At 47.1% G+C, this 72,089-nt stretch overlaps 1 pseudogene; it reads left to right on the top strand.

Annotated features, from left to right (window-relative positions):
• Positions 1–25,058: 25,058 nt before the first annotated feature.
• LOC103305055 (glyceraldehyde-3-phosphate dehydrogenase-like) lies at positions 25,059–26,044 on the top strand (annotated as a pseudogene).
• Positions 26,045–72,089: the final 46,045 nt, after the last annotated feature.

The raw sequence follows: 72,089 nt of genomic DNA on the forward strand, positions 1-72,089 counted from the left end.
GAATGGAGAGGGCAGGGAGAGAAGGGAACCACATATTCACGCTCTATTTAGTAGATAAATATTTCAAGTGAGGGTCAAAATCCAGTGAGATATCTCAGAATATAAGATTTTATCTACTTAAACTATAAGTCTAGGAAAGGAGAGTTTGGGAAATTCCCTTGAACTAGTATTGGGAGGAAAGAAGGAGTGGGAAGCAGGAAACACTTCTAATTTATGTGTTCAAGAGCACTCTTGCTAATCTGAAATAATAAATGATGTAGTAGATCTTTAATATATGCCTCTGCCTTGGGATACCCTCTCCATGTCTATGTATCTGGATGCCACCTCTTCCTGTTGTAAACTGTTTTTTACATTGTTTTACAAAAGCAAGGAGTGCTGATTTTTAAAGACATAAACAATACAATATAGAGAATAGAATTGAAGATTTTTGGTCACACATTTCAATCTTACCTCTCCTTTAACCAGAGGTAAATTATACAGCTAAGAGCATGTCAGTGCAATCAGAAATATTGGTGTGCACATGTGCACAGTGATAATTCTTTTTGAAAACTATCATTGGAAGAGTGATGTCAGAGGAATGGTGGCATGAGAGGGCACCTGGTGCTCTTCCCCTGAAATTTCAACTAATTAACCAATTATAACTCAACAAAGAAATCCCTGCTCAATACAGATGAGAAGGGAGGAAAGTGCAGACAGCCCACAGATGCAGCCCTGCAGCCGAGAGCTTGTGGCTTAGCCAGCAAACAGCAAGAGAATGAATGATAACTGATTCAGCGGAAGCCTGACAGAGCACAGGATTTTGTTGTGTGGCTCTCCACTATCCAGCGGGATGGTGGTATTTCAAAGAAATGGAACCACAGAGCCCTGTAGCCACTTGGATTCCCAAAACCTGCCTCCTGTTGCTCTTGGAGTTGGATCCAGGAACATATTATCTGTAAACCAAGAGCTGTTACAGTAGAATCACTGTTTCCAACTGTGGCTGATCCTCAGGAGGGGTGCTTGGGGCAGGACCCCGTGGAGGTCAGGGTCACCATTATAGCAAGGGCAAAACAAACCCAACCTCCAAGCAGCCCAGCTATATTGTGTAAGGAAAGCCTGAGGTTGCAGACTGGAAGATCACAAGTAAAAATCTTGCCATTTGGCGCCATCTACTGGAAAATAGTAGAAAGACCTCTTCAGAGATCTTGCAAAGGAGGACAGCAAACACCATGATAAACACAGTAACCAGGATGACTTGAAAGAAAATGAAATATCCCCAGAAAACAAGATGGACCACATGGAAATATGTGAAATAAATGACAGAGATTTCAAGATTGCAGTTCTGAAAATACTCAATGAGATGTGAGAAAATACTGACAGGCAACTTGGTGCACCCAGAAAACAAATGACCAAATTGAGCACTTTACCAAAGAGATTGAAACTTTAAAAAAGAACCAACCAGAAATACTGGAAATGAAGCATGCAATAAAGGAGATTAAGAGTAAACTGTTGAGTATAGAAAACAGAACCAACCAGATGGGGAAAAGAATTAATGATGTCAAAGATAGGAATCAGGAAATGATGTGGAGGGAAGAAGAGAGAGACCTGAGCATACAGAATAATAAAAGAACTCTAAGAGACCTCTATGGCTCAATCAGAAAAAGAAATAGTATAATTATGGGCATGCAGAGGAAGAAGAGAGGAAGCATGAATTGGAGAATTTATTTAAACAAATAGTAGATGAGAACTTCCCCAACTTATGGAAAGAACTAGATCCTCAAATCCAAGAAGCAAACAGAATGCCTATTACCTCAATCTAAAGAGGCCCTCTCCAAGCCACTTGGTATTGAGCTGTCAAAAATTAACAACAAAGAAAAAAATCCTCAAAGCAGCCAGGGTGGAAAAAGTGACCTACAAAAGAAAACCCATCAGAATTTCATCTGACTTCTCAAAAGAAACTCTACAAGACAGGAGAGAGTGCAACCAAATATTCAAATGTCTGAAAGAGAAATTGCCAGCCACAAACAATATATCCTGCAAAATTATCCTTTAAATATGAAGGAGAAGTAAAGATGTTCCCAGACATACAAAAGCTGAGGGATTTTATCACCAGAAGACCTCCATTGCAGGAAATACTCAAGGGACTTATTCTACCTGAAAGAAAGAACATACTAGTAGGGTCACAACACTATGAGTAAGATCACCAAAACCTTACAGCATAAACAGGGATAATTTTTTACAACAATATAATTAAAGGGGAGGAGGAAAAGGTCTGAACTGTCAAAGGAAAATGAAGATCTGATGCACTCAAAAGGAAAAAAAAACTACAGTATATATGCAACTTTATTTTTTATAAACCTAATGGTAATCACACACAAAAATGACATATATCTCAAAAAAGAGGAAACAGAGGAAAGATGTATGGAATACCACCAAACAAAAATAACAGGCAGAAATATAAAGGAAAAGAATCAATGGAGGCACAGAGCTACCAGAAAACCAAAGATAAAATGGCTATAGGAAATCCTCATACATCAATAATTACCCTAAATGGTATGAGTTCACCAATAATGTAGTAGAATAGCAGAGTGGATAAAAAAAAATCCAATGATATGCTGCCTACAAGAGAGACATCTAAGCTACAGAGACAAAGGTAGATTCAAAGTAAAAGGGTGGAAAATGATACTCTAAGCAAATAACATCCACAAAAATGCAGGTGTAGCCATACTTATATATGACAAAATAGATTTCAAGATAACAAAGTTAACAAGAGACAAAAATTGATACTTTATAATAATAAAGGGAATACTACACCAAGAAAACATAACTTCTTAATATATACATGCACCCAACCAGGGAGCACTGAAATATAAAAACAGCTACTCACAGAACTAAAGGGAGAAACAGATCAAAACACAATCATAGTTGTGGATCTTACTACTCCATTGACAGCTCTAGACAGATCAACCAAATAGAAAATCAATAAAGAAATATCAGTCTTAAATGAAACACTAGACCAAATGAATATAATTGACATTTTCAGAACATGTCATCCCAGAACATCACATTATACATGCTTCTCCAGCACACATGGGACAATCTCAAGGATAGACCATATGTTGGGTCACAAAACTAGCATCAACAAATACAAGAAGATTGGAATTGTACCAAGCATATTTTCTGACCATGATGACTTGAAATTATAAATCAACTGCCAAAAGTAAGTAAAGAAACCCACAAATATTTGGAGATTAAACAACATACCACTAAAAACTGGTGAGGTCAAAGAAGAAATAAAAGATAAGATCAAGTTTCATGTTTTATGAACAAAGAGCATGAAAAGATATATAGAGACAAATGAGAATGACAATACAATATATCAAAACCTCTGGGATGTAGTGAAATGGTAATAAGAGGGAAGTTTATATCATTGCAGGCCTATCTCAAGAAACGAGAGAAATCACAAGCACACAATCTAACATCACATCTTAAAGTAATAGACAAAGAAGAACAAAAGCAATCTAAAGTCAGCAGAAGAAAGGAAATAATAAAAATTGGAGCAGAATTAAATAAAATAGAGAACAAAAAGATTATACAGAAAAAAATAATAAAACAAAGAGCTGGTTCTTTGAAAATATTAATAAAATTGAGAAACCCCTAGCTAGCTCATCAAGGAAAAAGGGGAAAAGACCCATATAAACAAAATCAGAGAGGAGAAGTCACCACAGACATCACAGATATACAAGGATCATACTAGAATATTATGAAAGACTATGCCACCAAATTCAATAACCTAGAAGAAATGGATAAGTTCCTAGACATATATAACCTTCCTAGACTAAGGCACGAAGAATTGGAAAATCGACTGATCATCAGTGAGGAAGTTGAAACAACCCATCAAAAACCTCCCAAAAAACAAAAGTCCAGGACCAGATGGCTTCACCAGTGAATTCTACCAAATGTTCAAAGAAGATTTAAAACCTATCCTTCTCAAACTCTCCAAAAAAATTAAGAAGAGGCAATACTGCCTACCACATTCTATGAAGCTAATATAACCCTGATACCAAAACCTGGCAAAGATAACACACAAAAAAGAAAACTACAAACCAATATCTCTGATGACTACAGATGAAAAAAATCCTAAACAAAATACTAGCAAATAGAATTCAACAATACATCCAAAAATAATACATTATGATCAAGCAGAGCCATTCCAGGGGCCCTAGGATGGTTCAACATACAAAAATTAATCAATGTTATACTCCACATTAATTAAAGAAAGGTTAAAAGTCATGTGATCTTATCAATAAATGCAGAAAAAGATATGATATGATACAACACCCATTTATGTTTAAAACACTCAATAAAATAGGAATAGATGGAAAGTACCTCAACATAACAAAGGCCATATATGATAAACCCTCAGCTAATATCATACCCAAAGGCAAAAAATGGAAATCTTTTCCCTTAAGATCAGGAACAAGACAAGGATGTCCACTCTCACCACACTTATTCATAGTACTGGAAGTCCAAACAGAGCAATCAGGCAAGAGAAAGAAATAAAAGGCACCCAGATAGGAAAGGACGAAATCAAACTGTCTCTTTTTGTGGATGACATGATTCTGTATATAGAAAACCCTAAAGAATCCACCAAAAAACTATTAGAAATAATATGCAAATACAGTCAAGTTGCAAGATACAAAAATCAATGTGTAGAAATCCATTGCCTTCCTGTATACTAACAACAAAACTTTAGGAAAAGAAGTGTCCAAAACAATTCCTTTTGCAATTTCAGCCAAAAGAATAAAATACCTAGGAATAAATGTAACAAAAAACATGAAAAGCCTATGCACTGAAAATTACAAAGCATTGAAAAGGACACAACAAAATGGAAAAACATTCCATGTTCATGGATTTGAAAAAGCAACATAATTAAATAGGCCATATTACCCAAAGCAATATACAGTTTTAATGCAATCCCCATCAAAATCCCAATGTCATTTAAAAAAAAATAGAATGAGAAATCATCAGATTTGTATGGAACCACAAAAGACCCTGAATAGCCAAAGCAATCCTGAGAAAAAAAGAACAAATCTGGAGGTATCATGCTACCTGACTTCAAATTATACTACAGAGCTGCGATAATCAAAACAGCATGGTATTGGCAGAGAAACAGACACACAGATCAATGGCACAGAATAGAGAGCTCAATTATAAAAGCACATGTATATGGACATATAATTTTCAATAAAGGAGCCAGAAATGCACAATGGAGTAAAGATAATCTCTTCAATGAATGGTGCTAGGAAAACTGAAAAGCCATATGCAAAAGAATGAAACTGGATTACAGTTTGTCCCCAGGTACAAAAATTAATTCAAAATTGGCCAAAGACCTAAATATACGACCCAAAACAATACATTACATAGGGGGAAATATAGGTACCAAACTTATGGACCTGTGTTGTAAAGAACATTTTATGAACTAGACCCCAAAGGCAAGGGAAGTAAAGGCAAAAATAAATGAATGGGACTAATATCAAACTAAAAAGCTTCTGCACAGCAAAAGAAACTGACAACAAAACAAAGAGGCAACCAACCAGATGGAAGATATTTGCAAACAGTAGCTCTGACAAAGGTTTAATTTCCAAGATATATAAAGAACTCATAAAACTCAACACCAAACAAACAAATAACCCAATAAAAAGTGGGCAGAAGACCTGAAAATACACCTCTCCCAATAAGACTTATGAGCAGCCAATCCTATATAATAAAAGCTTAATATGCTAAGTGTCCAGTTGTCCATTCAACCAATCAAAGGGTAATCTACACTAATGAAAGAGAAACATGCAAATTACCATCACTACGCTACTCCCAACAGCCAATCAGAGTGATATGCAAATTAACCTGAAAAGATGGCGGCAGCCCTGCCCCCCAGCCACTCCAGGCCTGTGGGAGTCAGAGAAGTCAGGCGCCAGTGCCTGAGGCTTGCTGCAGCCAGGGAGACCAAGAAGCCACCTGCTCCAGGATCCCAGGCTGCAGCCAACAGCAGAAGCCTCATGTCCGCCTGCCCCATGTCCTGGGGGTGACCGAGGAAAATGGGCCCCAGCATCTGAGGCTGGCTGTGGCCCAGGAGATGAAGAAGCTACCTGCCCCATGATCCCAGGCCACAGCCAGCCGGAGAAGTCACCCACACTGCATCCCAGGGAAGACGGGGAAGCTGCCCGCCTGTGGTCCAGGCGCCAGCACCTGTGGTTGGCTATAGCCTGGAAGACAGAAAAGCCACCCACCCCATGGTTCTGGGTGCCAGCACTTGCAGCTGCAGCCCAGGCGAAGCCACCTGCCCACCATCTCCTGCAGCTGCAGCCAACTTGGGCGCCTATGGCTGACCAGAGGGAGGGAAGCCCAGATCCTGGGTGCCTGTGGTCACCTGGTGGAGGGAATCCTGGGTGCTGGATGTGGGGCTGAGGCAGAGGTGGTTAGGGGCAATCAAGTCAGCAGGGGAGCAGTTAGGGACAATCAGGCTGGCAGGCAGAAGCAGTTAGGGGCAATCAGGCAGGCAGGTGAGCGGTTAGGAGCCAGCAGTTCTGGATTGTGAGAGGGATGTCCGACTGCCGGTTATCCCCTGAGGGGTCCCAGATTGGAGAGGGTGCAGGCCAGGCTGAGGGACACCCTAACCGCCCCTTCCCCATGCACGAATATCGTGCACCAGGCCACTAGTATGCTAACAATATGCTAAGGCCGCTCAACCACTCACTATGATGTGCACTGACCACCAGGGGGCAGACGCTCCTACCAGTAGGTTAGCTTGCTGATAGAGACTGAGCGAGATGGGCCAGACACGCCCTGGAGCCCTTCAGCGGTCCCTCCCTGGCTGGCCAACCTCCCACCTCCCTCCCTGGCCCCGATTGTGCACCAGTGGGGTCCCTCGGCCTGGCCTGCACCATTTCACAATCTGGGACCCCTTGGGGGATGTTGGAGAGCCAGTTTCAGCCCAATCCCAAAGGCCAGGCCGAGGAACCCCACACACCAGGCCTCTACTATATATATAAAAGATGCTCACTGGCAATTAGGGAAATGCAAATCGAAACTATAAGTAAGTATCACCTTACATCTGTTAGAGTGGCCATTATCAACAAGACAAGCAATAATAAGTGTTGGAGAGGTTGTGGAAAAAAGGGAACCCTTATTCACTGCTGGTGGGAATGTAGACTGGTATAACTTCTATGGAAAGCAGTCTGGCGATTCCTCAAAAATTTAAGAATAGAGCTACCATATGACCCAGCAATTCCACTCCTGGGTATATACAGGAAAAACTCAAAATCATGTATTTGTAAAGATATATGCACCCCTATGTTCATTGCAGTATTATTCACAGTGACCAGGACATGGAAACAACCAAAGTGGTCCTCCAATAGAGGCCTGGATAATGAAGTTGTGGTATATATACACAATGGAACACTAAACAGCCATAAGACAGGATGAAATAGTGCCATTTGCAAAAACATGGATGGACCTTGGGAACATTTTGCTAAGTGAAATAAGTCAGCCAGAAAAAGCTGAGAACTATATGATTTCATTCATTTGTTGGATATAAAACTGAAACTCATGAACACAATAGCAGTGTAATTATTGCCAGACGAAAGGCAGTGAGAGGGGAAAGGAGTCTTAATATAAGGTGACAGGAGAAGATCTGACTTTGGGTGTGGGCACATGGTGCAATATACAGTTCTTATAACATAGAAACCCACACATGAAATCTATATGTTCATGTTGACCAATGTCACCCCAATAAATTTAATTAAAAAACTATTATTGAGATCACACTCTATGTATTGTATTGTATTGTATTGTATTGTATTGTATTGTATTGTATTGTATACATATACTGAGTGGCCAGATTATGATCTCTGAACGCATAATAATCTGACCACTCAGTGTGTGTGTGTGTGTGTGTGTGTGTGTGTGTGTATGTGTATTATGTGTGTATATATATATATATATATATATATATATATATATATATATATATTAGAGGCCCGGTGCATGAATTCGTGCATGGGTGGGGTCCAGCCAGCCTGGCCAGGGGGAGGGGTCATGGGTGATTGGCCAGCCTGCCTGCTGGTCGAACAGACAATTTGCATATTAGCCTTTTATTATATTGGATATATACTGAGTGGCCAGATTATTATGCATTCAGAGATCATAATAATCTGGCCACTCAGTGTATATTATCTCTTTCCTTTAATGGTACACGAGAGACAAATATTTCAACAGAAAACTTAAATTAGGTTTAAATGTTGGCTCCATGGAAATTACATCATAGGGTTGGAAACTAGAGATGACTAGTAGAAAAAAATGCAAAGATGTCTAGTATAAACTTTGTTAAGTGGGGAAAGATCTTGACATAATACTAGGCTAGCCAATATGTGAATGGAAACATTGATTTTTTAAAGCCCATGCTTTTTAAAATATTTTAGTTCAAAAGTTAAAATTTAAACTTAAAGTTTGTATCATTGCATCACATGTTGAACCAACATTTAGAAGAGTCCCCTTCATTAAAGATCTTGTACAACTGACCATATTATAAAAGCAAGTTTTCACCAAAGGTAGGTACCCCTTTTCTCTTTTAGATTTTCCTTCTATACAGTGTTTTCAAAAAGTGGACACGCTGTCTGAAACTGCCTTGCTTGGTATCCAGAACACCAAAGCAAATCTAAGCATGACAGAACAGAACCAACCAGAGGTCACTAAGGCAGCATTGCCCAGCTTGTAGCCATGTACTCTCAGGAGGAGAGAGAGATACTTGCACAAAACCCAAACCTCATGGTATCAATGGCATTAATGTTAAATCAGGGTTATTTAGTCATGTACCAAACATTGAAACAGAAGGACTGGGCCCATAGGCCACCTAATACTAAGGTTAATGGTGGAGACAGAACCTAAGTAGGGATGTGGCACTGTGACCATTTTCAACATAAATTTTAAAAGTGGGTTACTATGGAGAGAAGTGAGGACTTCCCCAGTGCTGAAAAGCACTTTCCCCCAGCCCATCACTGTCTTGAGTAATTTATTTGGATTAAGACAGGCTGTCTCCAGAAAGTTCTTAATAAATTAAAAAGAAGCTATTTGGGTAGATGAATGCATTATGCCATCATCATCTAATATCACTTAAGATAGATCATTCATTCAATAAATGGTGTCTGAAATTTTACCATTGGAAATTCTACCATGCCAGGCACTGAAAAGGGTAGATGGGATGTGGACCAAACATGTAAGACTCCACTATCAAGGAAATCAAATGAAAGAACCTGTATCAAGGTACATGTGACGCTTTGAGCACCTTCCTGATGTTGTTTGCTGATAGAGGTTAAGAGCCTGACTCTGGAGCCAGACTACCTGGTTGAATTCAGGCTCCACCACTACTAACTGTGTCTTTTGGAAAGTAAATCAGTGATAATAAGAGTATTTCCTCATAGGTTAGTTGTAAAGTTAAATAAGATAACATACCAGTATATATATAGAACAGTGCCTATATGTAGCATGGCCTTTATTTTTGTTGTTATTATTAGTACTACTGGTAGAACTAACTTTTATACTAGAATGTCTTTTACACAGTCCAGGAGCCACATAAATCGACTTCTAATGTTCTTTGACAGCTGCGCTAAATTAATAACAACCAAATACAACAAACAGGAAAAGAGTTACAAAAGTCTATACAGCAGGGTAGTGAAGTCTGGTGTTGGAGACATAGTTGTGTGAACTCAGGAAAGTTCCTTAAACTGTCCAAGGTTTAGTTTGCCAACCTGTAAAATGGGGATAATAATATCTTTCTTGTGATGGAGATAAAAAGAGGCAATTTATGTAAATGCTTGGTAGGTAGTATTATAGTGCGAATCTTAACTGAGTTGTCATTTTTAATCAAAAGAGGACATTCTGGCTGACTCATAATGTCCACGAGGTGGTGCTAGAAAACAATGCCTAACAATGAAACATTTCTTTTCAGAGAACCTGGAGGTTTTTATTTGTTTTGTTTTGTTTCCAACTACATTGAATTTTAGCTACTCTTGAAGTTCCCACACTTTTCTGCCCCACTCTGCTTTCCAAGTAAGAGTCACCCAGCCAACAAACCATTATTGAGTGTATACTTGTACTAGGTGCTGGAGATTTAACAAAATGAATGAGGCACAGTATCCGTCCTGATCATGAATTCCACTTTGAACGCATTGGTTTGAGATTTCTGTAGTGATTCTGGGTGGAGTTGTCCAACAAGCAATTGGATATTCAGACTGAAGCTCAGCAGTAGCATCAGAATGTAGATTTTGGGGGGTGGGGGGGGAGATATCACACCTGGTTCATGGTTCATCATGAGATTGGGACTCATGACCCAGGACCGAGGTAAAGTCAGATGAGCTGAGTGGGAACAGAATGCTATGGAATGTGGGGATGCCAGCAAGAAGAGAGGCACTCAAAAAGAGAGGCACTCAGGGACCTGTAGTTAGAAGCAGGACAGGGTAATGTCAAGGAAGCCAAATGCATAAAGGGACAAAGCAAGAGTGCCACCGGGAAGACAGAAAAATGCTCACTGAATTTGAAACAGAGAAAAGCCCACAACAGTTGCTTGGAGACCAAAAGGGAGACGTGCTAGTTGAGATAGCCCAACATAGGCTGTTTCTTAAAGAGTGTGTGTATAGAAGGAGAAGGAGGAGTCAGTAGCGAGGGATAGACTGATGATAAACACAAGAGAGAAAGATTGACACACATCCCCCTCACTCCCTTCCCTACATCTCAAACAAGCTGTATGCTATTTGACAATTTACTGTACCCCGTCATCCTCAGACTTTTTGTTCATAAAAGTATACAGCATAAAAGGGTAAACTAGCTAAGGTCTTTCCTAGCACTAAAAAATTTCATTCCCCGATTTCAGATTTTTCAGCTATCTGAACAGTACAGGGACGTACTATATGCATTAAGTGTGTTTAAATAACTTTCTTTGAAATGGAAGCCAACCTTACAATCTTATATCACCAAATAAATGCAGCCAATTCAAAATAGTCATTTGCTAGAATGTGCATGATTGGGTAAATACCATGTTTCTCCCTTCTGCACATGAATTAGTGGCCTCCTAGCTTCACCATCCACCTGTCACACTGCAGTCCAGTCTTCAGATGGAGCCTGGCAATATTTCCATTCTTGAAAATTGGATCATGTGGTTCTGGTATGGTCCTGTTCTAAATACACAGTTAACATTTGGACTTGTAAACTGTTTATCATTGGCCTTCCAGGACAATTACAATAGAGAATTTGTATGCATGTGAAGATATTCAGGCCTACAAAAAAAATTAAACTAACAGTCTATTTGTACATCTTGCAAATGGCAAGAAATATGCTCACATTTCTTCCATTCCGGCCCAGGCTGTTTAATTGGCTTATTCTAATAAGGAATGCTTTGACTATAATCCTCACAATATACTATGGCACTCAACAGAAAGCCACAATTTTCTTATTCATGAATGTCATAAAACTTGTGCCCATGAAGCCTTTGACAGGTTTGTTTGGTGCCCCAGCATCAGAAGAGAAGTGGTAACTTCATGGCCTTGATGCAAATATATCATTATACGCTGCCAGTGGCCCCTGAGCTCTACATGTAGAGGATTAGTTATGGAAAGTCCCACAGGCACTAAATAAACATCTTTGAGTTGAATGACACAAACAAGGAGAGAGCAAACTCCATTACCCTCCATGACCTAACAAGTGACCAGTGCTGATTCTTGCTGGCTCGTTCCAGAACTGATATCATGCAAGGGTCAGTCCATTATACAGGCCAGAGCTCCAAAAGAAGAGTCTTTCAAAAAGACAAAATTTGGTGACTATGTTTCTCCATCTCAAACATCATTAACACATCTACTTTGAGATAATATTAAAGTTTCTTGATGAGTAATGATAGGTAATTGCCTAGTTGTAAGGTCATTCAGAACCCCTGCTTCCCTCCCCCCCCCCCCGCCCCCAACCCCACCCCGCCCTCTATTGGGCTGCCTAGTGGTGGGGGAAGGGAAAGAGCTGAAATCAAACTGGTCATTTGTTTCCAAGGCTAGTCCTTCAGGTTGAGAGATCTGTTGGAGGGAGAGCAGCTGGGCTGGAAGGAGAAGAGCCCGCTGTCTTGTCTTGGCACTGCCCGCCTCCCCTGTGTCTCTGCAGCTCCCAGTGTTTCTCTGTCCTTTCTGAACCAGCGCGCTGCCAGCGATGTGCCCCTTGCCTTCAGTTTGTTCAAACTCTCAGTGATTTTAATGAACTGAATGCTCTTCTAAATACCGACATCAAATACTCTGTGCTCTTTCATGGTGAAGCAGAAACCACTGGGTAGAGGAGACAGGAAGTAGCCCTGCCCCCAGCGCCTGCTGGTTATGCTGAGCCAGGGCCAGAAACACCCCATAAACCCTTGGCCGTCATTTATTAGAAATGTCACTGAAATGAAGTTGCCATGGTACAGTGGCCTCCAGCCGAGCCCAGGCTACTGGGGAGGCGGGGGAAGGGAATTGAGTTCCAGCTCAGGCTGATTAGAGTTACCTTGATTCCCACAAGACAGATAAGGCACAACAGAGGGACAATGGTGATGATTTTATTAAAAAGGTAATTCAGGTGAGGTTTCTTTTTAACTCAACTGAATGAATGTTGCCAAAATGTTTGGGGGCAGAGTAGTAAAATCAGAAGCTGAAACAAAGTGACTTAATTGCTTTGCCATATACAAGCATTTTTTAAAATGAGAGGAGCAACAGGAAAGCTTGCATCATTGATTTTAAATCCTTGGTTACTACAAGCAAACACAGCAACAGACCTGGAAAGAAATTCCATCCCAGTTGAAGTAAATGTGATACGGCTTAATTACACACAGGTATAGGTGAGGGCGCACTGGGGCACAGAGCTTTTGAATTCTTTTTGCCTGATGTTGTTTTAAAGAGATGTGCATCAGGACATTCTAACCCAAAGGATGTGGATTTAGATCAAATCAAGTGTGTGGTTTGGTTTTCCACTGTCCTGGGGGTCCTGTTACCTGACAGCCTGCCCGCTGGTTTCTGTAGATGAGGCTCAGCTCCCTGATTAAACTAACAGACAAGGTTTTTCCTCCCCTACCATGACCTGTTACCTTGGACATAAAATGCAGAACTTGAAGTGATTTATGGGGTCAAGCAGACTATGGAAGCTCTGGAGTGAGAAATCATAACCCTAGGAAAGTTGGTTTCTATGAGCCTCAGGTCCATCATCTATAAAAGTGAGTAGTAATAATAGTAATACGTACTATATTTGTTACCTATTGCTGCCTAGCAAAGTACTCAAAACATAGCAGTTTAAAACCACAGACACTTATAATATCACACATTGTCTAAGGGTCGGGAGCCTGCCAGCAGCTTAGCAGGGAAGTCCTGGTTTCAGGTGAGGCCGCGTCTGCTGGAGCTCCAGCCATCCCCAGGGCTCTGGGACTGGAAGGTCTGCCCCCACGATGGCTCCCTCAGGGGCTGTGGGCAGGAGGCCTTGGTTCTTACCTGTGGGCCTCTCCATTGGCCACTTGAATATCTTCATGACAAGACACTGGCTTCCCTCAGAGGAAGTGATTCAAGGGAGAGTGAGTTAGAAGCCATGAAGTCTTTATTGCATCGCCCTGGAAACAACCTACCGTCACCACTTCTGCTCTATTCTGTAGGCCACACAGACCAGCCCTGAGAGAATGTGTGGGAGGACTACCGATGCATGAATGCCAGGATCAGTGATCACCAGGGCCACCTTGGAGGCTGTCTCCCACACACCCAGGAAGGATGTTTCAGAGATGAGTGAATACTCATGTGCAATGAGTGTCATCTAGTAGAGGCTCAGTAAATACAAGTTATTATTAATCTATGTATAGAAAGCATCCCAGTTTAAACCATGAGACAGAGAAAGAATGGATAAGACCGTCAAACCTCAGAAGGAAGGTTGGGGAGGGTGGAGGTAAGGGGGAGAGATCAACCAAAGGACTTGTATGCATGCATATAAGCCTAACCAATGGACACAGGCAACAGGGGGGTGAGGACATGAGTGGAGGGGGGGGAGGGCAATGGGGCAATAAGGACACATATGTGATACCTTAATCAATAAAGAAAAAAACATTATATATAAAAAAAGAAATACATGTGTACATTACACATTCCCACGTGTCAGACACTGTTCTAGTCACTTAAATCATATTAATAAACAAAACCAAGGTTCCTGTGCTCATGCAGCTAACAGTGCTGGGGAGAGATAGAGACAATTCAAATAGTCATAATAAATAAGATGATGCAGATATTAAAAGGCAGGGAGTGTTATAATAGAAATAAGAAAAGGAAGCCCAGATTCAGTGGCCTTAGGAATGAAGGTGTGGGAGATGCAGACTGAAATATTAAGTATAGGGTCAGGCAGGCCCCATTGAGAAGGTAGACTTGAGAAGACTTGAAGGAGGGTGTAGGGAGGCGCTAGGTAAGCAAATACCTGGAGTAAAGCATCCTAGGCAGAGGAAAGGGCTGGAAGGATGTGGCGGGCAATGGATTGAGTAGGCAGGACCAAGGTCGCCAAGGGCTAGGGATCTGAGACCAGAGAGAGGAGGACCTGGAGGCATTCCCTCCGAGGTCCCTGCACACCTTCTGTTTTTGAGCAAAGCCTGAATCCCAAATCCCATGCCATGGCTCTGAAGAGTGGCGGCCCTGTCCTGCTGTGCTGCCTAGGGTGAGTTCCCTAACCTCTCTGAGCCCTGGCTATGCCACCTGCAGGAGAGGAGCGCTGGTGGTTGAAGTTCAAAATGGCTGGGGGGCTAGGAGACAGAGCACGGTCTAGGACACCTCAGTTTGGCAGTTACATCCAAATCCCAGGGATTTTTTGCCTTGGCGGCTGCCCCGGGTTCATGTTTATGTAGAACTTTCACAGACAGGAGAGCCAGGCACTAGCACTCCCTTCCTTCGCAGCTGAGAACCAGTTCATCTTCCCCCTTCCCCGTCCTGAGACCCCTCCTCTCCTCATCAGTGCCTGGTACTCCTGAACCTTCCCAGCAGCCGTGTAGACACAGGACCGAGGACACACAAAGATATCCCCAAGCCAGCACGTGGTGGCTGTGTAGTCAGTTGGGCAAACACAGACACACCACACTGGGTGCTGTGGATGGGAATAGAGCTTCCCAGCCGATGAGAGGGTTCATTCTGGGGAGCAGCAGCTCTGTGGGGGCGTTCACCCTGGGCGCAGCTCCCAGGCCCAGAGTCGGCGAACTGAAAGCCCAGGATAATTAGAGCTAATTACATGTGTGCAAACAGCCACAGCCGAGGCGGAGGCCGCAGGCCGGACACCCTTCCCCCGGCTTGCCCCCTGCAGATCCCACCCCAGCAAAGGGACTTTGCTGGCACAGCTAGGAGCGTGCAGGCGGAGACCCCCTGGGGCTCAGGGGTAGCTGTGAGCACTCCGCCTCCAGACCCGCCCTCCCTCCCTGTCCCCCTCTTCCCACCCCACCCTCAGATTACAAACTCCAGCGCACTATGCAGCCCCGGGATGGCAGGTTGCAACCAGGTTAGGAATTTTAGGAATTGGACCAGAACTTGGCCTTGTGCTGAGCAGGCCCTGGTGGCATGGGTCCCTGCATTTGGGTCCTTAGGTTTCTATTATCTTGGCCTCCTGAGCATTCCCCTCTCTGCGAAGATTTGCGACTTGTATCCTGCCACGGGGTGTGCCTGCTGGAGCTGAGGCCGCGGGATGAGGAAGGGACAGAGTCTGGTACTTGGCTTTTGGTGATCAGTTTGTCTGCCTGGATGTGCCACAGGACCCCAAAAGAATGACTTTTCTGAGCTTTCATTTGTGCATCCATATCGTTCATGCCTCCTCTGAGACGCGGAGTCCAAGAAGAAAGGTGCTAATTCCTCACATGTGAATGAGGCTTTACACTTTGAACTGCTAGCCTGAATCAGTGATCTAATTTTGTGGTTTCAGGAGCCTTTGGCAGGTTGGGTTGGAGTGGTGGTGGGTAGGGTTTTATATTCTACTAGTGGCCCGGTGCATGAAATTTGTGCATGGTGGGGGGTGTCCCTCAGCCTGGCCTGCACCCTCTCCAATCTGGGACCCTTCAGGGCAGTTGGACATCCCTCTCACAATCTGGGACCACTGGCTCCTAACCACTCACCTGCCTGCCTGCCTGATCACCCCTAACACTCTGCCTGCCGACCTGCTAGCCCCTAACTGCCCCCCCTGCTGGCCCCCCCCTGCCCCCTGCTGGCCTGATCACCCCAAACTGCCCTCCCCTCCTGGCCTGATTGCCCCTAACCACCTCTGCCTCAGCCCTGCCACCATGGCTTTGTCTGGAAGGACGTCTGGAAGGTCTCCCAGAAGGTCTCCAGGTCTGATTAGCATATTACCCTTTTATTAGTATAGATCAGTGGTTCTCAACCTTTCTAATGCCGCGAACCTTTAATACAGTTCCTCATGTTGTGGTGACCCCCAACCATAAAATTATTTTTGTTGCTACTTCATAACTGTAATTTTGCTACTGTTAATGAATCGCAATGTAAATATCTGTGTTTTCTGATGGTCTTAGGCTCTACAGCAGCGGTTCTCAACCTGTGGGTCACAACCCACAGGTTGAGAACTGATAGCAGGGTCGCCTAAGACCATCAGAAAACACAGGTATTTACATTGTGATTCATTAACAGTAGCAAAATTACAGTTATGAAGTAGCAATGAAAATAATTTTATGGTTGGGGGTCACCACAACATGAGGAACTATATTAAAGGGTTGCGGCATTAGAAAGGTTGAGAACCACTGGTATAGATAGAGGCCTGGTGCATGGGTGGGGTCCAGCCAGCCTGCCCTGATGGGGGCCCCGATAGGGGTGGGGGTCCTTGCTGGGGGGTGGGGCCAGCTGGGGCGAGGGGCCACAGTCATTCTTGTCGTTCTGTTCATTCTGCTATTTTGGTTGCTGGGCTTTTATTATTAGAATAACTATAACTAGTCCCCACTACTCTATGTCTCCCTCCTGCCCCTAGCAGTTTGCTTTTACACTAAGTGAAGAGGACAGCCACTGCGGTGTTCCAAGTAGAGAAGGATCACAACCTGGGCATTTTTAAAGGATCATTCTGACTGCATTTTGGAAGAGAATCCTTAGGAGAGATGGGAGTCTAAGCAGGAGGCCAGATGAAAGGTAGTACAGTGACCTGGGTAATATGAAGTAGGTGTGGGCTGGGCAATGGTTGGAGGTACAGTAGGGAGGGGTGGTTGAAGTGGTCTAATCATGAGTTTAGTGCCAAGTCAGAGTCGACTGGATTTCCTGGTACATTATAAGTGAGATGTGAGAAAAAGAGGAGTTGAGGATTTTTTGCCTAGGACCTGGACCATGGTCAAATGGGCTAATACTGAATTGCCAGTTGCAGGAATGGGAAAAGCTGTAGAAGGAGCAGACTTGAGGGGGATTTGGACACGTCAAGTCTGATGTCTTCTAGACATTCAAGTGAAGATCTGAGGTAAAGACTCAGATACACTTAGGTGCAGTTTGGGAGAGAAGTCTGGGCTGGAGATGAACATTTGGAAGTTACAATGTGTAGATCAAGCATGTCAAACTCACAAGCCCGCAGGTCGCATGTGGCCCACAATGAATATTTTTGCAGCCCAGCCAATATAACGGTATGTAAGAAACATTTTAATAAAAATTTCATAACTTAATTTTTACAATATCTTGTTATACATAACTAGAGGCCCAGTGCATGAAAAGTCATGCACTGGAGGGGGGGGTCCCTCAGCCCAGCCTGCCCCCTCTCACAGTCTGGGAGCCCTCAGGGGCAGGAGGCGACCCAGTGATCAGGGGAAGGCGATGCCCCATCACACCTCTGCTGCTGCCACTGCTGGCAGCGCAAGCCTCAGCCAGCCCTGGTTACCTGAGCCTAAGGCGGCCCTGGGAGGCTGGGGGGCTGAGGGGACTAGGCACCGTCATCTTGTGTCTGTGGGTGCCACCATCTTTGAGGGCGGGGAAGTCAATTAGCATATTCCCTCCTTATTGGCTGTGGGTGCTGCCATCTTTGAGGGCGGGGCAGTCAATTAGCATATTCCCTCCTTATTGGCTGTGGGTGCTGCCATCTTTGAGGGTGGGGCAGTCAATTAGCATATTCCTTCCTTATTGGCTGTGGGCGTCATCATCTTTGCAATGGCATGAGGGTCAATTAGCATATTCCCTCTTTATTAGATAGGATTATTAATAACAAACTACAAAGTTCGCTAATGACTGATTGCTATAATCGTGTTGCATTCATTTCCCTTACACACAGGTGCACCATTTCTCTCTACTAATACTAGCAGTGAATATTTTAGCAGCCGATTGCCACGTCATTAGTCTTGTACTGACTTGTTTGGTGTGCGCCATAGGAAATATTTCACTTTTGAAGAACAAGAAAAATAGGTTTATTTACATTATGCTTATTAATTTGTGCAGTTATTCAGCGTCTGGAAAGTTAATGTTCAAGAAAAAATATTAATTTTTATTAAAATGTTCTATTATTTTATGTTAACGATTACTCATTTATTTCAGCCCTTTGTATTAAGCATGTCTCTATCGAAATAAACCTAAGTTTCTATGAAAATTGAAGCTTTTGTTTTTTTGCAGCCCACATAAACTTAAACCTTGTTTATTTGGCCTGTGTTAGCCTTTGAGTTTGACATGCTTGGTGTAGATAGTATAGAAAGACAAGGGGGAAATTGAAGACAAGGAAGGGAAGAAAACAAGAACACTGTGACAAGATGAAAGTGATGAACAGTGGGAGCCAGAGAGAAGGAGGCAAGACCAGTGACAAAGCCAATCCAAGAGAGAGTGGTGTCTGGGAGCCCAGTGAGGACAGTGCATGTGAGACAGAAAAAAGTTAGGTAGATGGGGCAGACCATGGGAAGAGGAAGTGAAATCAGGAACCCAGCTGGGCAGAGTTAGAAAGACACCCCAACTGGGGTGGAAAGGAAGGGTACGGAGAGGCATGAACTTTAAATGTATGGAAATTGATAAGACAGACCGTGTGCAGATAACCAATCACAAGGCCGTAAGGCAAGCATATATACAGAAAAAGCGTGGGCTCCCCTCTCCTCTTCCCTGGCACAGAGCACAAAGGATACCTGACGCTCCTGTTGTGGGGGAGCACACCCCCTGAGCCCATGTGGCTTCTGGCCTGTTGGGCCTCCAGACATGGACTAATAGACTTTAATTAGCTTGGATGCTGAACTACTCCCAACTGTAACATGGAAAGAAGCTCTGGACACTGGGCTGCTTCTGGAACCCAGCTGCACCTTTTCCAGGACTTGCTTCTCCCAATAAACTTTCGTTCCATTAATCATTTTTGTCTGAGACTTCATTTTTCAATTTGCACAAGACAAGAACTTGGACTCAAAAGACCCACATTATTGGTTGCACATGGAGGGGACAGAGCCATCAACCTGGTCAAATGGGCTAATAATGAGAAGTCAATCAAGTTGAGAACTAAGACATTGGATTTAGCAGCGCGGAGGTGGGAGTTTATTAGTGACTGTTAAGGAAAAAGATGGTTTCTGAATTCCCTCTCAGACCGCCCGTACGGAGCGTGGGGCTGCCATCATCGCCAGGCCCTGGCGCTGGGCCGCCTGGATTCCTCAAATCCTCCGCTGCCTTCCCAGCAGGTCTGCGTCAGGGGGTGGCCTCTTCATCTCACAGCCGCTCCCTGCTAGAGCAGGGCACAGTGCTGTGGTAGCAGCCACACACACACATTTAACAAGTGGCTTCTAGAGATGATATTTCTCAATCAAAGGAAATTGTTTTCATGGGTGAAATTTCAGCCCAAAGATCTTCTTGCATTTCAGAAGTGAGCGTGGGGTGCGTAGGAAAAGGAGAGCTGGACAGAGAGTGATGGGCACAGGTCCCTGGTCCCAGCTCTTCCGTCAACAGCTCTGTTGTTTTGCATCTCTCAACTCACTTCTCTTGGCCAAAGCTGCCCCATCTGTGAAACAAGGGGTTCGGCTGACAGATTCTCGCTCTGTCCAAATGACAGACCCCGTATGAGTGGCTTTGTGTATAAGTGTGACCTTTTCAGAACATCACGGATTTCTGATACATTTAATTTTACTATAAAAATTAGAACAATTTTTCCAGCAAAAAAAAAAATTAGGCCTCAATTCTATAGTTTTATTGGACTTATTTGATTGTATATGTCTTATTAGACACTAGAGGCCCGGTGCACGAAATTCATGCACTGGGGGTGTGGGGGTGTGGGGGTGTGTGGGGGGGTGCCCCTCAGCCCAATCTGCACCCTCTTCAATCTGGGACCCCTCAGGGGATGTCCAACTTCCAGTAGTCGGACATCCCTCTCACAATCGGGAACCGCTGGCTCCTAGCCACTCACCTGCCTGCCTGCCTGATTGTCCCTAACCCCACTGCCTGCCTGCCTGCTCGCCCCTACCTTGATCTCCTGCCAGCCTGATTGCCCCTACCTTGCCCTCCCCTATCAGCCTGATCACCCCAAACTGCCTGTGCCTTGGCCCCCAGTCTGGCCTCCCTCTGGAGGCACCACCCCCATAACCCCAATGCTGCTGCCACTACAGCTGGTTATGGCTGCCTGAGCCTTGGCCTTTGTAGCCACTGCGGCTTTGTCTGGAAAGATGTCCGGAAGACAACCACTCTAATTAGCATATTACCCTTTTATTAGTATAGATTTGGGGACCATTACAAACACGCAGAACTTAAAGAAAACACATGGCCCTGGTCAGTTTGGCTTAATGGAGAGAGCATCGGCCTGTGGACTGAAGAGTCCAGGTTTGATTCTGATCAGGGGCACACATGCCTGGGTTTCGGGCTCAATCCCCAGTAGGGGGCCTATGGGTGGCAGCTGATCAGTGATTCTTTTTTTTTTTTTTAATATATTTTATTGATTTTTCACAGAGAGGAAGGGAGAGGGATAGAGAGCTAGAAACATCGATGAGAGAGAAACATCGACCAGCTGCTTCCTGCACACCCCCCACCGGGGTATGTGCCCGCAACCAATGTACATGCCCTTAACCAGAATCAAACCTGGGACCTTCCAGTCCGCAGACCGACGCTCTATCCACTGAGCCAAACCGGTTTCGGCTGATCAGTGATTCTTATCATTGATGTTTCTATCTCTCTCTCCCTCTCCCTTTCTGAAATTTTAAAAATATATATTTTTTAAAGAAAACACATGATCTTCACTTTGGGCTTTGTCATCTTACAATATCCTTTGTGCAGTGTTTTAACTTCCCTCAACTTTCCTTTACCCACCTTTAAAGTGCAATCTATTTTGGGGAAGATGATCAGGAAAGTGATTCCAGTGGGTAGAAGTTTTTTTTGGAGGGGATGGGTCATGAAGATATTTAAAAATTGAGCATGGTGATGGTTGTACCACTCTGAATTTACTTTACAAAACCAGTTCATTGTACACTTTAGGTGACATGTACAGTATATGGGTTATATCTCAACAAAGCTGTTCTTTTATTTCTTTTTAAATAAAGACCAGTCTTATAATCAATTGCAGATGTTTTCAGAGGCCTCTCAAGATTTGCTTACCATGTCCCAAATCACGGCTGTGATTCCCAGTTGCCTCCAGTCCTGGTGGATATGGATGGTGTGGTTTGCAAAGGAGAAGGTGGCAAGAGGCTTATGGAATTTCGGCAACCGCATTCCCCCGGTCTCCTCACAGGGCACCAGGGCCATTCCCACTGTGCCAGCTCTGCTTCCTTTAACCTGTTGGGCAAAAGAATCCTGCGTGCTCTGGCCAGAAAGTGCATTCTTTCTTAGGTGGCCCGGATGCTTTTTTTAAGGTCGTTTTACGGATTCAAAAGAATAAACAGAGATGTGGAAAGCTTTTGTCAAAATCCTTTTACATGGTTCTTCCAGTCTCATGGGAAATGAGATGTGGCTCTGAATTCATCCCAAAGTGTGTCTTTGGGCAAAAGCACCCAGAACAGCACAACTCCTGCAGAATGCCCCACACACTTTGCTGTCAGGACTCAGGGGGGCTTGAGGGTGAGCGAGGCGGCGGTGCCAGCACAGGACCTGGGAGAAGGTAGCGCTTTCTACACTGCCCAGGCCACGTGGACTACAGCAGTACCCGCCCAGGTGGGCAGGGTGTTTCTGCTGTTTTGTTTTGGTCTGGCCTCCACCCCGTCGGCCACGGACCTGTGCCTGCACTGAGACTGAATGGTTTGATGGCCCTACTTTTTGGTGGACAGTGGATGCACTCCCAGAGACTGGCAGTTAGACTCTGGCGGCTTCTGAGTCCTTTGCGGGGAGAGCCCGGCCATAGGTCAAGAACAGACTCAGGCGTCCTCGGCCAGGAGGCGTCCTTGGGCTAGGGGCCGCCACAGTTTGAAGGCTGGCCATGACCCCAATCCTGGCAGGGGTCTCCTCTGGGGTGCTGGCAGGCCTGGGCTAATGGCCACCCTGGTTTGGAGACTGGTCACGCCCCGATCCTGGTGGGGATCTCCTCTGGGGCGCTGGCAGGCCTGGGTTAGGGTCACTGGCGGTTTGGAGGCCGGTCACGCCCCCGATCCTGGTGGGGATCTCCTCTGGGGGGCTGGCAGGCCTGGGTTAGGGTCACTGGCGGTTTGGAGGCCGGTCACGCCCCCGATCCTGGTGGGGGTCTTCTCTGGGGTGCTGGCAGGCCTGGGCTAATGGCCGCCCTGGTTTAGAGACTGGTCAAGCCCCCGATCCTGGCGGGGGTCTCCTCTGGGGTGCTGGCAGGCCTGGGCTCTGGCGCCGCAAAGGGAGAGGTTCCTGAACCTGCTTCCCACACACCTAGGCTAGGATACATCTTGTAGGAGGCGGCTTCAATGCCGGGGGTTGGTGACCAGGTCCTCCAGAGCCTCGCTTTCTGGGCTGCAGTCCCACGTCTCCCAGTGTCCCAGGCTCGGATGCGCCCCCGCAGTTGCCCCCACCACCAGCCACCTCAGCGCAGGCCACAGCAGCTGAAGCCAGCCTCTTGGAAGCCAGGCCACCACACCCACCACCTCTAGTAGCTCTCTGCTGCTCCCTCGCTGTGCCCTGTCCTCTGGGGTGGTGGCGATCGCCCGGGGACCCCCGCCCTGGGAGCTCCTGGCTCGGCCCGGCCACGCCCCCCCAGGGTGGCGATGGGCCCCGGGACCCCCGGGAAGTGCCTGGCTCGGCCAGGCCACGCCCCCCCCCCGGGGTGGCCTTAGCTCCCGGGACCCCCGGGAAGCGCCTGGCTCGGCCCCGCCACGCCCCCCCCGCCCCCCCCCCAGTTGGCGATGGGCCCCGGGACCCCCGGGAAGTGCCTGGCTCGGCCCCGCCACGCCCCCCCGGGTCGCGATGAGCCCCAGGACCCCCGGGAAGTGCCTGGCTCGGCCCGGCCACGCGCACCCCCCCATGTTGGCAATCGGCCCGGGACCCCCGGGAAGCGCCTGGCTGGGCCCGGCCATGCCCTCCCCCGGGGTGGCCTTAGCCCCCGGGACCCCCAGGAAGCACCTGGCTGGGCCCGGCCACACCCCCCGGGGTGGCCTTAGTCCCCGGGACCCCCGGGGAGGGCCTAGCTCGGCCGGGCCACGCCCCCCCGGGGTGGCGATGGGCCCCGGGACCCCCGGGAAGCGCCTGGCTCGGCCCGGCCACGCCCCCCCCCGTGGCCTTAGCTCCCGGGACCCCCGGGAAGCGCCTGGCTCGGCCCCGCCACGCCCCCCCGCCCCCCCCCCAGTTGCGATGGGCCCCGGGACCCCTGGGAAGCACCTGGCTCAGCCCGGCCACGCCCCCCGGGGTGGCCTTAGCTCTCGGGACCCCCGGGAAGCACCTGGCTCGGCCCGGCCACGCGCCCCCCCCCCCCGTGTTGGCGATCGGCCCGGGACCCCCGGGAAGCGCCTGGCTGGGCCCGGCCATGCCCTCCCCCGGAGTGGCCTTAGCCCCCGGGACCCCCAGGAAGCACCTGGCTGGGCCCGGCCACGCCCCCCGGGGTGGCCTTAGTCCCCGGGACCCCGGGGAAGCGCCTGGCTCGGCCCGGCCACGCCCCTCCAGGGTTGCTATCGCCCCAGGGCCCCCCAAACTAAGAGGATTGGGCGCCGCCATCTTGGTTTTCTCAAGGGCCGGATAGGCCACCCGGAGTCCCGCCCCCAGCCTCTCGCAGGCCCAATCATGGGCATAGCGGAGGTGCGGTCAATTTGCATGTTTCTCTATTATAAGGTAGGATGGGCTGTTGGAGAAGGAGCAGCTGTTGACCCTACCCAGAGTCTCACTTTAGAGCCATTTGTTGCCTACTCAGGTAGAGAGGGTACACTTATTTAAGAAAAATGTATGGGAGAAAACATTTAATTGAGAAAATCCTACTTATTGACTAATTTTTTTATCCCTGGATTTGGGGGAAAGATAAACCACCAATTGATTGAAATTCTGGAGCAATTTTAGCTACAGGTAACCAGATTTCTAGGCCAGGGTCCCTGCGAGACAATTTCTAACTAGTGTCCCCTCCAGCTGCTTCTAAAATTCTACAAAGAAGCAACTTCTTCCTCTTCAGCCAAGACCCATGGGTGAGGCCAGAAGCTAAAGTCAGCTGCTTCCTCAGAAGCTGAATGGCTTTATTTTATTTTAGATAATAAATTAAATAAGGTTCCGGGAAGGGGCTTCAGAGATGAGATATCTAAAACTTCCAGCTATACTCCTCTGTAAAAGTGAGGGACGCCGAAGGAGAAAGGAGGAAAACCATTTAGAAATTTCAACCTCAGAATCAAAATATTTGTGAAGACACAGACATGTATGAGCATTCCTTAGAAAGTAAAGCAGGGACAGAATTGATTACTTCTGTTCGGCCTCTGCTTAGAAAGCCTAATATATGCAATTACCATAGAAGCCTCTAGATGGCAGCCAAAGAAAAGAAAGAAAATTCTTAATAGGGGAGACCAGTAGAAACTAATTAAAGCTACAAAACCAAATATATATATATATATATATATATATATATATATATATATATATATGTTAAATACAGCTGCATAGGAGTAAATAGACAGGCTCTCTGCTCCTCCTGTTCGTCAGACAACTGCTCCTCCTGTGTAGTGCCAGCCACAACTCTGAGACACAATGGTGAAGGTCGGAGTGAACGGATTTATTTGGCCTCATTGGGTGCCTGGTCACCAGGATTGCTTTTAACTCTGGCAAAGTGGATATTGTCACCATCAATGACCCCTTCATTGACCTTAACTACATAGTCTACATGTTCCAGTATTATTCTACTTATTCCATTCAAGGCTGAGAATGGGGAATTGTCATCAATAGAAAGTCCATCCCCATCTTCCAGGAGCGAGATCCCACCAACATCAAATGGGGTGATGCTGGTGCTGAGTATGTTGTGGAGTCCACCGGTGTCTTCACTGCCACGGAGAAGGCTAGGGCTCACTTGAAGGGTGGAGCCAAGAGGGTCATCATCTCTGCCCCTTCTGTGGATGCCCCCATGTTTGTGATGGGAGTAAACCATGCCAAGTATGACAACTCCCTCAAGGTTGTTAGCAATGCCTCCTGCACCACCAACTGCTTGGCCCCCCGGCAAGGCCATCCATGACAACTTTGGCACCGGGGAGGGACTCATGACCACAGTCCATGCCATCACCGCCACCCAGAAGACCGTGATGGCCCCTCTGGGAAGCTGTGGCGTGATGGCCGAGGGGCTGCCCAGAACATCATCCCTGCTTCTACTGGCACTGCCAAGGCTGTGGGCAAGGTCATCCCTGAGCTGAACAGGAAGCTCGCTGACATGGCCTTCCGTGTCCCCACCCCCAATGTGCTGGTTGTGGATCTGACCTGCTGCCTGGAGAAAGCTGCCAAATACGATGACATCAAGAAGGAAGTGAAGCAGGAATCAGAGGACCCCCTCAAGGGCATCCTGGGCTATACTGAGGACCAGGTTGTCGCTTTCGACTTTAACAGTGACACCCCCTCCTCCACCTCTGATGTTGGGGCTGGCATTGCCCTCAGTGACCACTTTGTCAAGCTCGTTTCCTGGTATGACTATGAATATGGCTACAGCAAGAGTGGTGTACCTTATGGTCCACATGGCCTCCAAGGAGTAAGAGCCCCCTGGACCACCACCCCCGGCAAGAGGAAGAGAGGCCTACAGCTGCTGGGGAGTCCTTGCCCCAGATTGATCTCCCAACACACCAAGAAACTCCTGACCTCAATTTCCATCCCAGAGCCCCTGAAGAAGGGGAGGGGCTTAGGGAGCCCTACCTTGTGCACCACCAATAAAGTTCACTGTGCCCAGCCAAAAAAAAAAAAGAGTAAATAGGTAAAATGTGAAGGAAAAAAACAAGGAAATGTTTGCATATAATATATAACCATTTTCTTAAGAGAAAATCCCATTCCAAACTACTTAAAATTCTAAAACCAATTAATAACTTACTTGTGATATATTTGTGATCATTCACAATTATAATGCCAATATTTATGCCTTGCTTTATGCAATAAATATTACTGTACTAGCTGACTCATAAAGTCCCTCTAAATTTTAAAATTCCTGAAAAGTAGTATGCAACTTCAGTTTTGCAACTTGAATTATATTTTTTGATAAATTTTAACAGTCTTTATGTTGATTGTTTTGCTCTGCCCAGCATTTCCTAACCCTTTGGAACAATGATCTGAAATGAGATCAGTGATATATTCTGGAACCATTCATTTGTAGGAGAGCCTGTTGGGTCTATGCCCTCCCTTGGGTGGGGGCTCCTTGGGTCACGGCTGGTGTGTTAAGAGTTTGGGGCCTGACACACAGTAGGTGTTCTGCAGTGTTGGATGAACTGTGCTGACTCAGTAGCGGGACCTGTGTGTCAAGAGCCCTTAAGTGAGGCGACAGATGTGCTAGGATGGGTGGGGGATGTTGAACTGTGGAGGGCTTCTCCCGGAGCCAGGCCTGGAGTTCAGCAACTTGCAGCCTGGACCTCCTGGACCTCAGAGAGCTCTGAGGGCATAACTTGGCAACAGGTGTTGAGGCCAAATGGCTTTTGGAACCAATATCCCTCAAAAAGAAGCTGACACCACATCCAGGGTCAGCCAAAGTTGAAGCAAGCCAGCACCCCAACTGCAGTAACAGAATCTGGAAAACACAGAGCCAAGTATCAAATGACAAACTTCCCATTTATATGGATGAATATCTTCCTGACAGCTTGCCCATTCAAAACCTTACTAATATGCAGTTCAAAAAGAAAAAAAAAAAGGCTAAAGTGTTCATTATTTAAAGTTTTTTTTTTCCCAAAAAGCTAAGGATCTTTCACAAAGACATAAATTTATAGAGTCTGAGTGGATCTTGAGAAACCACCGAATCTATTCCATACCTCCAGGCAGAGCAGCTCGTAAGCCATGCCAAAAGCAGAAAACAAACACAAATTTTAAAAACCTGCCTCCTTTCCTTTTCATCAAGTTTCCAGAGCAGGTACCCCTTCCTCTTTCTCTTCATAATTAGCATATTTTTTAAAATGTCCAACTGTGGCCTAGATTTAAATTCAGGCAGCTCCACTTACTGGTGATGCGAGTTTAAGCAAGCTACCTAACCTCTCAGAGCCTCACTTTCTTCATTTATAAAATGAGTATTAGAATATGCACTGATTAGACGTGTTGCAAGGCTTGAGTAAAAATGTATGTAAATTATGCATGTTGTTGTGCCACTATAGCTAATGAAAAGTACTTTGACCCTTCTCTTCTCTCCTCCAAGTGGGCAATGGTTGGGTTATAATAACTGGGGAAGCACTACAGAAATTTAACATGTTTGTGATACCAGATATTCTACTTTGCTCAATTCAGCCCCACAGATGAAAATTATCCCCTGGCCCATATGATTTTCAAATATATTGCTGAATATTCATGTGGCTGAAAAATCTACGATTATCTCAGCCAGAATATAATCCCATGTCACATAAATGCATGCAAACATTTTCACATGGTTAGAAACACACTGAATTTTTAGTACATTATGTTGTCAATCCAGGAAGATCATTTTGTGTTGTGTGTAACTTTGCTTAGAGTTGTTGACAGTTTTGCAAAATTGCATTAACTAGATTAATGTCACTAGGTCTGTAACAGAAGTATGAGTCACCGGCACAACATTCCTGTGTCGGTCCATTTAGTCATGGTTCAGTTCCTGGCAATTCCATGCAGAGGGCATGGGACCCACCTGTCTATTATATCACATTTGCAGCATTATGCAAATTAAAAATAAACTTTGTGAAGAAAGCTATAATACCCATTCATTTTGGGAGGGAAAAGGGAGAACTAAAAAATATGATATTTATTATCAAACAAGCGCACTGGGTCTGATAGGCAGCTGCCAACCTGGGTGTTCCCAGCCATCAGCCCACAGGGGTCTCCTGGGTTTCTTCCTCGAGGCATACATTCAGAGAGCAGCCCCTACTAGCCAGACCCCAGAGGCTTCGGGGCCCCTCACAGTGCACCCTTGGCCTGGGTTCTTCACAGCAACCATCTCTGAATGAGGCTTGGATAGGAATGTCTTCCCCACAGGCCCCCAGGGGAATCCCCTAAGCATTCCCAGTGGCAGTATAGTAAGAAGCTAGAAAAATTCCTTGATAAGTGGAATAAGGGAAACTGAGACAAAATAATTAAACAAGGCAAACAATTTGAGCAATTTACAGTCAGCTAATGAATCCCAAGGTTTTCTCTTTCCTAACCAAGGACCCTTGGTTTACACATTCCAGACCATCCAGGGGTAGAACAGCTTCCATCCTCGTCCTTCTTCAATGCCTTTCTTGATGACGTTTTCAGAAATGAAACTCACATGAAAATAACCTCTGATCCTTCTATGTGCGCATTTTGACAAATCAGCATATTGAAGGACACACCTGAAAAGCTAATGAATATTCTGTTAAGATCCTCCTCTAGGATTCCAGCCAGCCAGAGAGAGATAGAAAGCCTCAAGACAAGGACCCATGGCAAGCTCTGCCTAAGAGCACACCCACACCTTGTATCTCTCTCTGCTCTCTCTCTTTTCTAAACTCTAAGGCTCCTCACAAAACTGGGGGAGCAGTGAGCAGCAGCAGCTTGTCCCGGGCTTTCCCCCTGAACCTGTCTCCAAGGCCCCCTTTTCTCTGACTCCCCAGTGACTTCTGTCACTGTGACTTCTGTTTCTCAGAGAGCCAAAACAGCCCCACCTCGACTCTCTCTCCTGTGGCTTCTTCTACCCTTCCTTTGTTTCACTGTCCCCAGCTTTAATAAACATCCTCTCAAAATCACCTGGACCCGTGTTGTCAAATCTTTCTGCACGAAGTCAAGAACCCACACACTACTGGCAGGCTTCAGGCAGACTGTCTCTGGGCCCAGATCCTGTAAATTTCCACTCACTTTCACTTCCTTTCCCTCCCGCTGTAGGCCCTGAGGGAAGCCAAGTCTCTGTCTCCTGTTGCCTGTGGCTGAGGGAAGGACCACTGGGTCGGCCAAGGGCAGAGTTCTGTCCCAGCTGGAGGCTCACTTCTCCACTTGCTCCCTCCCATTCCCTTCCTAACTAGAGATGTCAGACTTAGCAGGTGACCCTGTAACTTTGGCGACCTACTTATACTAAACCTCACAATATTTGGGACATATACCAAAAGATGATGTGTTGTTTATCTGAAATTCAAATTGAACTAGAATCCAGTGTTTTATCTGGCCACCCTACTCCTCACACCTTCCTCTGAGGTGAGAGGTGGGGGGGGGGGGGGGGGGCGAGTCAGGGAGGCCAGGGAGATAGGGGTCTGACAGGAGATTATTTGGAGGACAGGTCTCCAGGCTCAGACTGTGGCCAAGAGAAGCAAGGGCCGCCCTGGGGAGCTGGCTGCTCTTCTCAACCCAGGACTGAGAGGTACCCTCCCTCTGAGATCTAAGAGTATTATATTTAGGAAACATAAATATGCCTTTTTATAGTGACAATTTGCAGAATCTTATTTTAAAGTGAAAGAAACAGGAATCACAATCCCTGTGACCCCAAGATAAAGGCTGCATTACGTCCTGTGTGCTCCCAGATAATCTCAGGTGGTCACAGAATCAGAGTTAACACAGAGGTCACCTAGGGGACCATCTCATATTACAAGTGAGCACACTGAGGCCAGAGAATCAACTTGCTCTTGCCACTCAGATCAGCATTCCTTCCAGCCTCCTATGTAAATAAAACTTGCAAGGAGGGCTAGATTACAGCCACAGGGAGGGAGTGAGACAGTCAATCCCAAAATTCCTGAGCGATCTGGGTTCCCTGGGAAGTTATGTGTTCATGTCTCACGAAGAAAACTGTCTGTTGGGCAATAGTAAGTTGTTGGAAAATCTGGACCTCTTGAAGGTGGAATCCATAGTTGTGAGATTAGATAAAAATCTTTTAATGCCAGGTTTTTTTCAAAGTCAAGGACTTTGTTACCTAAAGGTGTAAGGTTTGTGCAAGATATTTATGACATGGTATATATACTAGTACCCTCTTTGAAACAGAAAATATATAAAACGTGGTCTCACAGAGCTCCTTCGCAATTTCCTAAGTGATAAAAGCACAGGGAGCATCCTTTGTTCCAATATTTGGTCTTTGACCCTATTCCCAACACAGGCTTCCTAGATCCCTTGGCATTTCCTGGGAGATAGGGATGTCTTTCCTTCTAATGAGGCTACTCTGGGTGGCCTCCTGGATGGCAGCTGGTCACCAGAAAGACCAAGCTGTGATTAGAAACTTGGAACTTTCAAAAAAAAAAAAAAAAGAGAAAAAAGAAACATGGAACTTTCAGCCACACTCCTCCAGAGAGGGGAGAGGGGCTGGACATGGAGTTAATAATTGATCATGCCTGCAAGATGAAGCCTTCACAAAAATCCCAAAATTACAGGGTTTGGAGAACACATGGAGGTGCTGGGAGGTGGAGCACCCAGAGAGGGAAAGGAAACTCTGAGCCCCTTCCCACATACCTGGACCTCTCATCTCTACCATCTGGGTACTCATCTGTATCCTTTACCATATCCTTTTATAATAAACCAGTTAACAGTAAGTAAACTGAGTTCTCTGAACCACTCTAGCAAATTAATCTAACCCAAGATGGGGGGGTGGGGGGCTCTGATTTAAAGCTGGTCAGTCAGAAGCACAGGTGACAATCTGGACTTGCGATTGGCATCGGGAGTCAGGTGGGAGCAGTCTTGCGGGACTGATCCCTTAACCTGTGGGATTTGGCACTATTTCCAAGTAGATAATGTCAGAATGGAGTTAATTTGTAGGACACCAGCTCGTGTAACAGAATTGCATGATAGGGAGAGAAAAATGCAACTGGTGTCAGGAGTATTGTGACTGTCAAGGGAAAACAGGAGGAAGACTGAATGTTTCCCTACTTAACTCTGCTGCTATCAACAGCTAGGGGTCCCCTCAACCTTAAACTAGTCCCTAGAGAGACTGAACAATCTCCTTGTGGCTAATTTAAGAAGGACATTGCATATCCTAGAATCTTAGCAGGTATCTCCAGCTTCTGGACTGTATCATCCCTTATTGGGGGGGCTGTCCTGTGCATTGCAGGATATTGGCAACATCTCTGGCCTCTACCCATCTGCTGCCAGTAGCACCATCCTCCCAAGTTATGACAACCAAAAAAAGTCTCCAGATATTTCCAGATGTTTCCTGGGGCTTGGGGAGGCAAAATCGCTCCCCTTCCCAGCAACACTGAGGACCTGTCTAAAGCAGTGGACCCAGTTCTCCCTGTGCCTTTCCTGCCTCATGTCCCTTGAATCATCAATTAAACACACACCAGCGAGTGCTGCAGTGATAATATTCTTCAGCCAGAACTGAAGCCCAAGACTCCAGTTGTCAAAACCAACACCAGATGTGACTGAAGACAATTTTGTCTCAGCTCACATGCACACACAAAGAAGTTTAACTCTGCACACCTGTCCACTCACATCACTGGGCCATAAAAGCAAATTTGAGCTGTTGAAACCATCACCTCTGACCTGCGGCATAACTTTGCATTTCCTTGGACCTGGGACACCTGGCTCCACACCCCACTTGTGTAACTGATCCTAGACCCTGCAATTTTTGGTAACTCTCTGGGCAATCCTTCTGTTCCTAGATTCTTCCTCAAAGCACTTCCTCTGGCTTCTGTGTGCCCTTTAACTCAGACAAGAAACTGGGTGCTCCAGTCAGAGCGAGCAAGTCACAGCTCCCAGAGAGGCAGGGGTATTCTGGGATTCAGAGTTTCAGAAGTTTTCATTCCTGACCACCAGGTGAACAAATGCAGAAGAGTCTTCTAAGCTTCCCACTTCAGCATCAGAAGGGCCACCAGAGCTAAGGGAATAGGAAAAGGAAGAATGGGAGGGAAATAAAAGGAATTTTTGTTTTGTTTGTTTTGTGTTTCACAAAGACCCATTAGGGTGAGCGGTAACCCAGGAGAAAGGGTCTTCGTCATGAAAGCAGTACTGCTTGCCATGGTCAGGGAAACTGAAAGACAAATAAGCAGAAGTTTTATGGAAAGTCCATCAGTGAGAAGAGACCAAATGGATGTGGTAAAACTGTTTCCCAGGCCCTGTTTCTTTCTTCTTAGGGGGCAGGAGGAAACCACACATTTGCAGAATCAAGCTGTGTCTGTGCTACAGAAAGAGCAGCATCCTTTGAGACTAGCGGAGTGGAAGCAGATGGCACCGAGGGGCAAGGCGGTGGCCCTGTCTGGGAATATGGGACAAATTCAAATGCTGGAGTTGGTGAAAGAGATGGAATCTCTGTAACCTAATAAATTTTAAAGATGTTTTTGCAAAGCCGGTGCACTTAATTAGTTGTAGGAGACAAAGGGCCTTTCTGACTCATACAAATTATACTTGGGTTGGGTAACCTGATTGTTACGAGATTTGAGCTAAGACAAATGATAAGGAGGTTCAAAAATTTAATCATTCACCAAGTGGCAGGCTGCTTGAAGGGAATGCACACTGTTATACCCCAGTGGAATAATTTGTCATAAGACATTGGAAAAAGGAGTCATGATAATTTGAGTTCACAGATACCCTTCTCCCTTAGGAAAGGTTCAGTGAAGGGTTAGGCATAATGAAGGAACTTCCTGTCTCAGCTGCCGCCACCACCACCACAGGCCTTCAGAAACGTAGATGTGCTGCAGCCCAAGGTATGCAACATAGTCCATTTGGGCTGCTGTCACAAACGTACCATAAACTGGTGGCTTAAATAATGAATATTTATTTCTCACCATTTTAGAGGTGGCAAAGTCCAAGATCAAGGTGCCAATAGATTCAGTGTCTGCTGAGGACCCACTTCCTGGTTCATAGATTCTGTCTTCTCTCTGTATCCTCACGTAGTGGGAGGAGGGCTGGAACTCTCTGGGGTCTTTTTTTATAAGGGCACTAATCCCACTCATGAGAGCTCCATCCTCATGATCTAATCACTTCCTTAAGACCCCCATCTCCAAACAACATTTCATTGGAGGTTAGGATTTCAACACCAAATTTGGGGAAAACATAAATATTCAGTCCATTGTACAATCTTACCTTTATTCCTGCACTATCTTTGGAATGCGATTAATCGTACATGAGTTATTTCTGGGTACAAAGCAATGTCAATTAAATTTGGTGAGGCAACAGTATCATGAAGGGTCAAATGCAACTGATTTCAAATCTCTTACCTACACTGATGAGGACTATAGGTGCTGGGCTGCCCTTCTTTCTGTCTTCATAAGTCCTTCATGTTCAGCCCCTGCTATCTCTTCCATGCAGGCATTCCAAGGGTCCAGGGGCCAAAGGTCCATGACCCACTGTGGGTTCTTGGCTTCACACAGAAAAGAATTCAAAATCAAGCCAGCACAGAGTTTAAAGTGAAAGTTTATCAGGGAAGCAGTGGGACAGAGAGTGTTTACTTCACAGACAGAGCAGCCCCTCCCAGTGGGATTTTCTTCTTTAATGAGGTTCTTTTAATCAAGGGATAAGGCAATCAATACTAGAGAGGAGTATCCAGGATTTTTCCAGGAAAGGGGTGGAGACTTCTCAAAAGAATCCTGCCTCCACTTTGTGTTCTTATATGGGCCTTCCATTTATTTTTTATCTTTTATTTTTCGATCATGGTGGTGTGGGGTGTTTTGTTTAGTATGCTAATGTATTACAATGAGTGAATAATGAAGCTTGGGGTTACTGCAAGGTGAAATTAGTTACCATGTTTGGATCAAGCTGGTCTTCTGCTGGTTCTAAGCCACAGATTTATTGGGGGTTGGTCTTACTAGCTCCTTGATAGTTCTTGTAGCCCTTATCAGTTGCAACTGTTTCACCACATACTCTATCCCATCTCCACCTCACCCTCTAATACACTTGACTCTTGAAAAACAGGTTTGAACTGCACAGGTCCACTTTTTTTTTTTTTTTCAATAAATAAGTACATTACTACAAATGTATTTTCTCTTCCTTATGATTTTCTTTTTTTTTTTTTTTAATATTTTTATTTTGGTATTATATGTGTACATATCTTACTATTACCCCCCCACCCCACACCCACACATGCCCTCCCCCCCAGAGTTTTGCGTCCATTGTTTATGCTTATATGCATGCATACAAGTCCTTCGTTTGATTTCATAACTCCCCCACCTTTCCCAAACTTTCCCCCTGTACTTTGAAAGTCTGTTTGATGCTTTACTGTCTCTGTATCTATCTTTTTGTTCACCACTTTATAATGCTCTTTACTATCCCTAAATGAGTGAGATCATGTGGTATTTTTCTTTCATTGACTGGCTTATTTCACTTAGCATAATGTTCTCCAATTCCATCCAGGTTGCTGCAAATGATGAGAATTTCTTCTTTTTTATGGCAGCATAGTATTCCATTGTGTAGATGTACCACAGTTTTCCGATCCAGTCATCTGCTGATGGGCACCTAGGCTGTTTCCAAATCTTAGCTATTGTAAATTGTGCTGCTATGAACATAGTGGTGCATATATCCTTTCTGATTGGTGTTTCTAGTTTCTTCGGATATATTCCCAGGAGTGGGATTACTGGGTCAAATGGGAGTTCCATTTTCAGTTTTTTGAGGAAACTCCATACTGTTCTCCACAGTGGCTGCACCAGTCTGCATTCCCACCAGCAGTGCACGAGGGTTCCTTTTTCTCCGCATCCTCGCCAACACTTGTTGTTTGTTGATTTGTTGATGATAGCCATTCTGACAGGTGTGAGATGGTACCTCATTGTTGTTTTGATTTGCATCTCTCGGATAATAAGTGACTTTGAACATGTTTTCATGTGTCTCTTGGCCTTCCTTCTGTCTTCTTTTGAAAATATTCTGTTTAGGTCTGTTGCCCATTTTTTTATTGGATCATTTATCTTCCTCTTATTGAGTTGCATAAGCTGCCTGTAGATGTTGGAGATTAAACCTTTATCAGTGATAGCATTTGCAAATATGTTTTCCCATGCAGTGGGCTTTCTTGTTGTTTTATTGATGGTTTCTTTTGCTGTAAAAAAGCTTTTTATTTTGATGTAGTCCCATTTGTTAATTTTCTCTTTAGCTTCCATTGCCCTAGGGGCAGTGTCAGTGAAGAAGTTCTTGTGGCATATGTCTGAGATTTTGTTGCCTGTGGATTCCTCTAGTATTTTTATGGTTTCCCGTCTTATGTTTAAGTCCTGTATCCATTTTGAGTTTATTTTTGTGTATGGTGTAAGTTGGTGATCTAGTTTCATTTTTTTGCATGTATCTGTCCAGTTTTCCCAACACCATTTATTGAAGAGACTGTCTTGAGTCCATTGTATGTTCATGCCTCCTTTGTCAAATATTAATTGAGCATAGTGGTTTGGGTCGATATTTGGGTTCTCTATTCTGTTCCATTGATCAATATGTCTGTTCTTATGCCAGTACCAGGCTGTTTTGAGAACAGTGGCTTTGTAATACAGCTTGAAATCTGGTATTGAGATCCCACCTACTTTATTCTTCTTTCTGAGGATTGCTGAGGCTAGTCGGGGTCTTTTTTTATTCCAGATGAATTTTTGGAGAGTTCTTTCTAGGTCTGTGAAATATGCTGTTGGTATTTTGATGGGGAGTGCATTGAATCTGTAGATTGCTTTGGGTAGTATGGACATTTTAATGATGTTGATTCTACCAATCCAGGAACATGGTATGTTCTTCCATCTGTTTACGTCTTCCTCTATCTCTTTTTTCAGTGTCCTATAGTTTTCTGCGTATAGGTCTTTTACCTCCTTAGTTAAGTTTATTCCTAGGTATCTTAATTTTTTTGGTGCAATGGTAAATGGGATTGCTTTTTTAGTCTCTCTTTCTGTCAGTTCATTATTGGTGTATAGAAAAGCTATAGATTTCTTGGCGTTAATTTTGTATCCCGCTACATTGCCGAATTCATTTATTAAGTCTATTAGTTTTTTGATGGAATCTTTTGGGTTTTTTATGTACAATATCATGTCATCTGCAAATAAGGACAGCTTCACTTCTTCTTTTCCAATTTGGATGCCTCTTATTTCTTCTTCTTGCCTAATTGCGATAGCTAATACTTCCAGTACTATGTCAAACAGGAGTGGTGAGAGTGGGCATCCCTGTCTTGTTCCTGTTCTTAGGGGAAATGGTTTTAGTTTTTGCCCATTGAGTATGATGTTTGCTGTGGGTTTATCATAAATAGCTTTTATTATGTTGAGGTATGAGCCTTCTATTCCCACCTTGTTGAGAGTTTTTATCAAGAAAGGGTGTTGGATTTTGTCAAATGCTTTTTCTGCATCTATTGATATGACTTTGTGATTTTTATCTCTCAATTTGTTTATGTGATGTATCACGTTTATTGATTTGCGGATATTGTACCATCCTTGCATTCCTGGGATAAATCCTACTTGGTCATGGTGTATGATCTTTCTGATGTACTGCTGGAGCCGATTTGCTAGAATTTTGTTGAGGATTTTGGCATCAATGTTCATGAGGGATATTGGCCTGTAATTCTCTTTCATTGAGTTGTCTTTATCTGGTTTTGGTATTTGGGTGATGCTGGCTTCATAGAAGGAGCCTGGAAGTGTTCCTTCCTCTTGAATTTTTTGGAATAGTCTGAGGAGGATAGGTTTTAGTTCTTCCTTGAAAGTTTGATAAAACTCTCCTGTGAAGCCATCTGGCCCCGGGCTTTTGTTTGCTGGAAGCTTTTTGATGACTGCTTCAATTTCTTCCATAGTTACTGGCATGTTGAGCTGTTTAGAATCTTCCTGATTGAGTTTTGGAAGGTTGTATTTTTCTAGGAATATGTCGATTTCCTCTAGGTTGTCCAGTTTGTTGGAATAAAGTTGTTCGTAGTATTTTGTAACAATCCTTTGTATTTCGTCGGGGTCTGTTGTTATTTCACCTCTTTCATTTCTGATTTTGTTTATTTGGGTCCTCTCTCTTTGCTTCTTGGTGAGCCTGGCTAGAGGTCCATCAATCTTGTTTATCCTTTCAAAGAACCAGCTCTTGGTTTTGTTGATCTTTTGTATTGTTTTTTTGGTCTCTATGTCGTTTATCTCCGCTCTGATCTTTATTATTTCTTTCCTTCTGCTTACACTGGGCTTATCTTGTTGCTCTCTCTCTAACTCTTTGAGTTGTTGGGTTAGGTAATTTATTACCATTGTTTCTTGTTTTTTGAAGTAGGCTTGTAGAGCTATGAACTTCCCTCTCAGGACTGCTTTCATTGTGTCCCATAGATTTTGGATTGTTGTGTTTTCATTGTCATTTGTTGCCATGATGTTTTTTATTTCTTCCTTGATGTCTTTGGTAACCCAGTCATGGTTTAATAACATGCTGTTTAGTCTCCAAGTGTTTGATTTCTTTGGGTTGTTTTTATTGTAGTTGATTTCCAGTTTTATGCCACTGTGATCTGAGAAGATACTTGATATGATTTCTATCTTCTTGAATTTGGAGAGACTTTGCCTATGTCCTAACATATGGTCTATCTTTGAAAATGACCCATGTGCACTTGAGAAAAATGTATATTCTGTGGCTTTGGGGTGAAATGTTCTGAAGATGTCGATTAATTCCATCTGTTCTAGTGAGTCATTTAGGATTGATGTTTCTTTGCTGATTTTTTGTTTAGAGGATTTGTCCAATGGTGATAGTGGGGTATTGAAGTCTCCTACTATGATTGTATTACTGTCACTCTCTCCCTTGATATCTTCCAGGAGTTTTTTTTTTTTAATGTATTTGGGTGCTCCTGCATTAGGTGCATATATGTTTACCAGGGTTATATCCTCTTGTTGTATTGATCCATTTAGTATTATGAAGTGGCCTTCATTATCTCTTGTTATGTCCTTCACTTTGAGATCTAATTTGTCGGATATAAGTATTGCAACCCCAGCTTTTTTTTCATTTCCATTTGCCTGGAAAACCTTTTTCCATCCCTTTACTCTCAGTCTGTATGCATCCTTTTTTTTGAGGTGGGTTTCCTGTAGACAGCAGATATCTGGGTTTTGTTTTCTTATCCAGTCTGTTACCCTGTGTCTTTTGATTGGGGCATTCAATCCATTTACATTTAAAGTTATTATTGATAGGTACTTATTTGACACCATTTTTATTCTATACCCCTGTGTACCTTCTTTGCTTCCTATTTCTTTCTTTTTTTTTACAGCAGACCCTTTAGCATTTCTTTCATTGCTGGTTTGGTGGTGATAAACTCCCTTAGTCCTTTTTTGTCTCTGAAGCTCCTGATTTCACCTTCAATTTTGATTGATAGCCTTGCTGGGTACAGTATTCTTGGATTTAGACCCTTCCTTTGCATGACTTGGTATATTTCATTCCATTCCCTTCTGGCCTGATGAGTTTCTGTTGAGAAATCAGTTGCTAGTCTGATGGGGGTTCCTTTGTATGTAACTGTCTGTCTCTCTCTGGCCGCTTGTAAGATTCTTACTTTGTCGTTGGTGTTTGCCAACTTAACTATAATGTGCCTTGGCGTCGGTCTTTTGGGGTTCATTTTGCTTGGAACTCTGTGAGCTTCTTGGATTTGTGTGGGTTTTTTCTTCCCTATATCAGGGAAGTTTTCTGTTATTATTTCTTCAAACAGGTTTTCTATTCCTTGCTCAGTTTCCTTTCCTTCTGGCACCCCTATTATCCTGATGTTGTTTTGCTTTGTATTGTCCCGAAGTTCCCTTACGCTCTCCTCAATCTTTCTAATTTTTGTTTCTAGAAGCTGTTGTAATTGGGTATTTTTTTCCATCTTGTCTTCTAGCTCACTTATGCGGTCCTCTGCTTCATCTAGTCTACTCTTGATGCTTTCTATTGAGTTCTTTACAGCAGCGATGTCATTTTTCATTTCTTCTTGGTTCTTCTTCATTTCTTCTTGGTTCTTACTCATATTGTCGAATTTGTCTTCCATCCTTTTCAGCCACTTTATGACCATTTCTCTGAATTCTTTCTCTGATAGGTTGTTTGCCTCTAAATCGTTTACTTCCTTTTCTGGTGATGCTTGCTTCTCTTTCCTGTGGGGGCTGTTTCTTTGTCTCCTCATGGTCTCTCTTCTCCGGATGTCTGGTTATATAGATTTCTCTCTCTGGCGTTGATTTAAAGGTATAAAATACAACACAACCAGGCACAACAGACAAGGCACTGAACAGAATTGTATTCACGATATTAATAACCTCCAATAAAGGTAACCACCAGAGAAAGACAAATTAGGGAATAGGAGTGGAAGAGGGAGAGTAAAAAGAAAGAACAACAACGAAGAAAAAAACAACAACAAAGAGTGTGAATCTGAACTTGGGAAAAGAGCAGAAAGAAAGAAAAGAAATAACAGAAAAGAAAAAGAAAAGAAATAAAAAGTAAGAGAGACAAGAATGATACTAAGAGAGAAAAGGGGAACAAACTATATATATGGGGAGTAAACTCCACTAGAACAACCACTATTCCCAGCAAATTCCAGCAACACGAGCCTGGAGATTAATACAAACTGCAACAGCAGCTAATATCAAGTGAGGCAAGGGAAAACAAAAGTAAAAAACAAACAAAAACAAAGCAAACAAAAGAACCAACCAAACCAACAAAAAGAATAATCAAAACAATCTCATAAAAAAGCATAAAAATTCAATCTAATCAACATTCAAGCAAACAACAACAAAAGGCCCGAGAGAAAAATAATTTTTTAAAGGTAGCGTAGAGAGAGGTTTGTATGGATTTGGAGCAGGGGGTTGGGAATTAGATATATAAGTAGGGTGAAGTTTTAGCAGGGAGTAAACTGAAAAAGTAGGGAAAATCTAAAGCCAGAAAGGGTTAAGATAAACTGGGGACCAAAAGGGGAAAGGTTAGGAGGAGAGTGATGGCATAATGTTAGCTTTGAGATAGGGTAAAGCGATTGTAAGGGAAAGATGCAAATCGAATGTAGGACACTAATCCAAAAATAAAAGAAAGAGAAAATCAAATGACATTAAAAAAAAAAAAAAAAAAAAAAAAAAAAAAAAAAAGGGGAAAACCAAGATGGCGGCATAGGTTAAACACCTAACCTGCAGCCGGGCACAACAATTTCAAAAATACAACTAGAGGTCAGAACGGACATCGTCCAGAACCACAGGAGAGCTGGCGGACTGAAATACCCACAGCTGGGGGGAAGGAGAAGGCCACGGGGACAGTCGGGGAAGCCGTAAAAGCCTGAGGTATGGAGAAACGGGCGGAGACACGAGCACACGCGCCTGCGGGGAGGATGGAACCGGAGAGGAGGGGGCGGCTGATGACCTGGCTGGAGTTCACTGGCAGGAAGGAGATAAAGGCTCCGGAGTGTGCTGAGCACCGGCTCCGAATGCACTGAACCCCATTCCGGGCGAAACCCTGGGAAACTCACTAACTTTCGCAACTCCGCCGCCCCCGCAGGCCGCCCGGCCCGGGACGCTGGGGACGCCGCCGCAGCGGCGGCGCCCGGAGCCCGGCGGCCTCCCAGCACCCGTCCCCGCCGCGCAGCCCCCGCGCGCCTGGTGCCGCGGGCCACGCACCCCGCACACCGGACGGAGGCCCGGGCGCCCTTTCCGTGCACCTCCCGGCGGCGCTAGACTTCAGTAGAGTTGACTGAAATGAAGGGATTAAGAGGTACGGATTGAGAAGTTTGAAAAAGATGGCGGCGGAGGTTAGGGGCTGTTCTGTTGCCTCGCACCCAGCGAAATCGGAGGGAATGAGGTGTGGAGGTGCGTGGGTCTGGCTGGTGGCGGGGGGAGAGGGGCTTTTGTTCCAAACCCAGGGGAGATTGGCTCTCCATCACCCTGAAACCCATCTTCTGGCGAACCCCGGGAGACCCAGATGCCTTCGGGGAGAGGCGGGACTCTTGCGGAGGTGCGCCCAGCAATCAGTGTTTGCTGCGCTGGAGTGCGGAACGAGGGGACTTAGATACGTGGAAGGCAGAAGGACCAGACTCACAGCCATCTTGGCTCGCCGCACCATGGCCTGTGGGCGCCCTGAGACCCCGCCCCGCCCTGGGACCCGCCCCGCACGTTTTGAAGACCTGCCCCGCAAGTCTCGCAGGCACACCTGCGCCCCAAGCAACGGCTTATGCATGTGGGTGGCCTGCCCTCTGGCAGCGGACCAGATGATCTGCTGTTCTAGTCGGACTGCTCCAGTGCCACTCAGACAGGAGGAAGAAACTACAGTTTTTGCTGTAATCCTTGCTGAGTGCCTAAGGCAGTAGCTGATCTACACCCCATTGGAGACCCAGAAACGAGGGCATCTAGTGGTCTGTAGGAGATGACACCAGATTTCAACCACGTGCATAAGGGACACATTCAACGGGAATATTCAGTGAGCGCCAAAGCTTTGCTGCACCAAGACCCGGCCCATAAACGTGTCTCCTGCACAGCAACTCTTCCTTTATTGACAAAGAGAGCCCCCCCAGTGACACCAACAACAATCAAGACTTAACTATACAAAGGAGGACCAAGATGGAGGCATAGGGCGGAAGCCTGATTGTTGCCTACCACAACAACTTTGAGACTACGACAAGAGAGCAGAGCAGACACCATCCAAGACCACCATAGGGCTGGCTGAGTAGATGCTCTACAACTAGAATAAAAGAGGGGTATGTGGGATGATGCTGATGCCGGTGACCCAAAGACCACACTTTAAGAACTACGGCTCAGGCGACACAAAAGAACTATGGCTCAGGCGATACAACAGCGGCCTGGAACATGCTCGGCGCAGTTCCCCCGGCGGTCTCCGGCTGAGGGGACGGCTCCACTGGCAGCCAAGCACGGACAGACGAACCCCTATGAGACATGGGGTGGGAGACTCCGCGCTTGCTGACCTCTGAGTCCGTCAAGAATCTCAACGCCTCGGAAGCGGCCAGGTGCGCATGCTCGGCGACCGGCCACCGATGCAGACCCAAGGGCCGACGCAGCGACGCCAGACTGGCCCACCGCCATGCACCGGGTGCACCGGAGCTTCACCGAGCCGCCGCCCGACGAGCTCTGCAGCAGCCATACCGGAGCTCCGGAAGGATGGCCAGGGGAATTGCTGAGGGGGGATTGACCGGCAGGAATTGGGATCGGGAAGACGGGGCCCCGCTGAGACCCGGGTGCGGGCGGGGTTGCGCGCCTCTGGGCTCGGGTGTGGTCACACGCCTCTGGGTATAAGTGAGGCCTCACGTCCCTGGGTCTAGGTGAGGCCACATGCCCCTGGGTCCAGGTGAGGCCGGACTCCGGGTCCGGGTGAGGCCAAGTGCCCCTGGACCCGGATGACGCTGGATCCCGTGCCCGGGCGAGGCCAAGCGCCCCTGGGTCTGGGAGAGCCCACACACCCCTGGGTCCAGGCGAGACCATGTGTCCCTGGATCCGGGTGAGGCCGCGTGCACCTAGGCCCGGGTGAGCCCAAGTGGCCTTGGGTCTGGGAGAGGCCAAGCGTCCCTGGGTCCGGGTGAGACCATGCGTCCCTGGATCCGGGTGAGGCCTCGTGCACCTAGGCCCGGGTGAGCCCAAGTGGCCCTGGGTCTGGGAGAGGCCAAGCGTCCCTGGGTCCGGGTGAGACCATGTGTCCCTGGATCCGGGTGAGGCCTTGTGCACCTAGGCCCGGGTGAGCCCAAGTGGCCCTGGGTCTGGGAGAGGCCAAGCATCCCTAGTCCGGGTGAGACCATGTGTCCCTGGATCCGGGTGAGGCCTTGTGCACCTAGGCCCGGGTGAGCCCAAGTGGCCCTGGGTCTGGGAGAGGCCAAGCGTCCCTGGGTCCGGGTGAGACCATGTGTCCCTGGATCTGGGTGAGGCCTCGTGCACCTAAGCCCGGGTGAGCCCAAGTGGCCCCGGGTCTGGGAGAGCCCAAGCATCCCTGGGTCCGGGTGAGACCATGCGTCCCAGGATCCGGGTGAGGCCTCGTGCACCTAGGCCCGGGTGAGCCCAAGTGGCCCTGGGTCTGGGAGAGGCCAAGCGTCCCTGGGTCCGGGTGAGACCATGCGTCCCTGGATCCGGGTGAGGCCTCGTGCACCTAGGCCCGGGTGAGCCCAAGTGGCCCTGGGTCTGGGAGAGGCCAAGCGTCCCTGGGTCCGGGTGAGACCATGTGTCCCTGGATCCGGGTGAGGCCTCGTGCACCTAGGCCCGGGTGAGCCCAAGTGGCCCTGGGTCTGGGAGAGGCCAAGCATCCCTAGTCTGGGTGAGACCATGTGTCCCTGGATCCGGGTGAGGCCTCGTGCACCTAGGCCCGGGTGAGCCCAAGTGGCCCTGGGTCTGGGAGAGGCCAAGCGTCCCTGGGTCCGGGTGAGACCATGTGTCCCTGGATCCGGGTGAGGCCTCGTGCACCTAGGCCCGGGTGAGCCCAAGTGGCCCTGGGTCTGGGAGAGGCCAAACATCCCTAGTCCGGATGAGACCATGTGTCCCTGGATCTGGGTGAGGCCTCGTGCACCTAGGCCCGGGTGAGCCCAAGTGGCCCTGGGTCTGGGAGAGGCCAAGCGTCCCTGGGTCCGGGTGAGACCATGTGTCCCTGGATCCGGGTGAGGCCTCGTGCACCTAGGCCCGGGTGAGCCCAAGTGGCCCTGGGTCTGGGAGAGGCCAAGCGTCCCTGGGTCCGGGTGAGACCATGTGTCCCTGGATCCGGGTGAGGCCTTGTGCACCTAGGCCCGGGTGAGCCCAAGTGGCCCTGGGTCTGGGAGAGGCCAAGCGCGCCTGGGTCCGGGTGAGACCATGTGTCCCTGGATCCGGGTGAGGCCTTGTGCACCTAGGTCCGGGTGAGCCCAAGTGGCCCTGGGTCTGGGAGAGGCCAAGCGTCCCTGGGTCCGGGTGAGACCATGTGTCCCTGGATCCGGATGAGGCCTCGTGCACCTAGGCCCGGGTGAGCCCAAGTGGCCCTGGGTCTGGGAGAGGCCAAGCGTCCCTGGGTCCAGGTGAGACCATGTGTCCCTGGATCCGGGTGAGGCCTTGTGCACCTAGGCCCGGGTGAGCCCAAGTGGCCCTGGGTCTGGGAGAGGCCAAGCGTCCCTGGGTCCGGGTGAGACCATGTGTCCCTGGATCCGGGTGAGGCCTTGTGCACCTAGGCCCGGGTGAGCCCAAGTGGCCCTGGGTCTGGGAGAGGCCAAGCGTCCCTGGGTCCGGGTGAGACCATGTGTCCCTGGATCCGGATGAGGCCTCGTGCACCTAGGCCCGGGTGAGCCCAAGTGGCCCTGGGTCTGGGAGAGGCCAAGCGTCCCTGGGTCCGGGTGAGACCATGTGTCCCTGGATCTGGGTGAGGCCTCGTGCACCTAAGCCCGGGTGAGCCCAAGTGGCCCCGGGTCTGGGAGAGGCCAAGCATCCCTGGGTCCGGGTGAGACCATGTGTCCCAGGATCCGGGTGAGGCCTCGTGCACCTAGGCCCGGGTGAGCCCAAGTGGCCCTGGGTCTGGGAGAGGCCAAGCATCCCTAGTCCGGGTGAGACCATGTGTCCCTGGATCCGGGTGAGGCCTCGTGCACCTAGGCCCGGGTGAGCCCAAGTGGCCCTGGGTCTGGGAGAGGCCAAGCGTCCCTGGGTCCGGGTGAGACCATGTGTCCCTGGATCCGGGTGAGGCCTCGTGCACCTAGGCCCGGGTGAGCCCAAGTGGCCCTGGGTCTGGGGGAGGCCAAGCGCCCCTGGGTCCGGGTGAGACCATGCGTCCCTGGATCCGGATGAGGCCTCGTGCACCTAGGCCCGGGTGAGCCCAAGTGGCCCTGGGTCTGGGAGAGGCCAAGCGTCCCTGGGTCCGGGTGAGACCATGCGTCCCTGGATCCGGGTGAGGCCTCGTGCACCTAGGCCCGGGTGAGCCCAAGTGGCCCTGGGTCTGGGAGTGGCCAAACGTTCCTGGGTCTGGGTGAGACCGTGCGTCCCTGGATCCGGGTGAGGCCTCGTGCACCTAGGCCCGGGTGAGCCCAAGTGGCCCTGGGTCTGGGAGAGGCCAAGCGTCCCTGGGTCCGGGTGAGACCATGCGTCCCTGGATCCGGGTGAGGCCTCGTGCACCTAGGCCCGGGTGAGCCCAAGTGGCCCTGGGTCTGGGAGAGGCCAAGCGTCCCTGGGTCCGGGTGAGACCATGCGTCCCTGGATCCGGGTGAGGCCTCGTGCACCTAGGCCCGGGTGAGCCCAAGTGGCCCTGGGTCTGGGAGTGGCCAAACGTTCCTGGGTCTGGGTGAGACCGTGCGTCCCTGGATCCGGGTGAGGCCTCGTGCACCTAGGCCCGGGTGAGCCCAAGTGGCCCTGGGTCTGGGAGAGGCCAAGCGTCCCTGGGTCCGGGTGAGACCATGCGTCCCTGGATCCGGGTGAGGCCTCGTGCACCTAGGCCCGGGTGAGCCCAAGTGGCCCTGGGTCTGGGAGAGGCCAAGCGTCCCTGGGTCCGGGTGAGACCATGCGTCCCTGGATCCGGGTGAGGCCTCGTGCACCTAGGCCCGGGTGAGCCCAAGTGGCCCTGGGTCTGGGAGTGGCCAAACGTTCCTGGGTCTGGGTGAGACCGTGCGTCCCTGGATCCGGGTGAGGCCTCGTGCACCTAGGCCCGGGTGAGCCCAAGTGGCCCTGGGTCTGGGAGAGGCCAAGCATCCCTGGGTCTGGGTGAGACCATGCGTCCCTGGATCCGGATGAGGCCTCATGCACCTAGGCCCGGGTGAGCCCAAGTGGCCCTGGGTCTGGGAGAGGCCAAGCGTCCCTGGGTCCGGGTGAGACCATGCGTCCCTGGATCCGGGTGAGGCCTCGTGCACCTAGGCCCGGGTGAGCCCAAGTGGCCCTGGGTCTGGGAGAGGCCAAGCGTCCCTGGGTCCGGGTGAGACCATGCGTCCCTGGATCCGGGTGAGGCCTCGTGCACCTAGGCCCGGGTGAGCCCAAGTGGCCCTGGGTCTGGGAGAGGCCAAGCATCCCTGGGTCTGGGTGAGACCATGCGTCCCTGGATCCGGATGAGGCCTCATGCACCTAGGCCCGGGTGAGCCCAAGTGGCCCTGGGTCTGGGAGAGGCCAAGCGTCCCTGGGTCCGGGAGAGACCATGTGTACCTGGATCCAGGTGAGGCCTTGTGCAACTAAGCCCGGGTGAGGCCACGTGCCCCTGGGTCTGGGAGAGGCCAAGCGTCCCTGGGTACGGGTGAAGCCAGATCCTGGGTCCGGGTGAGGCCGTGCGCCCCTGGATCCATCCGGGTGAGGCTGGGTCCCAGGCCCGGGTGAAACCACGTGCCCCTTGGGTATGGGTGAGGCCACGTGCCCCTTAGTCTGGGTGACGCCGTGCCCCTGGGTTCGGCCGAGACCAAACCAGAGGGAGTCGGACCTCCGTTACCACCATTTGTCCACCATCCAGAGCTGAGGGGTCAGTGCTGACATGTACACATAAGGAACTACTGGACATCGAAATTGGGTCTCAAAAGAACTGTTGGTCCAGGGGGAAGCTCGCTACAGATTGATTCATTTGCCTGTCAGCATAAATATTATTGCTCGTCTCACATTCAGTTCTTATTAGTATATATCTAGTGACATATGATCTCGTTCATCTAGAGGAAATGATGAACAACATAGACTGAGGAACAAGAACAGAACCAGAAGCAAGGAGGCATCGATCGGACTATCGGGCCTCAGAGGGAGGATAGGGGAGGGGAGGGGGAGGGTGGGGGGAGGGGGAGAGTTCAACCAAAGGACCTGTATGCATGCATATAAGCCTATCCAACGGTTAAGTTCAACAGGGGATTGGGGCATGCATGGGGAGAGGGGTGGGATGGGAATGGGGGGATGAGGACAAATATGTGACACCTTAATCAATAAAGAAATTAAAAAAAAAAATAAAAAAAAAAAAAAAAAAAAAAGTAAAATAATAGTAATAATAGTGCTGATTGAAAATAAAAATGTAATAATTAAAAAGGTGAAAATCAAGTGAGGAAAAAGAAAAAAATATTAGTTTCTTAAGTAAAAGATGCAAAAAATGAAAATAAAAAAATATGAGAATAAAAAATTTAAAAAATTGAAAAAAGAATTGAAAATTAAAAAATAGGAAGACTAAAATGTGCAGTAGCGGCTGTCATTCACTTCCTCTATTATTCTGTTTGGTACGCCTTTTTCCCAGTCTGGGCGGTATTTCAGTTCAGCTTCATTCCAGGGCTCCTCAGTGTTGGAAGCCAGTCCTGCTTTTTAAGCCAGCCCTGTCTTAATTTCTCGTATTTATTTTTGATTACACCAGAGACAATTAGCGTTTCAGCCCCTGGGTGGCAGTGTTTCTGAATTGACTTCCGGGCCTCTCTAGCTCTTTTTTCTTTTTTTTTTCCCCTTCTATGGCACTCACTACCGGTTTGTGGAGGTGTGCGCCTCAGAGCTGCCTCTCTGATGGTCACACGCAGCTCTGGTCCCCAGGTTCCGAAAAAACACCTTCCCCCTGCAGTCTTTCAGGGACCCTCCACCTGGGTTTTTCTATGTGTTGGGCTTAGCAATCAGAGTCGGAAAGAGCCCAGGTGTGCGGACCGTGGGTCTGTGCCCCAGACTAAGGAGCCTGCACTCCTTTGATAATTCTTAGTCTGACCCTCCTCGTCAGATTAAAATGAGTTGCTTTCAAGAGGTCACTTCTGTTAGCAGCTCAGAAGACCCCCCTTCTCATTCACGGATCACGGCAGTTCCAACTGCCGCCGCTTTTTCTAGGCACAGACTTCCCGGCTCCTGCCGGTCCTGCGGCTGCCGCGCTTCCCTCACCCAGCGCTTCCCTCACCCACCGCGGGGATTAGAAACCGCAGCTTATTTCAGACAAAATCTGACCTTTCCGTGGTGCAGTGAAGAGTTTCTTTGAATCCAAATGTTTGCGCTGATAGGGGACCGGTGGTCTGGTGCTCCCAGCAGTTCAGTGTTTGCAGTTGTCGCGGAAAGTCAGGTTTCCACTAAAATCCTTTCCTTGCAAGATGGCGAGGCGCCCGGCGAGCCCGCAGCTCCAGGAGGGGACCCAGCCCCCGTGGGTGCTGCGCGGTCAGAGGAACACTGCCCAGCACTCCCCCGCCTTCTCCTGGAGTTTAGCTGTCCCTTGGCTTGCCCACATACACTCCCTCTGCGAGCCTCTGCTGCTCCGACTCTCCGCCCCAGGAACAGATTCCAAACCCGACTCTATTCCGTCGCCATTTTTTTCGGGACTACCTTCCTTATGATTTTCTTAATAACATTTTCTTTCTTTCTTCTAGCTTACTTTATTGTAAGAAAACAGTATATAATACATAGATCATACCAAATATGTGTTAATCAACTGCTTATGAAAGGCTTCTAGTGAACAGCTAGCTATTAGTGGTTAAGTTTTTGGGGAGTCAAAAGTTATATGAAGATTATCAATGGCATGGGGGTTGGCACCCCCAACCCTCCTCGTGTTGTTCAGAGGTCAACTGTACTTTCCTCTTGCCCACTCTTCTCTGACCACCCCTTGCTCCTGCCTGAGGACCTTTGCTCTAGGTGGAACATTCATTCCACCCTAGTCCCAGGCTCACATCCTTAATTCCTTCAGATCTTTGTTCAATGAGGCCTACTCTGGACTCTCTCCCCTAATAAAATGCAAGCTCTATGAGGGAAAATATTTTTGTGTCTTTCAATTCACTAAACCTGACCGTGCCTAGCACATAGTAAGTGTCAATAAATATTTTTTAAATAAATAAATGTCCTGCTTTCACCTCATCTTCTTCCTTCAAATTTAAAGGGTTTTGATAAAATTTAATCCACCTTCTTTCCTAAGGACATAATTGTCTCTCAAGAAATAAAATTGAGTTTCTAATATGCAGGTGTAATGTTTCCCTATTTTCCTGCATGGTCCTGAAGTCCTTTCTACGTTTCATATTTCTTTATCAATTTACTGAAGAAACAGAAAATCAGTGCCTCAGGATACCATTTTACTCAGAGACAGGGTCTTTTAAAAAAATGTTTTTATTGATTTCAGAGAGAGGAAGGAAGAAGGGGAGAGAGATAGAAACATCAATGATCAGAGAGAATCATTGATCAGCTGCCTCTTGCATTTCCCCTACTTGGAATTGAGCCCACAACTCAGGGATGTGCCCTGACCAGAAATCAAACCATGATCTCCTGGTTCATGGGACAGCACTCAATCACTGAGCTACACCAGCTGGGCAAGACAGGGTCTTTTATCTTTAACCAGAAGCTACCTCTTATCTCTTCACATCTATGTAGAATTCAAACAGAGTCACTAATGTCAAGTATATGAGAAGTCTAATAGATTATGGATTTAAGCCATCACTTTTTAGAAGAATGATATTTTCTACATAAGTTTTCTCAGTATTTTAATACTAAACAAAATAGGAAGAAGAGTGTATGTAGGTACCAAACACTGAGTTAAAATTAAAACAAATCCACAATTCAATGCTCATCACATGATATCTAACACTGTGGTAGGCAGATAGACAGACATGAGCAGAGCGAGGATGATGGGCCAGGTACAGAATGCGTTGGGTCTAAGCCCCTCTGCTAGGGACTGGACCTTCTTGGACAACAGGAATTGGAAGAAGACGCGGGCAGTCACAGGTATATGGGACATGCTTTATTGTAGACCAAGCAGCCATTGCAAACATAGCAGCCTGCCACAACAATAGCACGCCAATGACGACCTGTCAGCACCCCCAAGGCACCGGTGGCCAGTGGCCCACCACTGCTGGGCCCCCCCGCTGGGGCAGGGCACGCCTCTCCTCCCTGCAACTCCATATCTGGGTGGAGGCAGGCCCAAGCGGCCCCCCAGAGTCAGACCCACTCCCTGCCCCTGACAGCAGCTGAGCTGTCTCTGCAGCGAAAACACACTGAACCTCCCTGGGGGCCGAGGCTAAACCCACCCTCCTAGCACACCTGGCCCCGCCCTGGCACCAGCCCTGCTCTAGGAGATTGGAGCCTCGCCTTAAGCTGCGAAATGGCCACATACAATTTAAAGAATGGTGCCAACCGGGGAGGTTACTCCCCCTTCGTCCTTGCCACCCCCCTAGCACTCCCCTACTGCCCTCTCCCTGGCCAGCACCTCCAGGGATGACCACCACTACAGGCTGCTGACCAGAGCCCGCCCCTCCGAGGCCTGTGGAACCTTCTGCAAAGCTTCCATAGCTACAGTCCCAGGAAACAATCATGCCCTCCTCCCCTAATCAGCACCTGCTACCTGTGAGGGTACCTGTGGGCTTAAAAAAAACAATCCTTTCCCGTTTAGACATCACTTACTTGATGAAACATTTCTAGGTTTATTAGCTCAGAACCTCCTCATTACAAACCAGTGAGGTAGGCGGAGAAGAGATTACAATTCCCATGGCATATGCATATGTATTCAGAAATGAAGCTCAGAGAGGAAGTGTCAAGCCCAGTGGTTCCCAAGGTGCAGCACACGCCTCCCAGGGGATCAATTTGATTTTAAATGGGGGCAATTCAAGAATGATTTAACAGTTAATTTTTTGCATTTCTTATGGTTCTAGGGGGCCTCATCTACAGCGTATCCTACATAATAAAAGGCTAATATGCAAATGATCAAATGGTGGAATGACTGGTCACTATGATGTGTGCTGACCACCAGGGGGTAGACACTCAACACAGGAGCTGCCCCAAGGTGGTCAGTGCGCTCCCACAGGGGGAGCGCCACTCAGCCAGAAGCCAGACTCACAGCTGGTGAGCACAGCAGCAGTGGTGGAAGCCTCTCCCACCTGCATGACAATGATAAGGTTGTCCGACTGACAGCTTAGTGGGCCTAAGCTGTCAGTCAGACATCCCCCCAGGGCTCCTGGACTGTGAGAGGGCACAGGCAAGGCTGAGGGAACCCCCCCAAGTGCACAAATTTCGTGCACCGGACCTCTAGTATAAAACAATATTGAATAACAACTTAATTTAAAAATTTAAAAAACTGGAAAAAAAATCATTTAAAGTGGGATTATATCTTAATTAAGTTTTTATTAAACAAACTAGAGGCCCGATGCACCAAAATTCATGCAAGAGTAGGCCTTCCTTCCCCTGGCTGCCAGCACTGGCTTCCCTCCAGCACCTGGGACCCGCGCTGCTTCCCTCCTCCTGCCACCAGCAGGCACTCAGGACATGGGCTGGCTTCCCTTGGGCCACCCACAGGCATCCCGGACCCAGGCTGACTTCCTTCAGGCCCCAGCTTCGTCTGGAAGAATGTCTGGAATGACATCCAGAAGATGTCTGGTCTAATTAGCATATTACCCTTTTATTATTATAAATGGTGTGGTATCATCATGCATTTTTTAAAATATAAAATGCGCCCTGACTGGTGTTGTTCAATGGTTAGAGTGTCCATCTGCCCCCAAACTGAGGGGTCATGGTTTTGATTCCTGGTCAAGAGCACATACCTGGGTTGCAGTTCTGCTCCCTGGCCCTGATCAGGGTGCATGTGGGAGTCAACCAATCTATGTGTCTCTCACATAGATGTTTTTCTCTCTCTCACTCTCACTGTCTTCCCCTCCCTTCATCCCTTTCACTCTCTCTAAAAAAAGCAATGGAAAAAATATTCTTGGGTGAGAATTAACAAAAAATAAAATAATAAAATAAAATAAAATAACAGCTATGTATAAATTCAACAAGACATGTAATACAGATAAAGAAGAGGACACATGGTGAAATCTGAACACTTAATATCATGCAGGGGGAGGATTATGGGTATAGTTACTTTCAAGATGTGGTTTTTAAAATAAATGATGTATTAAACACCGGATGGTCAAAGGGTGGGTGAAGAAAAGATAATATTTTCTTATTCCTGTTTTATTTCTCCAATAAAAATGGGAAGATTTTGGATGGTAGAAAAATGGCAGGCTCAGTGGTTAGAGAATTGGCTTGCATACCAAAGAGTCCCAGGTTCGATTCCAGTCAAGGCCACAGACCTCAGTTGCAGATTCAATCCTCGGCTCTGGTCTGGGCCCATGCAGGAGGCAACCAATTGATGTGTCTCTCTCATGTCGATGTTCCTATCCCTCTCTCTCTTTCTCTCTCCCTCTCTCTCTCCCTTCCTCCCCACCTTTTACTCTCACTTGAAAGAAAGAAAGAAAGAAAGAAAGAAAGAAAGAAAGAAAGAAAGAAAGAAGGAAAGAAAGAAAGAAGGAAGGAAGGAAGGAAGGAAGGAAGGAAGGAAGGAAGGAAGGAAGGAAGGAAGGGAAGGGGAGAAAGAAGGAAAAGCAGGGCCCTGCTGTTGGTACTTGTAATCTACATGGGGCATCTATTTATCAGACCTACACAATTGGGCCTTCTTTTCTTCCTTCCTTCCTGCCATCCCTCAATAAACGATTATTGAATCCCTGCTGCTAGGCAGGTCTTATGCTTTGTCCTAGACTATAAAAAGGACTTGGACATTCCCAGATCCACTCCCTCCACATTAATTCACAGTCCTACACTCCTACCCACAGGATCACAACACAATCACACTTCTGTGCTTCTGGTTATTCTTCTTGAAATATACTTCTTTCCCCTTCTCAGCCTAACAAAGTCCTGCTCATCTTTCAAGTAATAGCTTAAAAACCATCTCTTCTCTGAAGTCTTCCTGATTTCCCTGATCAAAATTACTTCCTCTTGCTTAGTAACTTTGTGGTATTATTTGTTCTATCATTTTATTTTATAAATATTTATTTAATCTACATATGTAACTATGCAAAAACATAATCTACTATTGATGGACTTTAAGGAAGTTGAGTGAGTCACACACTTCAGCCATTTAATTCTTTGTATTTTCCTTTTGTAATTAGCTTATTTTATTTAGCATAATGTCCTCTAGGTTCATCCATTTTATGGCATGTGTTGGAATTTTCTTCCTCTTTAATAATGAACTAGAGGCCAGATGCACGATATTCATGCACTGGGGCGGGGGGGGGGGGTGTCCCTCAGCCCCGCCTGTGCCCTCTCACAGTATGGGAACCCCGCGATCGATTGCCCCAAAGAGGTAGAACCTGCCCACCCAGCCTGGGCTCCACAATAGATCTCACCCCGCAAAAGGGAGGCCCCGGCCACCTGCCGCATTGATTGATCACCCCACCAGCTGGTGGCCTGAGCCTCCCTCTGCAGGGGTGATCATGAGGCGATGGCTGGGTCCTGACCAATCGCATCACACCCACCTAGCCATTTAATTCTTAGTAATTTCTTTTAGGTCCTAATTTCTCTGGGTTTAATTTTATCACTATATTCACACCAAGGTTCTTAAGTGATGTCATATCTTTTGAGATAAATAATAGGTGAATTTTTCCTATAGGTAGTAGTTTTTTGTAATATATCCAATTTTATTCTTTCAATTTCAGTGATGTGGTTTTATGACCTAGGGTATGGTCTATCTTGGTGAATAGTCCATGTGTACTGTTATTTTACTTCTCTATCATTTATTTCTGTTTGATATCATAACTGATTATTCAAATGTCTTTGACTCTCACTAGATATTAAGTTACTTGAAAACAATGACCTCATTTTTTTATTTCCCAGAACCTAATATAATGCCAGATACAAAGAGTTACCCAATAAATGTTTATTGAATTGTCTGCTATTTAATACTTAACCCTTTGCACTCATTTGCTTTTTTCTCAATTCCTTTATTCTAATGCTAACCGTGTCGAGTCACACTCGACATCCGAGTGCAAAAGGTTAATATTCTTTGCTTGACTAATAAACATGCCCGGTGTCAGTTACTCTTATTAAAACTCACATGAACTGTGTTCTTACTTTTGTGCTTTTCCTTTAATAGAGATTAGACATTAATTAAAAAATTAAAATCCTACCCTGGCTAGTTTGGCACAGTGGATAGAGTGTTGGCTTTCAGACTAAAGGGTCCCAGATTCCATTCCAGTCAAGGGCACATGCCCAGATTGCAGGCTCAATCTCCAGTAGGAGATGTGCAGGAGGCAGCCGATCAAAGATTCTCTCTTATCATTAATGTTTCTATCTCTCTCTCTCCCTTTCCCTTTCTCTCTGAAACCAAAAAAAGTATATATTTTTAAAAATTAAAAATCCCAATAGGAAATTCATATTTTTTTTTAAATGTCTAGCACTAAAGTTACTACCTTTAGCTCAGTAAACCATTACCATAGAGGTGTTCAGGAATTTGGAAGAGGGGAGATATTTAAATCATTTCAATGAAGGGGGTTCCAGTCAAGATAGTGGTATAGGTACTTGGATCGTTCCACAACCACATCAAAACTACAACTTAACTACAGAACAACCATCATTCAGAACCACCTGAAATCTAGCTGAACAGGAGTCCTACACTAAGGATATAAAGAAGTCACATCAAGACTAGTAGTAACGGCAGAGACTTAAAGATTAGCTGGTCCCACACCCATGTGGGATCAATAAAAATTAGAAGGAATATCTCAGATGCACCCCCCCTGAGGAGCCGGGATCCAAACCCCACACCAGGCACCCAAGCTTAGGGTTCCAGTGACAGGAAGAGAAGTCCCCATGAGTTCTGGCTGTGAGGAATTGAATTGTCTGGCATCAGGACAAAAGCTGGAGGGGCAATTGTCTTCCAGACAGACGTACTGGCAGAAGCCCTAGTTCCTTTTCTCCTTTTTTTTAAATCCTCACCCAAGGACATGCTTTTGTTGATATTGGAGAGAGAGGAAGGGAGAGGCAGAGAGGGAGAGAGAGATAGAGATCATTAATGTGAGACTAAAACATCGATCAGTAGCCTCCTGAAAGCACGCTCCCAATTTGGGGTCAAATCCACCACCTGGGTATGTACCATGACCAGGAATCGAACCCACAACCTTCTCATGTACAGGACAAGGCTCCAACCAACTGAGACAGACTGACCAGGGTGCTATTGTTCCTTTACTGTGTCAGCCAGTGTTCGCCATATCTGAGTCTCAATCAACCTGGCTAACTCTGCCCACCCTGGTGATTCCCTGAGACCCCACCCCATCCACCTTGCAGGCCCACCCAAGCCATTTGCAGTGGCTTTTCCATGTAATTGACACTTTTTGGCTCATGCTTCAGACTTTTCTAATATCTCTTTAAAAAGTAGCATCTGACCTTAGTGAGCCCTGTGCCTCTCACTATGTGGTCATAGGCCTGGCACTAGCTGCAACCAGCTTTGGATAGTAGCTTGGCCTCTCCTGGGCACTTTTAAGCCCAGCAGAAGTGACAGCCATTTGCAGATCATTAAGGACATGCTGAATGGCCCTGGGCAAGACACAGGTGGTGACTGATCTTGGACTGCACTTCCCAGGAAGCCTCAGAACCACCTCCACAAGGGATATACTCAAGGGACAGGCTCATCAGACACCAGAGCCCTACTGAACTCAGTCCTGCTCTATGGGGGGAGCCCCTGAACAGCTGATCCTCTACAATGGTTGCAGCCAGTCTTTGCAGCTGATCAGCCTGGGGGTAAATTCCTCCCATTGAGGTGCCAACAGCAATCAAGGCTCAACTAAAACAGAAGAGTGTACACAGCCCACACAGGAAATGCACCTGAATTTCCCACCTGGGTTGAACAGGAAGGCTATGCCACTGGACCCCACAGAACACCTACTACCAAGCCTGGAAGACATAGTAGCTCCAGCTAATGCATAAGAATAAACACAGGGAGGCTGCAAAAATGAGGATACAATGTACCAAAGAGCAGAACAAAACTCCAGAAAAAAAACAAACTAAATTAAATGGAGACAAGCAATGTACCAAATGCAGAGTTCAAAATACTGGTCATAAGGATGCTCAATGAACTTGTGGGAAGAATAAATGAACTTAGTGAGAACATCAACAAAGAGATAGGAAACATAAAAATGAAACTAGAAAACATAAAAAAGAACCAGTCAGAAATAAAAAATACATTACAGGGAGTGGAGTAGATAAAGCCGAGGATCAAATCAGAGGTTTGGAAGATAAGGAAGCAGAAAACACCTGATCAGAACTGCAAAAAGAAAAAAATATGCAAAAAAAATGAGGATAGCATAAGGAGCCTCTGGTACGTCAAGCATACCAACATTTGCATCATGGGAGTGACAGAAGGAAAAGATAAAGAGCAAGAAAGTGAAAACCTATGTGAAAAATAATGACAGAAAACTTCCCCAACCTGATAAAAGAAATAGACTTACAAGTCCAGGAAGCCCAGAGCCTCCCAAACAAGAAGAACTCAAAGAGGCCCACACCAAGACACATCATAATTAAAATGCAAAAAGTTAAACACAAAGAGAGACTCTTAAAAGCAGCAAGAGAAAAGCAGTTAGTTATCTACAAGGGTTCTCCCATAAGATTGTCAGCTGATTTCTCAACAGAAACTTTGCAGGCCAGAAGGGAGTGGCAAGAAACGATCAAAGTGATGAAAAGCTAGGACCTACAACCACCATTACTCTACCTAGCAAAGCTATCATTTAGAATCAAAGGTCAGATAAAGAGCTTTACAGAGAAGAAAAAGCTAAAAGAGTTCATCACTACCAAACCAGTATTACAAGATATGCTAAAGGGTCTTCTTTAAAATGGGAGGGGGGTTAGGGAAATGGGTGAAAAAGTGAAACGATTAAGAAATACAAATTGTTAGTTACAGAATAGTCACAGAATGTAAAGTACAGCATAGGAAATATAGTCAATAATATTTTTTTAATCCTCACATGAAGATATGTTTTTTCCATTGATTTTTAGAGAGTTGAAGGAAGGGAAGGGGTGAAAGAGAGAGAGAGAAACATCGATGTGAGAGAGACACATGGATTGGTTGCCTCCAGGTATGTGCCCTTGATGAGGAATCAAACCCAAGATCATCCAGCTCATGAGGCAATGCTCTAACCATTTAGACAGGGCTATGTATATCTATACTAATAAAAGCATAGGTTGTCCTCGCGCCCTTGTGCAACGCCCTCACATCATCACAAGATGTCTTCCACAAGATGGCCAATAAAATGACCACCACAAGATGGCTGCCACATGTGATGACCTTATGTGGTCACAAGATGGCCAATAAAATGACCACCACAAGATGGCTGCCACAAGATCACCACCACAAGATGGCCACCACAAGATGGCCGGCAGGGGAGGGCATTTGGGGGCAACCAGCCTGCAGGAGAGGGCAGTTGGGGGCGAGATCATGCCGGTAGGGGAGGGCAATTGGGGGTGATCAGGGCAGCAGGGGATGGCACTTGGGGCGATCGGATCAACAGGTGAGGGCAGTTGGGGGCCATCAGGCCTGTAGGGGAGAGAAGTTGGGAGCGAGATCATGTTGGCAGGGGAGGGCAGTTGGGGGTGATCAGGTTGGCAGGGGAGGGCAGTAGGGGGCCATCGGGCCGGCAGGGGAGCAGTTAGGGGGCAATCAGGCTGGCAGGCAGAAGCAGTTAGGAGCAATCAGGCAGGCAGGCAGGCAGGCAAATAGTTAGGAGCCAGCAGTCCCAGATTGTAAGAGGGATGTCCGACTGGCCTAAACCGGTAGTCGGACATTCCCCAATGGGTCCCAGATTGGAGAGGGTGCAGGCCGGGCTGAGGGACAATCCCCCATGCACAAATTTCATGCACAGGGCCTCTAGTTTATATATAAAAGCCTTAGCGACTGTTATGACCAAACTACCAGAAGGACCGGTCAACCAGTCACTATGAGGTGCCCTGACCACCAGGGGGCAGACGCTCAATGCAGGAGCTTCCCCTTTGTGGTCAGTGCTCTCCCACAGCCAGCCAACCTCCCCCCGTCCCACCCCTTGTCTGGCAGGCCCCGTCTAGCATCCGGCAGGCTCCCCCTAGCAGCTGGCAGGCCCCAGCCAGCCAGGCCCTGAATTGGACTGGGCAAGATGGCTCTGATAGGCCCTGATCACCAGCCAGGCCTAGGAACCCCACCAGTGTATGAATTTCATGCATCAGATCTCTAGTCTATATATATAAAATCCTAAGGTACTGAATGACTGAACGATAGGAATGACCAGAACAACCAATCCCTATGATGTGCACTGACCACCAGGGGCAGACACTCAATGCAGGAGCTGCCCCCTGGTGGTCAGTGCGCTCCCACAGCGGGAGCACCACTCAGCTGACCAACCCATCCTAGCCGCCCACCAGCCCAGCGGCAGCCACTCACTCCCTCAGTAGTCCTGCAGGTCCAATCTCTGGCCTCTTGACAGCACTGCCGGACTCCTGGAAGTCGGCCTCAGGCACTGCAGCCGCTTCCCCTCCCTAGATGCTCTGCAAGGAAGAAACAATATAAAAGCAGCAACCAGGTGGCTCCCAACAACCAACGCCAATGTCAGCAGAACGGATCTGGATCCTGGGCCGGCAAGGGCGTCCCACTTCCCCCCTGGAGGGCTGATCACATCCCGGCTCCTCCCACCCCCTCAGGACCCCACCTGTGCATGAATTCATCCACCAGGCTTCTAGTAGTCAATAATATTGTAGTAACTATGTATGGTGTCAGATGGGTACTATATTTATTAAGGTTTTAACTTAGTAAGTTATATAATGTTTAATCCATGCTTGTACACCTGAAACTAATATACAGGGGTGGACAAAGAAACGTTTACAGTTGCAATACAAATAACACAATAATTAATAAATAAATAATAATACAAATATAAACTGTGTTTCATGTACTCATAATGATAAACCCACTTTTGCCCACCCCTGTAATATTGTATGTCAACTGTAATTGAAAAAAAAAAATATATATATGCCCTAGCTGGCTTGGGTCAGTAGATAGAGCATCAACCTGCAGACTGATGGGTTGCGGGTTCAATTCTGGTCAAGGGCATATGCCTGGGTTGCGGGCTTGATCCCCAGTGGGGGGTGCAGGAGGCAGCCGATCGATGATTCTCTCTCATCATTGATGTATCTGTCTCTCTCTCCCTCTCCCTTCCTCTCTGAAATCAATAAAAATTTATTTAAAGAAATAAATAAATTAAATTAAATAAATATTTAAAGTTAAAAAATTTACAATAAAGAAGCAACCCAAGGGGAGGAACCAAGATGGCGGCATGGTTAAACAACTAATCTGCTGCCTCGCACAACAATTTCAAAAATACAACTAAAAGACAAAACGTCTACCACCCGGAACCACGAGAAAGCTGGCTGAGTGGTAGATTTACAACTAAGGGGAGAAAGGAGCACAAACGCTGAAAAGCTGAGGTACGGAGATGCGCGAATTGGGCTGGCAGCGGGCGACTGGGTGCGCTGTTTTTCTTCAACCCACAGGGAGACAAGCTCCCGATCACTCTGAAATCCAGTTTCTGGGGACACTCGGGGGACTCAGACACCTACAGGGAGAAGCTGGACTCTCAGCCATCGGGTCGGAAAGTGAGAGTGACTTTTTTGCAGAGGTGCACCCAGCAATCATTGTTTTACGGCGCTGGAGCGCGGGGCGCAGGGACTTGGAAACGTGGAAAGGCAGAGACGGCTGATGGCAGCCATCGCCATTGGCCACGCCCCAGCCTAGTGACACCCTGAGACCCCGCCCCACACATTCTACAAACCCGCCCAGGCTCCACACATCGGCTTTTGCATATAAATGGCCTGTTCTGTGGCAGCTTAACCAAATAAACTGCAGCTCCAATCAGACTGCTCCAAAACCGCCCAAGCAAAGGAGGAGAAAACTAGTCCTTGCTGTAGCTCCTGCTGGGGGACACACAATACACAAGGGTAAACCAAGAGTGTCCACCTCAGGTAACTAGGAGACTGACCCATTGAACCAATAGGACATCTAGTACACAAAGCTACCCTACCAATTCAGGAAAGCAGAGAAAATGAGGAGGCAAGGAAACAGATCACAAACCAAAGAACTGGAGGAGAACAAGCGACTGGACATAGAGTTCAAAACAACGGTTATAAGGTTTTTCAAGAATTTCATGGAAAAGGCCGATAAATTCAATGAGACCCTCGAGGATATGAAAAAGGACCAACTAGAAATTAAACATACACTGACTGAGATAAAAAATATTATACAGAGACCCAACAGCAAACTAGAGGATCGCAAGCATCAACTCAAATATTTGGAATACAAAGAGGCCAAGGACACTCCTCCAGAGAAGCATGAAGAGAAGAGACTTCAGAAAGTTGAAGATAGTGTAAGAAGCCTCTGGGACAACTTCAAGCGAACCAACATCAGAATTATGGGGGTACCAGAAGAAGAGAGAGAGCAAGATGCTGAAAACCTATTTGAAGAAATAATGAATGAAAACTTCCCCCACCTGATGAAAGAAATAGACTTTCAAGTCCAGGAAGCACACAGAACCCCAAACAAAAGGAACCCAAAGAGGACCACACCAAGACACATCATAATTAAAATGCCAAGGGGAATAGACAAAGAGAGAATCTTACAAGCAGCAAGAGAAAAACAGTTAGTTACCTACAAGGGAGCTCCCATATGATTATCAGCTAATTTCTCAACAGAAACCATGCAGGCCAGACGGGAGTGGCAAGAAATATTCAAAGTGATGAATAGCAGGAACCTACAACCAAGACTACTCTACCCAGGAAAGCTATCATTCAGAATTGAAGGGCAGATGAAGAGCTTCACAGATAAGAAAAAGCTAAAGGAGTTCATCACCACCAAACCAGTATTATATGAAATGCTGAAAGGTATTCTTTAAAAAGAGGAAGAAGAAGAAAGATAAAAAATTATGAACAACAAATGCATATCTATCAACAAGTGAATCTAAAAGTCAAGTGAATTAAAAATCTGAGGAACAGAATAAACTGGTGAACTTAATAGAATCAGAGGCATAGAATGGGAGTGGATTGATAATTCTCAGGGGGAAAGGGGTGTCTGTGTGGGGAGTACGGGAAGAGACTGGACAAAAATCATACACCTATGGATAAGGACAGTGGGGGGGGAGCTAAGGGGAGAGGGGGGGTGGGAACTGGGTGGTGGGGAGATATGGGGGGGAAAGGAGAAACAATTGTAATCTGAACAATAAAGATTCATTAAAAAATAAAAAAATTAAAAATTAAAAAAAAATAATAAATAAAATGAAATAAATGTATCCTATATAATAAAAGCCTAAAAAAAAAAGAAAAAAGAAGCAACCCAAGATAAATGAAAATACCCTCCAAGAATTTCTTGCAGGTATTTTCAATGTAATATACTTAACCAGGTAATCATAATCTATGTTTAAGCATTATTACCAACTTGTTTTAAATTCAGTAGGAAAAAAGAGAGAGAGGCTTTTCATTTGGTCTTTTCTGCAAGACATTCAAGACTAGATTGACAGAATTTTTTCTCTCCCTAGTTGCTGGGACAGTTCCCAGTTAGGTCACTTAGCTCTTCAGGGAGATCTAAGCCCAGCCTGTTCCAGCAGATTGTGCACACTGCCACCTCCTGGTAAAAAGCAGAAATGCAGATGTTCTGTGATCAGGGCAGATATTCTGACCCTGACCACAGTCACTGGGAAGTGACCCTGGAGCTGGATGGCCGCTTATGGGTCAGGCCTGTCTCTCAGGGTCACAGGTAGCAAATAACCTGGAACCCTGGGTATGCATCTCTGAGTGGAGTCAGAATAGCCCCATTGAGTGTACTCTGATGCAGTGTTCTAGACTGAGACATAGCAGTGAACAAAACAGGCCAAAATTCCTGCCCCACACTAACAAGGACAAAAACAAGTTTATCTGACATTTAACACAGAGAGTAAAACTGTATCCATGAACCAGTTCTGAGAATCAACAAAGTGAACTCTGAGTAGATCTATAACATCCTTTGCTGCACAAGGGAATTTCATGAATCTATCAAATGGGTGGTGTTTTGTTCAATTTGAATGCTTTATCCCTTTCCCCAGGGGCCTTCCCTAATCATTGGATAGTAAAATCACACTCTTCGAAACAGCCTATGACACCACCCTTGTTGAGTTTCTCTTTTCGATACTGCTCTAATTCTGCCAGATCCTCCTTTGTCAATGACTGCAGATGTTTTGAGTAGTTCTCCAACATCACTTCCAACGCTTTCGCAAACGCCCACCTCTTTTGCAAGATTTGAAATTCTCTTTTCAGTATTATGCATTTTGTTTGGGCTATGCTCTCAGGATGCTTACCATATCAGAGCATGGAAACGGTGACCAACCAAAGGGTGGGGACCAATTCTGCTTCATCATTTTAGATAAATGGAAAAAAAAACTTATATAAAACATAATACAATTTTGGAGTAAAAATGGGGAGAAATGACTTAACACCAACTGATTTAACATGTGGTCAGTGCTTAGTGAAGGTTTTCATGTTTGTTAGCTTGAGCTCCCCTCCACACACTGGCAACTGTGTGGACTCACGTAATGAATACTCGGGTAGCAAGGACACCTGTGTCTAACGGAAAAGAATCTACGCACTTCAAAGTGTTGGCAAGAATTTCCTGACATTTTTTAAAGCATCTCAGAGGATGCAGTATACAAATATACATCATATATCCCTCTCAGTTGAGTCCTTCTCAGGTCCTGCAGCCCAAAAATTGTTTTTAATGTTCCTATCCTTCATGTCATGTCCACCTCACTGGATCCTCAAAGTCCTCCCCTCTCCCTCACATAAGCGGGTTCAGCTTGGCCTGGCTCTGATCCTTGAACTGCATGTTCCTCTCATGACAACTTGAAGCACAGCCACCAACAACTATATCCTTATTTTATTTGAGTTTATCCTTTGTGATCTCCCCTGACCAAAACACCAGACAAACAGTGCTCTCCTCAGGACAAACTCTGGTGCATACTGGTTTCTCGCCTGGATGCAAGGGGAAGAAATGAAAAGCTACATTCACGTGGGCTATCTTAGAGTGGCGAAATTATGAGAGCTTTGTAGATTCTTCCCTTTGCTTATCAATATTGTCTAAATGTTGTCTATATGAACATTTAAATCATTTTGCTTTTTTAACATTGCACTGAATATGAAAAGTTAACATGTGGAATAATGTCAACGAAGCTCACTTTTTACTTAAAAATCATATTTTACAGAGAAAGGTATGTACTTCATTTTAATCTAAAAGTGAAGAAGCATAGAAAGTTTTATATTCATTTTGTTTTTCCTTATCTGTTAGCAACTTGTATACTCCATTATATGATTTTTCTCCCATTATTTTGGGGAAAATATTCAACAAGGATTCTGGTAAATGAATGTAGCAGAATTGGCCAAGGAGCAGTTTATAATCAGTAGATTGCTAATACAGTCATCAGAGTTTTAACCTGTCCTTTGCTTAATTAAAACAGTTTCTCTTGTAAAACAAAAACAAAAATCCCCACCATTTTTCCTGACTATTATTTACATAAAGAATTGCCTACTTTAAAAGATGTAACAGTCTGGCTGGTGGTGCTCAGTGGTTGAGCATCGACCCATGAACCAGGAGGTCATGGTTGGATTCCTGGTTAGGGCACATGCCTGTGTTGCGGGCCCAATCCCCAGTAGAGCGTATACAGGAGACAGCTGATCAATGATTCTCACCATTGATGTTTCTATCTCTCTCTCCCTCTCCCTCTCCCTTCCTCTCTGAAATCAATAAAAACATATTTTTTAAATTAAAAGATACAACAACCTGTGAAGCAAAATAATTAAGCCAACTACACACCAATCATGCCAATGACCAGTGTCAAAGGAGAACATGAGAGATGTCTTAATCTCACAGAGAGAAAAGGCTGCGTTGGCCACTCTGATCAGAAGTGTAGTTCTCCTCACTCTGATAACAGCCTCTAGGAAAATTACTCTGAGATGTGTATCTATCACTTGCTCTAAATCAACAAATTTGCAATTAACCGTCACATTTCAGCTGTACCTGTCAAGGCTTGATTCTCTTCCTCATCCTCCAGCAACAATCCAAGCCTGGCACAATGGATTAAGAGGAGAGGGCAAAGAAGAAAAATTCCAGTTAGATAAACTTAGCCATCTGTCCAGCAAACCCAGCCAATGTCCGCTGGATCCACTATAGAGCTAAGAGGGTTCTGCAGACAACTGTAGAGGTCTCCTCCACTGCGATGGTTAATTGCCCCTTTTCCTGGCCCCTGATCTCTTGGCTCTGCCTCACCAAGCTAGATCCCCCCCCCCCCAAATCACCCTTAACTCTTTCTCCCTTACATCCCACACCCAATTAATTGTAAATTCTGCCAGCTTAGCCTTCTAAACATTTCTTAATTTATCTCCTCTTCATTCCTACCCTTTGGGCAAAACTGCTCTGTTCTGTTTTCACTTATACATAACTAGAGGCCCGGTGCACGAAATTCGTGCACTGGGGAGGGTGTCCCTCAGCCCAGCTTGCACCCTCTCTAATATGGGACCCCTCGGGGGATGTCCAACTTCAGGATTAGGCCCGATTCCTGTGGAATCGGGCCTAATCCTGCAGTTGGACATTCTTCTCACAATCCGGGACTGCTGGCTCCTAACCGCTCACCTACCTGCCTGATTGCCCCCTAACTGCTTCCTTGCTGGCCTGATTGACCCCTAACTGCTCCTCTGCGGGCCTGATTGCCCCCAAATACCCTCCCCTGCTGGCCTGATCACCCCCAAGGCTTTTATTAGTATAGATATGACCCTGCACAGAAAATTTTACTAACCCTGCTTTACAATAAGGGCTTGACGATTGAATCATTAGGACCAGACACCAAGATTTCCTTTCTTTGAATAGTGGAGGGAATACTTATCTTGTCTTTAAGTTGCCCGGAAATTAAAATGAGATAATGACTTAGAAAAGTATAAAAGCACCACATAAAGACAACTGTCTTTTTAATGAAGTGGCAAAATGAAAAACACTTTTTATTCTCCGCTTCCTTCCTTTACAGCTTTTATTTAAACTTTGAAATTTATAAAAATTTCACTCCAATTTTCATTTCTTTACATTCAACATTATTTTGTATTGGTTTCAGGTTTTATATTAGTTACAGAATAGTGGTTAGACAATCATATACTTTACAAAGTGTTCCCCGATATTTCTAGTACCCACCTGGCATCATACCATCATTACAACACTACTGACTATATTCCCTATTTAAGTGACAATGGGTTTACAGGTTCCTTTCAATCTTTCTTTTGTGTTTTTTTGTCCTTCCTTTTCTTTCTCACTTCTTCCCTCATTTTCTTTATATAGTATTTCAATTGGCCATCAAAGATCAGTGAAGGCACTGGGACACGCTTCATCCATTTTACAGACCAGGAAACTGAGGCCAATTCCAGTTGGCTGTGGAACTTGACTCAGGAAGCCCTCAGAGCACACAGGAAGCCCTCAGAGCCATGCTCTTTGCGCTTCCTAAGGGGCAGCGGCCCAGCAAACAGAACAAACCTTCCAGTCAGGCTTCCCAGCCTCTTTCTCAAGCACCTCTTCATTGCGGATGCTCCACATTCTTTCCTCTCCCCCCATTCTTTACTGCCCCTCCCCTTCTCCGAAGCAGGTGGAAGGCTTCCCACTCACTGCCTAGGCATGCTCTGCTATGGGGCAGGGTGTAGCGAGCTTGCTTTTGGGTGAAGGCAGGAGCAGTAGTCACTGCCTCTGAAGTGTGAAGGCCGCCTGAGCGAGGCCCATTAGCACTGGGAGCTTCTCTGAATCACGTCAGTCAGTCCAGTACCCTGCAGAGCAGCACCCCTTCACTGAGGTGGCTCCACCCCTCAACCCCCGCCTCAGGGGTGAGGATCCTTGCCCCTCTGCCAGGAGTCCTTCCATGCCCCTTGACCCCTGACTGGGACCACCCACATCTTGGGGGCACTATAGAACCTCCGTCTCTCTGCAGATGAAGCAGATCCCTGCCCTAGGTCTCCGCAAAGCTATGAATCTGTGGCCAGAGGCCTGGTCTGGGTCTCAGCAACCACATGCCTGCAATGTTCCCAGGGACCCTGGGAGGGGCTGGGCGAGTCCTGCCACGCCCACCCAGGGTGGCGATGGCCCCTGGATCCCCCCGGAGCGCCTGGCTCGGCCGGACTCGCCTCCCCAGGGTGGCGATGGCCACCCGGGACCCCCGGCAGCGCCTGGCTTGGACCGCACATGCCCCCCTGCAGGGTGGCCATCGCCTGGCTCCGGACCCCCGTATGTGCCTGGCTCCGACTGCACACACCCCCGCAGGGTGGCGATCGCCTGGCTCCGGCAGCGCCCGGCTCGGACCGCACACGCCCCCGCGGGTGGCGATAGCCTGGCTCGGGACCCCCAGCAGCGCCTGGCTCGGACCGCACATGCCCCCGCAGGTGGCGATGGCCGCCCGGGACCTCCGGCAGTGCCTGGCTCGGACCAAACACGCCCCCCCCGTGGCAATCACCTGGCTCCGGACCCCTGGCAGCGCCTGGTTCCGGACCCCCGGCAGTGCCTGGCTGGGAACAGACACACACCCCCGGGTGGCGATGGCCTCCCTGGACCCCCGGCAGCTCCTGGCTCGCACCGGACACGCCCCCCGGGTGGCGATCGCCTGGCTCGGACCGGACACGCCCCCCCGGGTGGCGATCGCCTGGCTCAGACCCCCGGCAGCGCCTGGCTCAGACCGCACACGCCCCCGCGGGTGGGGATGGCCGCCCGGGACCCACGGCAGTGCCTGGCTCGGGTTGCACACGCCCCGCAGGGTGGCGATCGCCTGGCTCGGGACCTCCGGCAGCGCCTGGCTCGGACCAAACACGCCCCCCCGTGGAAATCACCTGGCTCCGGACCCCTGGCAGCGCCTGGCTCCGGACCCCCGGCAGCGCCTGGTTCCGGACCCCAGGCAGTGCCTGGCTCGGAATAGACACACACCCCCGGGTGACGATGGCCGCCCCGGACCCCCGGCAGCGCCTGGCTCGCACCAGACATGCCCCACAGGGTGGCGATTGCCTGGCTCCGGACCCCGGCAGCGCCTGGCTCGGACCGGACACGACCATCCGGGTGGCGATTGCCGCCACAGACCCCCGGAACTAAGAGGATTGGGCGCCGCCATCTTGGTCTTCTCAACGGCTGGATAGGCCACCCGGAGTCCCGCCCCCAGCCTCTCGCAGGCCCAATCATGGGCATAGCGGAGGTGCGGTCAATTTGCATATTTCTCTATTATAAGGTAGGATTCATTCTTTGCAGTTAATTAAGCTGAAGAAGCCTGGAAATGAAGTTTGAAACAAAGGTTAATAAGATTCTTTGCCTAGAAACAACACCAAACGAAAGCTGGCTCCACCTTATTTCCTCATTATCTCAGGTATATGAGGGCCACAGCCTCCCTATGGTCTCCTTGCCCTTGCAAATCCACCATCACACCTTCAGCATTACTGCCTTACTTGAAGTCTTCCAATGGCTCACTATGCATTCTAGATGAAGCCTATTCCTCAACATGGTACTGGAGGGCCTCCGACCACTGGCCAGGCACTCTGTGCCCACCTTCTCTTCCCACCATGCTTTGTCTCATACTGCATATTCCTTGTGCATATCTGCTTCTGGTCACTGTGCTATGTGCCCCGTCCCCAACACCCCACTCACATCCCACAGGCTTCTTATGACTAATTCCTACTTGTTATCTACCACCTAACTCCAACATCTCCTCCTTCACAACTTGCCTTATTCATGCCCACCTCCAAACACACTCACAGGCCTCTAAACTCCGGTAATACCCTGTGAATGTCTATTATTATACTTAGCATGTTTGATTAATATTATTTTTTATCATTATGCTTTCCCCCTTGAAGGCAGAATCTTGTATTCATCTTTGTATCTCTATGTTCAGAGCAAGTATATAAAAAATGCTCAATGAATATTTAGTGATTAAATGTATGAATGTCCAAGAAAAGCATTGTCGCCACAATGCTGTTAAAATTTAGGCTAAAGGATAAGATTTTTCAGATATAAATCAGATAGAATCTCTTACGAGAGATGCATTGTAATGATGAAATATAAAGGATAATTGATGAACAAGTGATTTATAGCTAACAACTTTTCCAGTTATGTAATTTTGATGTATTAATATTTCATATTATTAATTTCTGTTATACAGAAGACAGAGTTTATATAGAAATTTACATAAACAATATTAATAATTTTAGACAATTATTATAATACTAGTGACCTGGTGCACAAAATTCGTGCACATTAAAAGGGGATTAATTAGAGGAAATAATTTAATATTGCTATTTGCCCCTTCTCTATAATAGAAGTGTCAGAGATGAAAGAAAATTAGTAAAATGTATATGAAAACCTTCCTCCTGTCAGAGTCTGGGGCACACCACGGGACCCAGAGTCAAGTACCCACCCACCCACATGCACCTCAATATCGCATGAGACCCAGACCAGGCTGCCAGCCCCCCCACACACACATTGGGCTAGATCCAGACCAGTCCAGTCCCACCCTTGTCAAGTCCTGCCAGGCAGGAGGCATAGCCTCAGGTCCCCTGGCCCAGCACCAGGATGGGGGGCATGACCTGAGGTCCCCCAGCCCAGACCGGGGCAGGGGGCATGCCTTGAGGTTTTCCATCAAGCCCCACCAGATGGGGGACACAGCCTGAGATCCCCTGTCAAGCCCCGCCAGGTGGGGGGTCACAGCCTCAGGTGCCCCTGCCCAGCACCAGGAGGGGGGCGCAGCCTTAGGTCACCCATAAAGCCCTGCTGGGAGGGGGCATGGCCTGAGTTCCCCCGACCCAGCACTGGGGGTGCACCTTGAGGTCCCCCGTCAAGCCCCACTGGGTGGGGGGCATGGCCTGAGGTCCTCTGTCAAGCCCAGCCAGGCAGGGGGGCACAGCCTCAGGTCCCCTGACCTGGTGCCAGGGTGGGAGGTGCAGCCTGAAGTCCCCTGTCAAGCCCCATGGGGCCCAGGGAGGGCTTAGCCTGAGGTCCCTGCTGATAGCTCATTAAGGCTCCTTATGGGAACTTGGCCTCAGCTGTGGGTGCAGCCATCTTTGTGATGGAGTGATGGTCAATTAGCATATTCCCTCTTTATTAGATAGGACTAGAGGCCCAGTACACAAAATTTGTGCACTGGGTCAGGGGTGCCCCTCAGCCCAGTCTGCACCCTCTCCAATCTGGGATCCCTCAGGGGATGTCCAACTTCTGGCAGTCGGACATACCTCTCACAATCCAGAACCACTGGCTCCTAACCATTCACCTGCCTGCTTGCCTGATTGCCCCTAACCCCACTGCCTGCCAGCCTGATCGTCCCTACCTTGCTCCCCTGCCAGCCTGATTGCCCCTATCTTGCCCTCCCCTGCAGGCCTGATCACCCCCAAATGCCCTCCCCTGCTGGCCCTATAACCCCCAACTGCCCTCCCCTATCGGCCTGATCACCCCAAACTGCCTGTGCCTTGGCCCCCAGACTGGCCTCCCTGTGGGTGCACCACCCCCATTATCCTGCTGCTGCTGCCACTACTGGCCTGAGCCTCAGCTCTTCACAGCTGCCCATGGCGACCTGAGCCTCAGCCCTTGCAGCTGCTGCAGCTTTGTCTGGAAGGATGTCCGGAAGACAACCACTCTAATTAGCATATTACCCTTTGATTAGCATAGATTTGGGGACCATTACAACCACGCAGAACTTAAAGAAAACACATGGCCCTGGCCAGTTTGGCTTAATGGAGAGAGCATTGACCTGTGGACTGAAGGGTCCCAGGTTTGATTCTGGTCAGGGCACATGCCTGGGTTGTGGGCTCGATCCCCAGTAGGGGGCCTGTGGGAGACAGCTGATCAGTGATTCTTATCATTGATGTTTCTATCTCTCTCTTCCTCTCCCTTTCTCTCTGAAATTTAAAAAAAAAATTGTTTTTTAAAGAAAACACATGATCTTCACTTTGGGCTTTGTCATTTTACAATATCCTTTGTGCAGTATTTTAACTTCCCTTTATCCACCCTTAAAATGCAATCTATTTTGGGGAAGATGATCAGGAAAGTGATTCTAGTGGGTAGAAGGTTTTTTTGGAGGGGATGGGGTTGTGAAAATATTTAAAAATTGAGCATGGTGATGGTTGTACCACTCTGAATTTACTTTAAAAAAACAGTTCATTGTACACTTTAGGTGACATGTACAGTATATGAATTAGATCTCAATAAAGCTGTTCTTTTATTTCTTTTTAAATAAAGACCAGTCTTATAATCAATTACAGATGTTTTCAGAGGACCCCCAGGATTTGCTTACCGCGTCCCAAATCACGGCTGTGACTCCCAATTGCCTCCAGTCCTGGTGGATCTGGATGGTGTGGTTTGCAAAGGAGAAGGTGGCAAGAGGCTTGTGGAATTTCTGCAACCCCATTCCGGCGGTCTCCTTATAGGTCACAAGGGCCATTTCCACTGTGCCTGCTCTCTGCTTCCTTTAACCTGTTGGGCAAAAGAATCCTGCGTACTCTGGCCAGAAAGTGCATTCTCTCTTAAGTGGTCTGAATGCTTTTTTTCAAGGTTGTTTTATGGATTCAAAAGAATAAACAGAGATGTGGAAAGCTTTTGTCAAAATCCTTTTACATGGTTCTTCCAGTCTCACGGGAAGTGAGATGTGGCTCTGAATTCATCCCAAAGGGTGTCTTTGGGCAAAAGCACCCAGAAGGGCACAACTCCTGCAGAATGCCCTACACACTTCGCTGTCAGGACTCAGGGGGGCTTGAGAGTGAGCGAGGCAGTGGTGCCAGCACAGGACCTGGGAGAAGGTAATGCTTTCTACTCTGCCCAGGCCACGTGGACTGCAGCTGTACCCGCCCAGGTGGGCAGGGTGTTTCTGCTGTTTTGTTTCGGTCTGGCCTCCACCCCATCAGCCATGTCTGCACTGAGACTGAACGGTTTGATGGTCCTACTTTTTGGTGGATGGTGGATGCACTCCCACCTCCCAGAAACTGGCAGTTAGACTTTGGCGGCTTCTGAGTCCCCCGCGAGGAGAGCCCGGCCCTAGGTCAAGAACAGACTCAGGCGTCCTCAGCCAGGAGGTCTCCTCGGACTAGGGGCCACCACAGTTTGAAGGCCAGTCACGCCCCCAATCCTGGCAGGGGTCTCCTCTGGGGCGCTGGCAGGTCTGGGCTAATAGCTGCCCTGGTTTGGAGGCTGGTCACGCCCACCGATCCTGGCAGGGGTCTTCTCTGGGGTGCTGGCCAGCCTGGGCTCTGGGCGCCGCAAAGGGAGAGGTTCCCTGAACCCGCTTTCCACACACCTAGGCTAGGATACATCTTGTAGGAGGAGGCTTCAGTGCCGGAGCAGCGGTGGCCAGGTCCACCGGTGCCTGCCTCCTGGGCTGCAATCCCATGTCTCCCAGTGCCCCAGCCTTGGGCGCGCCCCCGCAGTTGCCTGCACCACCAGTCGCCTCAGCACAGGTCCCAGCAGCCGAAAGCTGGCCTCCTGGCAGCCGGGCCACCACACCCACCACCGCTGGTAGCTCTCCGCTGCTCACTCCCTGCCGAGCCCTGTCCACTGAGGTGAGGGCGTTCTCCAAGCCGCTCCAACCCCTGGCGTGTGCCCACTGCCCAGAGGCCCTCCCTCCCTCCGCAGTCCGGCTTGGGAAGCTGTCCTCATTGCCGGCGCTAAGATGCCAGTGTCCCGCCCTGGGCACTATGGGTGCCACAATCTTTGTAGTGGAGTGATGGTTAATTTGCATATTACCTTTTATTATATAGGATAAATATTATATATTTAATTCCTATGTGAAAAACAAGGAAACTATTGAGAAATCTAAAGAAGGTTCTTCTTTCCTAATTAAGGGATATCTTTAAGAAATTGAAAAGAAGAAGTGATAGAGCTGCATATGAAAGAACTATAAGAGTGTCCACAAAGCAAAGGAAATTTCAACATTCTGGTATTACCCCAAGTAGAGAGAGGAATTTGTAGTTAAAATATCTAAAAAGTAGAAGTTGCTGTAAGAGAAACTAAAAAGAAGAAAAGGGACAAAATAAAATGGTAAGAAACACCAGAAAAAAATTAGAATGACTAAAAAGATTATTTTCACTGAGCTTTATAGAAAAATAAATTCATGATTATATTTGAACAGAATATCAGCAGGTTCTCTGCTGAGTCTTTGAGATTCTAAGTGGATTGTGGGAGGGGAGGAAGGTT

The sequence above is a fragment of the Eptesicus fuscus genome, chromosome 5, assembly GCF_027574615.1.
Source record: "Eptesicus fuscus isolate TK198812 chromosome 5, DD_ASM_mEF_20220401, whole genome shotgun sequence".
Taxonomy (NCBI): Eukaryota; Metazoa; Chordata; class Mammalia; order Chiroptera; family Vespertilionidae; genus Eptesicus; species Eptesicus fuscus.